At 41.0% G+C, this 72089-nt stretch overlaps 3 protein-coding genes across 3 annotated transcripts; 1 reads left to right on the forward strand and 2 right to left on the reverse strand.

Moving 5' to 3' along the window:
* Positions 1–413: 413 nt before the first annotated feature.
* Positions 414–814, reverse strand: LOC121174725 (NAC domain-containing protein 83-like). The gene is made up of 2 exons (XM_041014644.1): positions 706–814; positions 414–613 (listed from the first exon to the last, which is right to left on the reverse strand). Exons 1-2 carry the CDS (start codon positions 812–814, stop codon positions 414–416), a joined length of 309 nt encoding a protein of 102 aa, XP_040870578.1.
* A 4869-nt stretch (positions 815–5683) lies between these two features.
* LOC100803277 (MYB-like transcription factor EOBI) lies at positions 5684–6464 on the forward strand. The gene is made up of 3 exons (XM_014774674.3): positions 5684–5851; positions 6145–6274; positions 6362–6464. The coding sequence occupies exons 1-3, from the start codon at positions 5710–5712 to the stop codon at positions 6462–6464; spliced, it is 375 nt and encodes a 124-aa protein (XP_014630160.2). The 5' UTR covers positions 5684–5709.
* Positions 6465–21758: 15294 nt separating this feature from the next.
* Positions 21759–22634, reverse strand: LOC102663645 (uncharacterized). Its single transcript, XM_006579165.1, has one exon. It carries the CDS (start codon positions 22632–22634, stop codon positions 21759–21761), a length of 876 nt encoding a protein of 291 aa, XP_006579228.1.
* Between the last annotated feature and the right edge of the window lie 49455 nt (positions 22635–72089).

The raw sequence follows: 72089 nt of genomic DNA on the forward strand, positions 1-72089 counted from the left end.
CCACCGAAAAAAATAATCTGCTGCATTTCGGCCGTATTCCAGATATATATCTTTTTAGTTATATCACACAAACTCAATTATGAAGAGATTTTGATTTTATTTATTCTTTTCATAAAATCAAAATATTGGACAATATTTTTTTTAAAAAAAAATAGTCCTGACCTTTATTAAGACATTTTGATTTTATTTATCCTCTCTCTCATCCTACCCAATCCAAGTACAAAAAAAATAACAAACACTGGTTACTTTTTGCTACAAAGCTTTGAAGAACTCTTTACTTTTCAAAACTATGTTTTCTTGTCCGACTAATCTTCTATTATTTTTTATTTTAATCTTGTAATTTTAAAACAAAATAAACTACTGGCACATTTATAACGACAATAATTACATAAATAGTAGAAGTTTGTTTGGCCTCACCTTAGACTGAGAGCCGTTAAGGATGAGCCGATACTCGTGCATGATCCAATCAGTTCTGAATCCATTAGGAGGCTTGCCTCTGAAGTAACAATTTGTTTGTCCAAGCCAGTTGCCTTCCAATAACCCGAATTTGTGGCTCTGTTGGAGCGATTTCCATTGGGATATTTGGCCACTTTTGTGCTAAAGAAGTATCTCTCTTGGTCCAAATCACCAAAAAATGGGGGCATGGAATTGAAATTAGAGAAAGAGAAAGGGGATGATGGGTGTGAATGGAAAATAGAAAGGAACCTGGCAAATCCCAAGGATCAGACTTGCAAACATGAAGCTCAGGAATGATAGAGGCTGGCAAAGGGCAGGAGAAGACCTTGCGCTTCAAGTATCGCAGAACCAGCTCCATACTAATAATATTTTTTGTGTAGAGGGGGGGGGGGAAGACAGAGGGAAAATGGAGTTATTAGTATTGGATAAAGAAACCTAAAGGGTATGGAGAAGGATGCAGTGTGGCTTCTTTTATAGTAATGGGTCTGACAAGAAGGACAGGAATAAGAAGACACATTTGGCGTAAACTAGACTCAACCTTTCTTTTACTTTGACAACTACAGTTTTTATTTTGGTTTTGGTTTTGGTTTTTGCTTGTGTCGAAACTGCTGCTAGCCTAGTTCCGCTAATCCATGATGGGACCTGCACTAACAGGGTCATGAAAATGTGAAATGAAAGAAATTAACTATAGAGAAGCCTGGCCAGCTGGTGCCACTGGAGCTTCCAGAGAAAGAGCATTGCTACCTCAAAATCTGATGTGTTCAGCTTTGTGATTGTTGTGTTGGAGGTGGTTTCTTGATGTCACATACTCTGATGAGAAAATCATGTTTCTTGATTGGATCAAAAGGCTAAATCATGAAGGAAGGCTTGTTGCTGTTGTGTACACAAGGGTAAAAGATGCAACCTACCAATATTTTTCTCCTCTCTCCACATATACATGAAAGAGAAGTAACTTAGAAAATGAATGAGTAAGTAGTAGTCTATCAATGCAAACTTGACCTGTAATCCAATCTTACCAACCTCAATCACAAGCTTAGCAGCAGTTACCAACCAATGACCAGGAGCATCGTGCGGGCCCCTCACAACCTCACTTGTATCCACATTTTTAAGCATTTTGCAGGAAGGAGTTATACAACATAAGATTGTGATTTTGAATTTTACACGGTACTTTAGATACTCTTTTGAAAGTTAGGTTCTCGACCTTTGAGCAAATACAAAAGTTAGCAACCATGAAAATGGACAGTGAATATCCTACTGTAAGTTTCCATGATGGCAATATTATTATAAAAAATATTTAAATATGCATTAAATAAAGAGACTTAATTATCAATTCTTGCATTAAGAGATTAGTAGATCCTTTGAAGTTGCATACAAGTACATAATTACATGTTCATAAGATAGACATAATGTTGTCTCACTTCTTATTATTCCCATCTATCTATTAATTACTTGTCTCTTCCACAGTTCCACATGTTGTCCTTTTGGCCTGGTGTTTTTCCTTCTTAACTTATGGTCTTTGTTTTTCCGCTTTCCTACATCTTCTTTTCAGAATAGTTGAAAATAATGCAAGTTGTATATAGACTAATAATACAATTATATTAGACTTTATAATTGTTATAATTAAGAAACAATTTTTATTTTTTAACTAATTTTTGAGATTGAATTAGACCCAAGTCACATTCAAAGAAATATATATATATATATATATATATATATATATATATATATATATATATATATATATATTTAAATGTGAAAAATCAGATTAACTAAAATGTATCTAATTGTTTATTTATTTTTAACCTAATTATGAAAATACTTGTCTGGTTTATTTAAAAGCATATAATAAAATTCCCTTTTTAGTTACTACAAAAGTAACTAATTAAAATGAGATTTTTTAAGTAAAGTTCACATATGTATAAAATCATTGTATAACTTATATTTATTGTTGAAAAATATATCTAATTAAAAATATTTATACTAATTATTTTAGTTAAGACATGTAAATATTTTATTATTAGTTATATAATGACATATGAATAAAATATTTGATATTTTAAATTATTTTTTATTATATATTTTATCTTTTATGTATGAAGGATGAACCAATGTTTCTATTGTTTTCATGCCTTGTTGCTTCAAGATATATTGAATTAAGGCCATCTTTTCCTTTTTTGTTTTGGACATTTTAATGCTTTTAACAAGATCTTAATCACATCTTAATAAGGAAAAAATATATTTCAACCAAGAGTGAATACTGTGAATGAATTTAGTAGGTCGGCAGAGATTGATACCAAAATGAGGAGGGGGAACAAAACCCAGAGGAGTTTATAATTTACAAACTATAAATCATGGTTTCAATACATCATGGATTTAGTATGCCAAGGCTTTGTATTGTTAACAAAGAGGGGGAAGAAAACTCAGCAAAGGTTATAATTTACAAACTATAAATCAGAGTTTTAATACATCTTGAATTTAGTAGGCCAAAGCTAGTATTCTTGTTCTACCATATTTTCTCAAGTTACTGAAAATGTCACATCCAATAGTTTCTCAACTCATGCAAAGAACACAAGCATACATGACGTGACACACATGTCACAACACAATCAGCATTTTTGCATGGTTAAAATTCCTGTTCAGATGGACCAAAATATGTTGTATTCAGATTAAAAATAAAAACAGTGGTGTGTTTGTCAGGTAAGTAGAGAGAGAATTCGTCAAGAACATCTTACAGTTTGAGTTTTGCCAGGCTCTACTACAGGTTTGCTATGAGGATCAGTGGCAGTCTTTCCTGGTGAATCTGGGTTGCCACCTGTCTTTTTCTCATCCCCGGCCTTATTAAAAATCACTGTGAAACCCTCAGCTGAGGTTGGATGATTGACATCCTATTCACCAAATTTTGGAAGTGGCCGACCCTTTTCCTGTGGGATAATTACATTAGCCAATGCAAAATAAAGACTCAAAATATTTTTAAAATAATTCCTTAACATTTTTATGAACTTGATAATTATATAACTGGAAAGAAAGTGTGTAAAGCTAATAACATAATAGATTTTCTATATACTACAAAAGTTTGATAAATGCATGTCTCAAATAATAAAGTTGGTTCCTATTAAGCATAAAAGAATGAAGACCAAACATCACACATAAAAGCAGACAAGTTTGATTAAAAGGAATAGCTGTTGTTGGTAAAGAACCCATACCTTAAGATCATAGACATGCTACTATTTGTATTATTGTAGTGTCAATTCACGTAAATTGTTCTTCCAAATTCTTATTGAATCTCTAGAAAGAGGCATGTTTCTAATTGCCAGACACCTTTGCTTATCCATTATACATCACTCACACAAAGGTCAAGTCATCATTTAGAGTTTGGACAACACTTGACATAACTAATCACATATGATTTGTAGCACATGTACAAACCAAGTCATGACTCACACAAAGGTTCTCTCTACTTTCTTGTTTTTTCTTTTCCCTACTCAGAGACTAGCAGTCATTCATTCCTACACTGTTCAGTGATTTAAAATCCATGGTATAGACTCTGTCCATCTTCTGAGAAAGTTGGATTTGTCCCGCTAGTTAGAAAAACTTTTATATTCTATACCATTCCAAATATTATGGGAAGATGAAACAGGATAAAGGTCTATGACATTGTACAATTTGACCTTTTATGGTTTGGTTTTTTAGCATTCTTGTTTCCTTTACACGGCTTAAGATCAACTTCCCTACTAGCCCTTTCTAATAAAATCCTGTTATTCTCTTTAAAAGAAAAAAAATCTCTGGCCAAATTATTTAAGCAACAAGAACTTCGTCTATTTAGATACAATCATATCATATATCATATATCATACAATTAAAAATTTGAATCACATCTACTCTCACCCATTAATAATCTAAAAGCAAGTTAACTATTATTGGCTCAATTAAGCTTCATGCTAAGTGGGTTTTTCTGTGAATTGACTTACCAGTCACGTTAGAACTGAGCTGATGATGAATTCACAATCTTCTAAAAGCCTGATTGATCTGAAAAATAATATCATAACTTTTAAATTTTATGAAAGTGCAAAGTTAATTGGGCGAGTGTCAAAGTTTGATCTCATTAAGAAATGGATTTCTAGAAGACACGCCACATCACATTTGTATCGTATTAAACAATTAGGTCCGAAAGAATAATGGTTCAATTTAAATACTCTCAAGTGTCCCCGAACAATAGCAAAACGTTGATCCTAATCTATGTTGAAAAGACACCCAAAAAAGAACAAATTACACATCTACAAAAGAAGAAAATGTTAAACACAAGAAATCACATATGATCCAATTTTTCGCCCTTTAGTTTTTTAAAATTTCGTTTAAGTGCGCACACATGCTTAGCTGTTAAACAAAGTGTTTTAGCAGTACAAGTATATATATTGTGGTCTTTACTTTATTAAGATGATTATCCATCCTTACCACACACGGATATTACTAGTACATATATACATTTTTATATGTTATTATTAAATTTAAAAGAATGGGAACATTATTATTAGGTTTGGTGGTGTTCAGATTTTTTTTTCCCTTAAGTAAACGTCACAAGTAAGGTTTATAACTAGTGATCGAACAGGTGAAATAAGTATGTCACGACAGCTTTCAATATCTGGGTTAAGTTATGAGTTTCTAGCACTTCTTCAGCAATGGACTTATGTTCATTTGGAGGCCCGTAATATCCTTTTGACTTTTGAGCTTAAAATACAAAAAAAAAAATAAAATTATGAATGTCAAATAAAGAAAAAGCCTTGTTTTCAATAGATAAAGAACAGTTTAAAGAGAAATATAAACAACTTTAAATATGATCAAATATCAAACTAAATATCAGTCTTAATTATATAGCCAGTTCAAAGGACTAAACTGTATAGGAATATTTTAAAATTCTACAAAGAAACTAAATACTCTAATAAGGTTAAAAAAACACTTTTATTCTAAACATTCATTGAATTATATGATTTTGTCCTGATATTTATATTAATTTTAATTAAAACACTCATTTTTGTCGGGATTAACATTTGCAAATTATAATCTGATCACCCTAGCATGCTATGAAAAAAAATGGTATCAATATGCAGCAAACATTGACTGATAGGATCAAGTTGAGTCATAGCTGCAGGTATAAATATGCAGCAAACATTGAACACAAATCAGTACCATAGAATTTGGAAGACAAAGTTTACCCAAGAGCCAACTTAGGCACCTTTTTGTATGTATTAGGAAGTTATGGCAGGAAACATGGGGTGGGGTGTGATAGAAGAGGAGGGATGGAGGAAGGGACCTTGGACTTCTGAGGAGGACAGATTGCTCATTCTGTATGTCAAGTTCCATGGTGAGGGCAGATGGAACTCTGCTGCTAGGCTTGCAGGTCCCTACCAAACTTTATACACTATATATGTCTTGCTCCTTAATTCCTAACATAGTTTACACCTAAGTCTAATATCAATTGACTTTGACAATACAAGTGACACAACAATTAAATTGCTTCCAACTTCAACTCAGTAAATTGACTACCCTTTACCATAAGTTTTTCTTTTGGCCTTTTGGGATCATGTTATTTATTATTCTTAACTCTTGACTCTTGAGTATCATTCTTCATAATTGTTTTTATCATCTTTTTTTTTTGTCCAAATGATTGATCATTTATTATTCTCTTAACAGGACTAAAAAGAAATGGGAAGAGCTGCAGATTGAGATGGGTGAATTACCTGAGGCCAGACCTCGAGAAGGGTCAAATAACACCACAAGAAGAAAGCATAATTCTAGAGCTGCATGCTAGGTGGGGAAATAGGTAAAAAAAAAATGAATTCCAAATCTCTTTGAACTTGCATGTTTTTATAATAAATTTGCGAAGCTAAATCAAAATTAATCACTTCAGGTGGTCAACAATTGCAAGAAGCTTGCCAGGAAGAACTGACAATGAGATAAAGAATTATTGGAGGACTCACTTCAAGAAAAAGATAAGGGCTCACTTCAGCTAAAGATATGAAGAAGACTCCAGAATACAAGTGGACTATGATGTAGTTATTTCTGGTAATAAGTAGACAACTATCATTGCCTTGTGTACCCCTATAAACTGTCTACATTATATAGAATCATGATATAGAGTTTGGGACATCTAATCTCCCCTGCCAATTAATCCAATCCTATGATTAGGAAACATGACAAAATTAATTAAAATCTATTCATCTAACCTACTCTAAATTGAGATGCAAAATTGTACTATAAAGGGCTAAATTTCAGGTATCTTCACAATTCATCCATAAAAATTGAGTATTTCAGTCCACTTGAACAAAATTTCAGAACATTCATCGATCCATAAAAGATCTGATTAAAGGTCTATGCCAGCACAGAACAAACAGAAGAGGTTGTGGAACTCTGAAATTCTGGAAATGAATTGCTTAGAAAGAATCAGTTATGAAAGGAAATAAGGAATGTAAATATTGTAGAGGGTGCTATAGTGGAATGCGTTAAATTTATTCTTATTTTTTTTCCTGTTTTTTCCCATTTCATAATAGCAAGTTAATTTATTAACAGCAACAGTGAAGCCTAATCCAAAAAATCTACATGAAGGCAAACCATACAGAATTTACAGACACAACAAAGAACATATATTAAAGGCATATGATTCAAATGAAAAGGAAAATATGACCCTATATCATGAATCGCTGAAGAGAAACATCTCAAAATAAGGGGAAAATACAAGACAAGACTGGCCACATTTGTACTCATTCCCTTGATAAGAAGTATATATGAATCAGTTTCATAACTTATAATGCTTTCCCATAGATAATATATGTATGTATTGTCAGCATCCCGGCCCAAAAATATGATATGGATTAGTTCTATCAGTGTACGAAAACACAAATTCGCAGACAACAATGAGATAATATGCCAAGGAGAGAAATTTGTTTTACTTAAAACAATCGAGAATGTATCATTAAATTAATTAATAAATTTTAACATTAGCTCTCCAAAGATATTAAGACAAATATATCATCATCTACCTAAAATATAATAACCATTCAATAGCTTTCTGAAATATCATCCAACAACAGCATCAAGTCATTCACAAAATATGCCAATATTGATGCTGACATGGTATTCACTTGGATTTTATATGGAGTACACATATGAACTAAAGAAACTAAAAACAATGCCTACTGTTAACTCTGTAGAAACACTAAGTGATTGAAACTAGGGAGAGCCATAACAAGGAAGGAGCATGAAATCTTTCCAATTACTGTAGCATACAAAATAACAACTACAAAAAGCCTTTTCCCAGTGGCATAGGTGTTCGGATCAGCTTCATGGACTAGACAATGTTATTGAGTTCTGTCAAACGCATCTCTAACAAGGGACTATATATGATTTGAAAATAAGTGTGCAGTGAGGTAATAGCTCCTAGATATAGCTCACAAATCTAGGTAGAAAGAAAAGGGCTTAAAATTAACCCTTGGTGTTGGTATACTCCTATGGATATAAGGAAATCCTCTATGACCTTAGCATGTGCAATCAGGATTCATTAAATTCCTCTATGGTAGAAGTTGTACATTAGCTGAGGTTGCTAATGAGCAAAAATCATTTTGTAAAACCATATTCTCTACACTAATCACCATTAACTAGGCTGCTTGAAATCTATATGAAATGCTCCATCTGACCTTGCCTAGAGTCATGCAATGCATTAAAATATCTGAAATCCATGCCTTTATTCTCATATTTTCTATTTATTTGTTTGTAGTTCTATTAATTGTACCATCCTGCTTTATTTTTCCTATACTTGATCTTCTCACTTGCAAACAACTAAACTAACTTAACTTGAACTAAAGGCAAGCTATCCATACAAAAAGAAAATATCAACTCTTAGTGTAACTTTTCTAATGTTCTGAAACATTAGCGCCAAGATGATTTCAGGTAAGCAGATTCTGCTGTCCATCGAAAAAAGGAGGCTGGAATCAATGGGTTGTTTGCAAGATTCCTCCTAAAATAAACCAAGGCAGAGTTTATCCTTCTTCAATGTTCTGTTATGGGTCATGAAACATTGTCTTTAATTTATCCATGGTATATTAATTTTTTATGATAGCATTAAGCATGGTAGGAGACAAAACAGTTGAACCATAAAGGAAATGGTACAATAATGTTATCATTTCAGGTTATTCTTAATGAAAGCATGCCAAATCTTCGAGTGACTGGTACAATGCACAATGCATCTGAATGATATGGTGGTTTAAACACAAAATAACAAAATTTATCCAGATTACAAAAGCATTAAATTGTTCATGTAAAACAGAACTGGTTGCAGAACATACACATATATTCCAATCTTACAACATTTATTTAATATACAAACTTCATTTGCTCTGCTAAAATTAGCAAATATGTTTTGGGAATTACCTTAGTATGAGCTGGTCCCATTCCTTAAACCCAGCATTGATCAAATTATCAACAGTGACACTCCTGCGCCTTTCACTCCGTCCTGTCAGTAGAATAACCTTGAATCCCAGATTCAAAACATCTTCATAGAGCTTTAAACTGGGTTCAATGGCTGGAGTTACACCCTTCTCCACCCAATTGTTAAACTTCTCGCGGTCAAAGACCTCAAGCCTACAAGCAAATGCAAACAAAGGTTCATGTTAGGAAGAAAGAAAAATAAGTCAAGTTAGCATGATAGATACAGAAGAATACTATCTAGAGTCATTCATTCCTAGAGGAATATTCACAGGAAGGAATAAGAAAACATCAAAACCTGATTAACCCCTCCAAATGTTCACACTACAGAACTTTTGTCCTAAAAGCTATTTTGGTGTAAAAGTAAACTCCAATTCAAGCTCCAACATTATCCAAACAAAACTAGGGGCAATTAAGCATGAATTTGGGGTTATTTAACTCTTTTTTTTTTTTTTTAAACCAAAGAGTACAAAACAGAGTTCTTAAATCCCACAAAAGCATAAAATTCCCAACTCCAAATAGGATTACAGTATCTTCAATCTCTCTTGATTGTTAAACAATAATTTATAACACTTCTTATGTCCTTTCCGAATTACCCTATTTTTCAACTTTCAGATGAAAGCAAACTAAATTTCAGCCAAAAAACTATCTTTACAACACCATTACAACACCATTAAAAGAAATTACATGGAACCCGTGACCTTTCTTCAACAGTACACGAACCAATTAACCTAAAACAAGGTTAAAATAAGCTTAACCTAACAAAGTTAGTAACTGACTAACCAATCTCTGTCTTCACGAAGCTTCGAGCGGAGAAGTTGGAGCGATGAAGTCGAAGAGCTGAAGGAGCTTCAATGGAAGAAGGGGTAGAAGCTTCAATGGAAGAACAGGTGAAGGAGCTTCAATGGAAGAAGGAGCAAGCAGAAACCGAAAATCAGTAGGGTTCATGCAAGCAGAAAGCGAAAATCAATAGGGTTCAAACACAAAGGTCTAGGATTCAAAGCAGAAAACGAAGGAGCAAGCACAAAGGTCTAGGGTTCAAAGCAGCGCAATCTCGAAAGCTAGCAGAAACGTGCACACCCGTGAGGTCTAGGAGCAATTTCCCTTATTTGTTTTTACAACTACGACGGTTTTTTTCTAAAAACTGGCTTAAATTTTATAAAACATACATTCTAAAAACCGGTTTTCAATAACCGCCTTAGAAAGTGCGTCGTAAAATGAAATTTGTTACACAATAATTACAAAAATGCCACCGCACCACTTTCTAAAGCGGTTCCTCAAATAACCGTCGTAAATCGCGTGTCTTAAAAAGCCATTTTTCTAGTAGTGACGCTTGATCACAGACACCTCATTACCACGCCATAACCTTCAATGATGTGTTAGTGATTGGGCATGATGATGTGGAATTATGTCTGTACTACTAGAAAATAGGATTTTAACATCGGTTACTAAGGACTTTCAACACCGGTTATCAACCGATGTTGAAAGTAATATTGTTAACATCGATTTTCTAAAACCAATGTTAACATAAAATTACAACATCGGTTATTTAAATAACCAATGTTATATATAATAAGAATTATAAAATAAAAAAGTCATATATCTTCATATCAACATCGGTTTTACCCAAACCGATGTTGTGACAAAATCGGCTTTTACCAAAACCAATGTTAATATATGAAGACAACATCGGTTTTTAGTAAAAATTGATGTTGATATGTATATATGAACATCGGTTTTCACTAAAAACCGATGTTGTTTTCTGATAACAGACATTGATTTTTGGTAAGAACCGATGTTCTTTTATTACTAGCAACATCAATTTTATAGAAATCGATGTTGTTAATGAAGCTTAACATATATTTTTAAAAAAACTGATGTTAATATATACATACAACATTGGTTTTTATTAAAAAACGATGTTATTTTTTAAGATTTTTTTAATATGTTGTCTATTTTTTAATAACCCCAGATTAACCTGCAAATTTAAAAGCAGAACCACAACATATAATTTTCATTTTGTTTCCAAACAACTTTTTACCAGAAATTCCATCCAAATTTTATTATTTACTATCAATTAAAAGAATATTTAATGTTAAGAAGACATGAATTGTAAAAAATGTAAAGTAACTAAACTACAATTCCAAAATTGCTTAAACACTAATTGTTTCATTTTTAACTTTCAAATAATAGGTTGCCTACTGGATGTGAAGCACCTTCAATCTCTCTGGTTCCAATGGTCTAACATCATTGAAATACTGCATGATATAATAAAACATAACTCAATAATATATAATACTAATCATAACAAAATGAAATACATTTGAATTAAACAATTACCGTTTTCCAATTATTCTTGAAACTTCCTAAGATTATAGTTGACATCCAGTGCATGATGTAATACTCACACTCAGTGCTTCCTTTTTGTCTATTACACTAAATACATTATGAAGTTTAAATATTCAATGTTAAGTACAAATTAGTCTATACAGTATTAAAATATGACTAGAAGCATTGTTTAAATGACTTACTTTAACAACAATCCACCTAACAGTAGCCTTGGATTTACTTTGTGGAGTATCGTCAAGTCCTTTCAAAGCAATGTTCAATACAAACATGGATGCGTATTGTACAATTAAAATATTGATGTTCCTGACTAATGCTAATGCAAATGTATTGAAAAATAGAACTAACCTGTTAATAATTCCCTTGAGGTAGTTGTCTAGCCTATTATGCAACGAACAAAACCAGATGACAACATTTTCCTTAGGCAAAATGATGACCATTTGCTAATGTGCATTGCAGTGGAGAACAATATAAGTTATTATACTATTAAACATTATTTAAATTCATTTGTTTAGTTTAAGTTACCCATATTCAAGTAGGCTCCTAGGTACACATCCTTCTTTGAATTTTGTGTCTAGTTCTTAATGTAACTTTCTGACTCAAATTGTGATTGCCCAAATCTCTGTATGGACTGTGGCTCGAGGAATCCATAAACATCAAAATTCCCCGCTCACATACTTGTCTCAGTCATATGCCTATTGTTGTTAAAATAAATTACATTATGTATGAATTTAAAACAATAAGTTAGGTAATACAAAATAATGTATAGTGACTTACAAAATCCACAACTGTATAACAGAGATGCTGAGACCATTGACCGTTGTGTGCTATTTCAGACAGATCTTCATGTTTTATGTACAAGGGGAAGTCGTCATTAAACAACCCAAACACGGTAGCATCCCACATAACCAGCAATAGCTTTAGAAAAGGTTATAGGATGGTCAATGTCATCAGATATAGGGGATCATTGACATCATGATCCGACCTATCTGTAGGTTTGTTCGATCCCACAGCTCCCTGTTTATCCAACACAATTAATTAAGATAATTTAATGACAATGAACACTTTAATTGAAGTAAAAATATTTAATCACAGTGAAATACCTATTCTGATAAACGCTTCACAAGATGTGTCGGCCATGCAACGAAGGTGTTAAGTGTCTGCCCTACTAACTGAACCTCTTCAGTGGGTATAGGAATGGGAGCATCTACATCTCTAACTTCCTCAACACCAACCTTGATTTGATCATGGCACAAAGGGATGTTGTGAATGGTTGTGGACCCCTCATAAAGTCTTCATAGGGCAACCAGGTGGGGAGGATTTTCTTTGACGTACAACCCGCATTTCTTTGAGTCACCCGTGTCTTGGTCATTCCCTGAGGGATCAACACAACTCTCCTTTGTGTTGACATGAGAAGCTGAAGGACCAATCTTGGGCTAAGGCGGTAGTGTGAGTCCCTGTGATTGCATCTGCGATTGAAACTGGGACTGCATCTGGATGAAGGACAACATTAGTTGTCAAGTCACTTTTTTTGTGATCGACTCCTCCAGTTGGTCCCTGATTTTTTGCATTAGCTGCTCCTGGTCTTCGGGAGCCATGGACGAAGAAGTGTGGGAGGTCCTTGGAGCCGGTCCAAAGTATTGTTTGACCATGACACCGGCTCTAGTAGCATGCACACGACAAGGGTGTTCTGGTCGCCCAATGGTAGCAGCCAGTACATCCTAACGTCCATAGGCGACAAAGGAACCCTGTGAGGCCTGCTCCTCCAACGGATCCTGTAACAAACACATTTATTGGTTTACTCAATCACACAATAAACATAAATAATTACAATTAATAATTAAAAGTGACTTCCAATTGTCAACAATTTCCTTTGCTGCCTCAGACGTCATTTAACCAGTTTTCTTTGTGTGTGCCATCTTCCACTTCACGTGTCGTTTGATGGGAGATGGAGGATCAATCAGTGTCAGTGCTTTTGGATTGAGAAGCTTCCTCCAATTGTTTCTTTTTCTTCTCATCCATCAACTTCTTTTCAAGAAATTCATAACCCCCATGAGATAACACGTGAGTGAGGGGCAGCGTTTTGTTTTTGAATGACCTGTGCCTTTTTTTTTGCACATCCTTTAAAAATTGAACATTATCCAAAGTTATTATTACTGACAATAATAAGTAAGTTTAATGTTTAAAACAATGAAAATGACAAAGTTACCTTCCACAAAGGGTCTCTGCAACTGTGACAAAATTGGGTCCATTTTTCCTTGCTAATGTCGTACTTTTCGCAAACAGTGTCATCGACATCGTCCTTGTCGACTGCAAATGCCCATTTCGAAGTCAAATCAGACTTAAACTGTCTTCACCGCTCCCTTACAGTCTGAAGTATTTTCTTTTTTGTCCACAGATCAAATGCTTCAGGGATATCAAATTCAGCCTGACAAACGAAAATTACATTTTATTGTTACTAAAATACAATTTTATTTTTATCAACAACATACAACATTTAAGTTAAACACCTGAATATTCTTCCATATCAAATCCTTTTGGGTGGCAGAGACTTGTTTCCAATTCTCGTATGTCACATCTACCTTATCGCGAGTGACAATCCCCAAATATGTTCTTAACTTCTTTCTGTAGGGACTGTCGGCTTTCCCCGTTGCAGGATCCACATGGGCCAGGGGTCTTTCTGTCCCAACTAGTCTAGTCGCCAATGATCTTAGGCGTGTGGCTTTTCTTGTTCGCTTCAAGGTAGAAGGGAAATGTGATGTTGCATCAGGAGGAGGAGGAGGAGGAGGATGAGAGTTGGGTGGTGTAGTCATTTGCTTGTAAAGAAAAAAAAATTATTTTTCAACATAATCACAAAACTCAATAACTTATGTAATTGAATGGATTGAAAGAAGTACATAATAAAAAAATTACATTAAACGATGTTAATTAATTCTCCTTCATCATGATCATTACGATTAACATGAACGTCGTCAGCTTCTTCTCCGACGACGTTAAGAGACATTTGTGTGGACAAAGTACTAACATAAGTATCAATGTATGAATCATCATCTTCAACATTAACACCAATTGTTTTCCCGTGTAGAACCACTGACCACCTTTCATCACAAGGGTCTTGAACATAAAATACCTATTTAACTTGTTCTGCCATGATGAATGGGTCATTCTAGTAAGCGAGTTTCTTAAGATCTACCAATGTAAATCCCACATCATCACTCGGGGGCCCTTCTTTGAGTTTTCATCACTACTACACTTGTCATCATCCTTCACTTTGTATTGTGATACCTAACACCTAGGGCATTTGTGTATTTCTTGAAACTCGTGTCTGTACAGTATGCACTCATTAGGGCAAGCATGAATCTTCTAATACTCCATACCCATCAGACAGTATATTCTTGGCCTGATAGTAACTTTTTGGCAACGTGTTTTCCTCTGGAAGCATATCTTGCACTACTTGAAGCAGTGAACTAAAGCTATTGTCACTCCGCCCATATCTAGCCTTTACATTAACCAGACTTAACACCGCTGACAACAATGTCAAGGAATTCTTGCACCTCGGATACATAGGCTTCTTTGAATCAGTTTCTAATGTATCATATATAGGGGCATGTGCTTGTAGAAAATACTCTTGTCCAAGATCATGAATCATATCCTCTAAGTGATCTCCCATTTGTACACCAAATGGTTTAGATTAGGACCCATTCTGCATGTCTGTCAATTCACCATGTCATATCATGTTGTATAACTCTTCTTAATATCCCATCACACAATAGATGCTCCCATATGTCGTCGAGTATTTGTTGTCTCCCGTTCAAACAATTTATGCACGGACAAAAAATTTCCCGTTTTCATCCAATCGACTTCTTTCCGAAGCAAATTGCAGGAACTGTTCCATGCCTTCCTCATACACATAGCTCATGCGACTTTCATTCATCCAACTTCCATCCATCTAAATAATAACTCTGTGATACTCCAAAAAGTTATTCAATGCATGAAAATCTCACTTTTTCATTTAAGGTCTGGCCCTATCCCATTCAAGAAGACATTTTTTTATGGTAGATTCATATGTCAAGGTTAAGCTTATTTTGTTAAATTTGATGAAATTTCAGCAACATTTTGCATTGATATCTAAGTACACGACATGAAAGCGGTGACATTAATTCCCCAACAATCAAGTATGCACTCAGAGAACAACTAGAAATGCATTGTTTCAATATTTCATCAAATTTAACAAAATAATCTTAACCTTAACGCATGAATCTACCATGAAAATATGACTCTTCCCAAACTGTCCAAACGGACAATTTAAGATTCAATACAATGATTAATGCAAACTGTCTGTAAGAATCATTGTATTCAATCTCAAACGAGAATCTAAGGTTGACTCATAATGAACAAAAGTTGTATACAAAGCTGTCGCAACCTACCCTTCGACAGGAGGGCGAGACGAAAAGAAAAAGGGGCGTCTTCCAAAAAGGAGAACACACGGGAGTCGCCACCAACGTTTATTCAAGGAAAACATTAGAAAAACCAAAAGGAGGTCTGCCAATTTTGAAAATAAGGGTTCGGGAGTTGTTTTCATGTAGGGAAGATATTAGCATCCCACGTGTCCGTCACAAGGGATGACAACTTTTAATCAAGTGTGCAACGTGACTTCAAAAAATTATTTAGTTTTCCCTTTTTTATATCTTTTTATTTTTGGGGTCGACAAGGGAATGCCCTTGCTCCTACGTATCCTCAAGTGCGATAAGGAATTCAGACCTACATAGTTCTTTAAAAGTGAGAATGTTTGTGGGTCAAATTGTATTTTATGTTTTTGAAAGATTCATTTTTAATTAATAAGAACAAAATGGATCGTTAAGGCGTTGGACCTTGAACAATCTCAAGTGACTTTGATGGAGAGAAATTCAGTTATGCGTTGGTTTTATTTCTGGTTTTATTAACTTTCAATGTCTTTAAAAGATAACTTTACGGGGCTTATATCGGTTAAGATTAAACTTTATAAAAAAAATGAGATTTACCGATGATAGATGGAGGAAATGAATATGCACAAAACAACAAGGGGGACCCCTAAGGGTGCATAGATCACATTCAAATCTTAAAAACAAAACTAACCGACAGTCACACGAAGAACATCGATCAAGGAACGATGTAGGGATTGATCACAGGAAATTTTGGATTTGGTGGCTTTGGTTGCTTTGGTTTTCTTTTTGTTTGTTGTGCATAGGAGAGCAGGCATAAAGATTTGGCTAGTAGCTTTAAATGGGCGATTACTTCCTATCCTTTCATGCTTTTGACCAAGTTGTCGTTATTTTTCTTCCATTTCGCTCTTTACAACAACTCCACACATGGTTCAGATGTTTGTCTATTCCAAAGAACTTGTTCTTCCTTTCTATTTTGCTTTTTGCTCTTTTCCATCTTTGATTGATCTTCTTTTCCTTTCTTGTTTTCTTCCCTTTTTTTTTTGTTTGATGAATATTTAACTCCCTTTAAAAATCCTTGACTAGCCAAAAGATGATAGAAATCTCCCTTGAAAAACACCCATGCTCTCCTATCCTAGGGTAAGGCAGGAAACTTTCATCCTAGGTCAGGGTTATGGTAAAAATCAAATGTATGGCTCAAAAGGCTTGCAAATGGCAGAAAATAATGTACATTGAGATAGCTGTTTGGAAAATGGCTTAGTAAGAAAGAATGCCCATATCACTTCCATGAATTATATGTTATGACAATTAGAAATTCATGCAAAACCAATCGTAGAACATATCCATGCGGACACTTAATATAGAATTTTGTGGTTATGCAGTCACTAAAGCTTAGGGTCCATTTTCACATTCAGATCTTTCAACAATTGTTCTTTTATCAAGTCCATGCAAAACATCTGAGCCCACTTTGGTATTCGGGAAAGTCCTTCATTATTTTTATCCTCAAGATACACACATTTTTTTTTCAAAAACCTTTTTTGTTGTGTTTTGATCCGAATTTTTTTTGAAGAATACTGGTTAGTTTTAAAAAAAACATGTTAGTTTTAGAAAAAAGGTTGAAACCTAGACAAAGTTGTAATCTGAGACTACACTATCAAAAATCAAAGAGCGCGCGAAAATAGAAACGAAACCATGCGTAAGTTTTTTTTTTTAATAGTTTTTTTTTCAAACAATCATCACAATGCAATAACATAACAAAGTACTAAAAGCGATAAATAAGATAAAGACAAGTTCAAAAATTTAGAAGGTCCTGGTTGGGAGGCTCAGTCTCCTCAAAGGAAAAAATCCATCACATTTTCCATATCTCCATCCTTCTTAACTCTGTCTTCATCTCCTTAGGTCTGTGGGATCTGCCCCCTGAAAATTAGGTCTGTCCCTAGGCAATGTGACAATGGCTCTAAACTGCTTGGGAGTAGACCATGGGTAAGGGTTGGGGTCCTGGTGCTGCTGGTGCAGTGTATATTGATAGAAGCTATCGTTCAACTGCACCTGGCTCCTATGGTTTGTTGTCTGTTGGTCAACCAAATGCTGCATGTATGCGTGCATCTGGAGCTCCATCCTCTGCATGTGAGCTGAGATGGACTCTAGGGACGGTGGCTGATGTGGAGGCAATGGTGGTGCGTCTGCTGTCGGTTGTTGTTACTGGTCTTGCCCCGGCTGTTGTGCCTGCCTCGGCATGCGGTACTTCTTAATGAAGGACCTGTTAATGGGGAGCAGGATGAGCTTTGTGGGCGTGACTGGTACCCCGTAGAACTGGCAGAGGCCTGTGATCAATGCTGGAAATCCCAGTGCCCTATTGGACTTCTTTGGGTCCACTAGGTGTCTCGAAGGTGCAATACCTACAAACTGGTAGATGGCATCCGAGATAAGCTATGCTACATGAACACTGATCTGGGTCAGGATAGCGTAGACCAACTGGCATTTAGGAAGCGGGAGATTAGAATTATGGTCACTGGGAAGGATGTTGCTGAGCAGAAGCGTCATACAGATCTGAGTGAAAGTGGTCATGCTAGTGCGCATGATCCGTACCCGCCTCCCTGCTATGCTCTGTGCACAATCATGTCCCGGGGAGCACAGTAGCTGGCTTATGGCCTCTTCATCAAAACCTGAGGCTTGGCTTATTCTTTCAACGTATTCACAATGTTGTCCTTCTTCTAAGATCAATGGATGCCCTAGGAATTAGTTGATAGCATGTTCATCATATGGGATCCATTGGCCCCGCACCCAGGAACGCTTATCCATAACTCTTTCTTCAGTGGGTCAGGCGTTTGCATAGAACTCCATGACTATCTCAGGGTCATACTTAGCCATGGGCTCCGTCAGCTGGGTCCAATGCCTTTTGGCAACCTTTGCCTGGAATTTTGCATACTCTCCCTCTATTAGTTGGACCCGTCTTTCTTTGAGGAAAGACTAATCCTTAATCATCACAAAACGGCGCTGATGCTCCTCGCTTCAGAAACAGTGCCTGTCAAACTCAATTTTCGCTTGCGAGGCTGCACTAGATCCCTCCCCTGTGGTGGCCTTCCTAGCCCTTTTAGCAGAAAACTTCTTTGGAGCCATTGCCTACAAAGACATATCCAACTAAAATTTAGCATAAAAATTATTTTGCATGAAGTACATAACCATGTTATTTTAGTTATCCCAAGTATAGCAACCAAGAAGTCAATCAATTTTGTGTGGTTTTTATTAATTGTATGTGTTATGATACAACTAATAAAAATCACAACTCAGTGTGTATTATTTTGAAAGAAAGAATTTGACATTCTACAGCAATTCATGTGCAATGTACCCACCCTAATGCAGCAAGTTTAGCCAAACAATTAGACCAATTCAATCCAAACAACTTTAAGCATTCATTAATGACTCATGTATTTGCATCTAAAGAAATGTCTGAAATTTCAAGCTTAGTTTATACCCTTGGCATTTAATTCAACAACCTAAGTTGATCATACACCTAAAATAATGGTTGGAATATGTAAAGATCATTACCCATTCAAGCTTCAAAATAACACATAGAATAGCCATTGTGACATTTCATCAAACAGTTGGTGTGCACATGTTAAAACATGTATAAATGAGGGATAGAGAGCAACATGACATGCAAATTTGTAAAAGAACCAAAGATAGGCCTAGAGCCATCCAGCACAGCCACCAATCAAAGCATTTGATTATGGTTTTACATACAACTCACCTCACAAACATTGCAAAGAAAGCAACAAATAAAGCACTAAACATCACAATGCAAAGGTAAATATAGATGGAGAGGGCACTTACTTGAATGGGGTGAAAGGAATGCGAAAAAAATGAGACAAATGTGCACAAAGGAAGCTTGATGTTGCTGCCAATGGAATTCTCGTGAGCTTAGGTAATGGCTTTTGTGATTTTGAAGAGAATGGGGTGAAATCATATTTCACCCCGCCTTTTATTTTTTATTTTTTTTCTGCAGCGCACACTCACCCAGGTGAGCTGGCCACTCGCCCAGGCGAGTTAACATATATTTTTTTTATTTTTTTAAAAATATTTATTATTATTATTATTATTATTATTATTATTATTATTATTATTATTATTATTATTATTATTATTATTATTATTATTATTATTTTGTTACTATATATATTTTCCTCTAAACTTTATAATCAAGTATAAAATTCTAGGCAAATTCATCAGATAATTCAAGAAAAATAAACAACCCTAACTTGCAACAAAAAACGTAAAACATAAAATTAAAGAGCAAGGTTAGAGATACTAGGTTGCCTCCTAGGAGTGCTTCTTTAACGTCTTTAGCTGGACGCGTGGTCTGTGGTCGACATCTCATCCTCCCTAAATCTTTTCCTTGATTGTGAGCAAATCCGATTATGGACTTAGCACCTATTGGCACCTGCTCTAATGCCTTGACAAAGAAAATGTTAACATGCAAATGTAAAAAAAATGCTACGAGATGCTTGTATCGGCTTTCCATTTGCCCTTAGGCTTACCCAAGTTGGTGTGGTGTTGACCATCACCCAAAATGACTCTTCATTCATTTTTCCGTTTGCAAGATACTTTGATGATAAGATGCAGATGAATGCATGTTTATGATTGAAAGTTAAACGTAGTAATTAAATAGGTGTTGTGAATTCCTCTTTTCGTTGTCGTGTTCAATTTTACTTAACGCTTACGGCACCCCTGCTAAACGTGTCGAATGGCTTCGGAATACCAGTCATGTGAGTGAGCAAAAAAATGAGAGTGTACATTCATGCCCGACGACAATAAAAGAGTGCAAAGGACACACCACAAAAGGGAGACATACAAATCATTAATCCATATTTATTAATGTTGTGATTTTTGTTTTACAAAACACTTAAGACGTGGAGATCCTAATGATTCCATGAGGAGGTCCAAATATTGAGCCTTTTAATTGCCACAAGTATTACGCGTAATATCACTTGACGATGTCGAAATTCACAGGCGAAGACAGCTCTTCATCATCCATGTTCATGAACAACAACACTCCTCCTAAGAAAGCCTTCTTCACCACAAACGATCCTTCATAATTTGGGGCCTATTTACCTCGGTGATCCTTTTGAACCTGCGATACTTTCTTCAGAACAAGGTTCCCCTCGCTGAACTTACATGGGCGCACTTTTTTGTCAAAAGCATTTTTCACTCTGCTCTGACATAGTCGCCCATGGCAGCCAATCTCTTACCCTCAATAAGATTTAATTGGTCAAAGCGTGCTTGGGCCCACTCTGCTTCTTCCAATCTCGATTCTGCTAGGATTCTTAAAGAAGGAATCTCCACCTCAAACGGGAGCACAACTTCCATCTCGTACACCAAAGAGAATGGGGTTGCCCCAATAGATGTGCGTATAAAAGTATGATACCCATGCAGTGCGAAGGGGAGCATCTTGTGCCAATCCTTGTATGATACAGTCATCTTCTGAACGATCTTCTTGATGTTCTTATTGGCAGCCTCAACTGCTCCATTCATCTTGGGCCTATAAGGCATGGAATTATGGTGTTGGATTTTGAAGTCCTCACACATTTCCTTCATCATCTTGTTGTCTAAATTGGTGGCATTATCGGTGATGATCTTTCTAGGTAACCCACATCTGCAAATTATCTCTTTCTTAATGAATTTAATCACCACATTCCTAGTTACACTAGCATATGAAGCTGCTTCCACCCATTTGGTGAAGTAATCAATGGCGACTAAAATTAAGCGATGCCCATTTGAAGCCTTGGGTTCGATGGCCCCGATCACGTCTATGCCCCACAATGAGAATGGCCATGGTGCTGTCAACACGTTCAATGGTATAGGTGGAGCATTAACATTATCAGTGAAGGTCAAGCATTTATGGCATTTCCTCACATGAACGCAACAATCATTCTCTATAGTGAGCCAGTAATACCTTGCCCTCAAAATCTTTCGGGCCATGGCATGTCCATTGGCATGTGTACCAAAGGATCCCTCATGCACCTCTACTAGCATTTTTTCGGCCTCTTTTGCATCCACACATCAAAGCAACACCATGTCATGGTTTCTTTTGTACAAGATATTCCCACTCAGGAGGAAATTGGCTGCCAACCTCCGTAATGTCCTCTTGTCATTATCAGAGGCCTCAGGTAGGTATTCCTTATTCTTTATGTATCGTTTGATATCGAAGTACCAAGGTTTACCATCCTCCTTATCTTCTATCAAACAAAAATGTGTAGGATCAACACGACATCTGAATTCAATGTATGGAAAATCTCCGTGAGGGCTCACTTTGAACATGGATGATAAAGTGGCAAGGGCGTCGACCATCTGGTTTTCCTCTCTAGGAATGTGATGAAATGATATGTCAACAAAGAGTTCCATCAATTTCCTGATGTAAGCCTGGTAAGGTACTAACTTGTGGTCTTTGGTCTCCCATTCACCTTTCAAATGATGAGTCAGCAATGCTGAGTCCCCGTATACTTTGAGCAACTTAACCCTAAAGTCGATCGCCGCTCGGATCCCTAGGGCACATGCCTCGTAGTCTGCTATATTGTTTGTGCAGTCGAAACACAACCTAGCCGTGAAAGGTATATATTGCTTGTCCGGCAAAACCAACACTGCCCCAATCCCATGACCTAGCGCATTAGACGCACCATCAAACCACAAAACCCACTTATCCCTATCCTCATCTTTAACCTCCTCTTCAAACAAGGCCATAATATCCTCATTAGGGAATTCTGAATGCATAGGCTGATAATCATTTAAAGGTTGTTGAGCTAGATAATCTACCAAGGTGCTCCCTTTTATTGTCTTCTGAGTGACGTAGACGATATCAAATTCTGACAACAGAACAAGCCACCGAGCTATCCTCCCAGTGAGAGCGGGCTTTTCGAAGATGTACTTGACAGGATCCATTTTGGATACCAACCAAGTAGTGTTACTCAACATATACTGCCTCAAATGGTGAGCTACCCACGCCAAGGCACAACATGTCCTCTCTAGCAATAAGTAGTTCATCTCGCATGCTGTGAACTTCTTGCTCAAGTAGTAGATATCTCGTTCCTTTTTTCTGGATTCATCATGTTATATCTAATACTGTCATGTATAGGATAAGAGGTCTTCTGGGCACCGGTGGCACGAGCATAGGGGGATTCATCAAACACCGTTTAATCCTTTTAAATGCCACTTGACAATCATCATCCCATTGGACATACTGCTTTTTACGCAATAATATGAAAAGAGGCTCGCAAGTGGCGGTTAACTATGATATGAATCTCGCTATGTAGTTCAAACTTCCCAAGAAACCCCAGACCTGCTTCTCAGTATGTGGCTCGAGCATCTCAAGGATTTCTTTTACCTTGTCTAGATGCACCTCTATTCCTTTCTGGCTAACGACAAAGCCAAGCAATTTTCCGGATTTTACCCCGAGCGTACACTTTGCGGGATTCAACCTTAACCTGTATTTACGCAGTCGCCCAAACAACTTCCGCAAATTGACTAGGTGTTCCTCCTCTGTCCTTGATTTGGCAATCATGTCATCCACGTAGACCTTGATCTCTTTATGCATCATGTCATGGAATAATGCCACCATAGCCTACTGATATGTTGCCCCAGTGTTCTTCAGCCCAAATGACATCACCTTGTAGCAAAAGGTTCCCCATAGAGTGATGAAGGTTGTCTTTTCCATATCCTCCAATGCCATATTTATCTGATTGCAACCCAAAAACCCATCTATGAAAGAGAATAGGGAAAAACTGGTTGTGTTATCTACGAGAACATCAATGTGCGGCAAAGGAAAGTTATCCTTTGGACTGGCTCAATTTAGATCTCAATAGTCCACACACATTCGCGCCTTCCCATCCTTTCTCGGGACTGGCACGATATTGGCGACCCATTTTGGGTGCCGAGCAATGGCTAAGAAACCAGCGTTGAACTGCTTCTTCACCTCCTCCTTTATCTTTAGGGACATCTCGGGTTTCATTCTCCTTAATTTTTGCTTTACCGGGGAGCACTCGGGATTCAGAGGTAGCTTGTGTTGCACAATTTTCCAAGCTCAAACCAGGCATATCCTGGTAAGACCAAGCGAAGATGTCTTGGTAGTCTCGCAACAAAGTTACTAACTCATCTCGGACATTCGCGAAGATACAAGTGTTGACCTTGACCTCTTTTTTCTCTCTGCCAATGCCTAAATTCACAACCACTGTCTCCTCTCGGTGTGGCTTCACCTCCCTTTCTTCTTGCTCCACCATTCTCCTCAAATCCGGGGGAAGTCCCCAATCCTCATTTTCTTCCTCCTCGGCTTGGTTTACTAGTCGCTCAAAGTCAACATCCGGGTCCTCGGTATCACTACTTTCATAGGACTTATTGTTGGATCTGCATCAAATCATTTAATCACAACAAAAATAAATATGTAGAAAAAATGAAATGGATGAAAGTGCGAGAGGAAACATATCAATAAAAGGGTTGTATATTTATAGTTGTTGGAACATCAAAGAAAGAGGTATGCCTAACAAAAGAAGCAGACCCTAAAGCCTAGGCCTAGCAATAGGGTTCAAACTACTGGATTACATTGGATTTGACATAGAAATCTGGGGTCGCTCCATGATCCTCCAATTCTTCAATTCAAAGCCCGGGGAGCATGGCTGCACCCATTTTGACTGGTCTTGATGGGTTTCTTCATCTAGCACAGCAACTTGATCCTCATGCATCCACCCCACGCTGACAAAGTTCTTGCTAATGTGACAGATAGAGACCCTCTCCATTTGTGGTCCCCACCCTTGTAAATGGGCTAGGCTTCTTTCTTTCCTTTCTAAGTCGACCCTTCTCTTGTCGGCATATGTAGGCTCGTAAGCCAGACCAAACCTTCCACGATTTTCAATGAACTTTACCAAGTTTGTCGTGCCATCACCATTCCGGCCTAAACCCATTTCGGGCTCATACCCATCCCTTAACATAACTCGAGCCACCATCAAGGAGGCACCAGATAAACATGGTTGCACCGGAGAAGCCTCCACATAAGCATTGTTCACATTTCTAGTGCTTGAAAAGATTTTTCCAATGACTTTTCTGCAGCTTCCACATAGGGTGTAGAAGATGGACAACTCACTAGTGAATCTTCTTCTCCCGATACGATAACCAGCTGACCCTCCACCACAAACTTTAATTTCTGGTGCAACGTCAACGGGACCACCCCAACAGAATGGACCCAAGGCTGACCTAACAAGCAACTGTAGGCGGGGTTTATGTCCATCACTTGGAAAGCTATCTGGCACGTGTGTGGCCCAATTTGAATCGGGAGATCAATCTCTCCTTTCATGTCATGCCGGCTACCATCAAAAGCCCTTACCACCATAGAGCTTGGCCTCATATGCTACGTGTCAAATGGCAGCTTATCCAATGTAGTTTTGGGCATCACATTGAGGGAATAGCCATTGTCAATGAGTACTTTGGCCACTATGTGGTCCATGCATTTGACGGACACATGCAAAGCGTTGTTGTGTCCCCTACCCTCAACTGGCATATCCTCGTCGGCAAAAGTCAGGTAATTGTTTGCAGTGATGTTGTTGACTATTCCCCCAAAGCCCTCCACTGATATTTCTTGCGCTACATGGGTCTCATTCAAAATTTTGACCAACAGCACCCGATGAGGCTCAGAGTTCATCAACGACACTAATAGAGAGATCCTGGCAGGAGTTTTGTTCAATTGCTCAATTACTTTGAATTCACTCTGTTGAATGATTCTCGAAAATCCAGTCGCCTCCTCAGTTGATATCTCTCTTTTGCTAAAGTCGTCCCCTTCCTTTGCAATTTTTCCAATAAGGGCCTCATCATTGACGGTCGGGCCCGTCTTCTCCCTCTCACCTATATCCGCCTCTTCCTTTCCCTTGTCTTTCGACCTTGCCAGTAGTTCGGGAGGAGAAAAAATGCATCCACTACGAGTCATGCCACTCATACCGGAAATATTTTTGATCTTAGCAACAGGCATGCCATTCCCAACACGTATGTCGGACGCGTCCTGCCTTCCGTTGGGCCCCTGTACGCCATATTTCCATGGTACTGCCTTATCACTCTTACAAGGGAAGGGTCCTAGTGTCTTTGCTATATGAGCCTGGATACCTCGAGGTATATGAGTGGTAATGCCCCTGGTGAAATGGATCACCAAAGGTTTAGGCTTACTCATGTTTCTCTCACCCAATTGCAAGCATACCTTTCCTTCCTCCTTCTTTGCACTGCAGATTTCAATTTGACCCCTACTTATCAGTCCCTGCAGCAAATCCTCAGCTATTGGGCAAGTTTCCACATTGTGCAACACCTCTGGATGCATCAAGCACGAATCTCTTTTTTTACCGTCAAGGTCAATTACACCAGCCTCGCGCAATGCCTCCATTATGAACCGCTTGGAAGTTAACACATTCTATATATGCTTCAGCTCTCGAGACTTCCATTCTTCCACCGTGTTCACCACTGAGCTTCCATGATTGGCAAGTGGGTTAGTCCTTACATTTGGAGTATCCTCTTTAAATGTAAGCCATCCAATGTCAATCAAACTTTTTACCTTGTGCTTAAAGGCCACACATTGCTCGACTGAGTGCCCCGGGACGCCACCATGATAGGCGCATGTGGCATTAGGATTGTACCATCAAGGAAATGGAGGTTGATAGACCATTCCTGGGCTCACCACAACCATTTGGTTGCTGAGCAAGGATGGTAACAGGTCGGCATACGACATTGGTATTGGGGTGAACTCCGTGTGTTTTCTTTCTGGGATGTTCCTCCTTGGGGTTGGGATTTACACTTGGTCTGGGCTGTGTAGGGAATGAATTTTGTGGGTGATGTTGGGGAGGTCTTTGTGGTTGATTGGGCATTCTCGATCGGATGGGCATCGGGCAGGGAGGAGATCCGATATTGGTCGAGTAATTGTATTGGTGCGGGGGATATTGGTACATGGGGTTGTGAGGGGTTTGTTGGGAACCTGGCCATGTGGATACTGTGGCTAGGGCATGGGCGTCTCCCTCCTTTTTCTTTGCTCCACCTGTTCCAATCCTCCTATTTCCAACACTTGTTGAAGCAACATAATCAAATTTGCCCCTTCTTAGGCCTACTTCGATCCTTTTGCCCACAAATACCAAATCCACAAAACTCGAGGGCATGTATCCCACCATCTTTTCAAAGTAGAACACAAGTAAAGTGTCTACTATCATTGTGATCATCTCTCTTTCCATCATTGGGGGCGCTACTTGAGTTGCTAAATCCCTCTACCACTGGACATATTCTTTGAAGGATTCATGCTCCCTTTTGCACATTTTCTACAACTGCATTCCATCCAGGGACATGTCAGAATTGTATTGGTATTTCCTGATGAAGGCAGCCATTAGGTCTTTCTAGGAACGAATCCGGGAAGATTCCAGATTAGTGTACCAAGTGATAGCTGCCCCAGCCAAACTCTCTTGAAAAAAGTGCATCAAGAGTTTCTCATCCTTCGTGTTCGCCCCCATCTTCCGGCAATACATCTTCAGGTGGTTCTTGGGGCAAGTAGTCCCGTTGTATTTGTCAAAGTCTGGCACCTTGAACTTCGGAGGAATGATGATGTCGGGTACTAGGCACAGTTCCGCCATGTCGGCAAAAGGGTAGTCTCCATCTCCTTCAATGGCCCTCAGCCTTTTCTTCTGTGTGATTGAATTTTTCCTTTTCCACCATGGCAGGAGGCAGTCTTCCCATCGAAAAATGTAAGGGTTGTAGTTGCAGTTGTGGGCGATACTGAGGGCCTCCCAAGGTGTTTGGATAGGGTATGCCACCAAATAGTTGCCCCTCAGTGGCATATCCGAGGTAAGGCTCGAAGTCGGCCAGAGTGTGGTCTCGGGGTACTTCATGTGTCACCCCCATGGGTTGAGCGGTATGTGCATGCCTAGACTAGGGTTGTTGGTTCTCAAGGGGTATAGGAGCGGAGTGGTTGACGTTCTCATTGGGCACATGTACAACATTGGGTGGTGCGTAGTTGGGAGGCAGGCCATACGATCGGAAAGGATGCTTGCTCTAGACCTACACAAAATGAGGGCCGCCCGTACTTCCCAATGCTTTGCCTCCCTGACCTACCATATCCAGGACTGGAAAAATTAATTTGATCCATGCCAGATGGGTGAGTCAGGTCTACCTCAGTGGTGGCACTTATAGTGGCGGCTGCAGCCGCATTGACCTCCATCATTTTCCTCATGCTCATCATGGCCTCCATCATGGTGGTCATTTGGTATTTCATGGCCTCCATGTCGGCCTTCATCTGTTCTTGAACTTCCTCTATCTCGCTCATGATTCTAGCCTTGGCACATGTTCAATAAGGGTGTTGTAAAGCGCGTTCATTCTTTTTTATTACTATGATTATTTTTTTATGATGACAATGACTATTAAAAACAGAATGCAATGAGTTATGCAACAACTAAATAAACGTTAATGCATGACAATGATAAGTTGCTAAAATATTGAATTCACATAGGACATTCAGTAGAACATAGGGTCGAATCAAATCCCATTTTCATTAAAAAGAACATTGTTTATCTTGCCAAAGCCAAAGCATAAAACACAACGCAAATGCATCAACAATTCCTAATTATGTGGGTCATTAGCTTGACCATGTGTTGGCAATAATCGAGAAGACTATGAACTTCATCGGGAGCAGAGTATGTGTCAGCCACTGCCTTGGCTCTGGCTAACAACTTTGGACGCTCTTGACTCTCATTAAGAGTGAGAGCAAATCTATTCATCCATTTCATGGCTTCCTTGTGCAATAACTCTATCACCCCTTCTCTCGCTTCCCTTTCAATCTGTAGAGCCAATACCTTTGCCTGTTCATCTTGCAGCATCTGCCCGTGACTAGCAGCCAAGTTCACCTTCTCCTTCTATTGATAAATAATTATCAACATATTCTCTTCTGTTTTGCTCAACTGCTCTATCAAACTTCTCTTTGACCTCTGAAAAATCTTTAACTTATCCTCTAACACCATACTTTCCATCCTTGATTTGTCCCTCTCGGCCTTTCTAAGTTTGAGCTTGTTACTGCTGCCCCACAAAGCCCCCCGGAATGTGTTCCTGCTCCATTCTTCCTTTCGGGCTTTTTTCGTTTCCTGCTCTAATGCTTCAACCGTGGTCATGTTGATATCTTTTAGCTTATCACATTCTTTCCTGACCCTAGTGACTACCACCTTCAGCTTCTCCTTCACCAGTCTTGTCTTTTCGAGCTCCGCTTTCAAAGCTTGCACTTCTTCACTCTCTTCAGGAATTTCAGCCTCTTTCCCACTTAGACCTGTTAGCTTTGGGAGCCAAGTTATCCCTTGCATTCTAGACTTCAACCATTTGTGATAGTCGCCTATGACGCCATTGCTACTTCCCCTAAGCTCCTTATCTTTTCTTTCCATTGTATTCCATGCTTTACGGATTCTCTGAAGTATCTTCGCATTAGCTTCAATGAAACCTCACGCGATGATTTCCTCCAAGATGCACCTCTCATAGGGTAGCCTAACTGTCTTATGGCCAACACGGGATTATAATTAATACAGCCCCTCGTCCCTATCCAGGGGACATTTGGGAATCCTTCACATGAGTATAACACTCCTGCCCCTCCTTCTTTCCACCGTGGGAACCAACTTATGGACGCTCCCGTCATGCCTGCCAAAAGTTCTTCCCAATTTGCTTTACCTTTTTTGAAGCACATGCGATAACCTTGTAAGGGACAAACAGATCTACCTTCATGATAAGCAACGTGGGATGCCAACCATACATAAAGAACAGGCGTACAACAGACAATTCTTGCACTGCTCTTCTTGCATCTCAAGTCGAATGTATCATGTGCATCCGCCAAAACAGCGATGACTGGGCTTGCCTTGTTGGGGTGATAAGCAAGAAAGGCGTCGATTGCCGCTAAATCCACCAACCCGTCTACATTTGGGAATAGTACCGTCCCAAACACTAGTAGAGCTAATACATCGATGAATGTTGCCCACTCTCCTTGGCTGGCCAGAGCTTCCACCTTCTCCTCCAAGTGCTTCCTTGGTATCCCTGCCACCTCATTCCTATTTTGCTTCACTCGGTCTAGCTCTTGCTCTGAGATCTTGACCACTTTTTCTATTCTTTCCATAGACGGATAGAATTTGGAAAAAAAGGTATGGCTTCCTTCCCCCTAGCAGGCATCCTAAGATCCCTTCGAACTCGTCTATGGTTGGTGCTAACTGAAAGTCCCCAAAAGTGAAACATCTGAGTGATTGGTCGTAATATTGAGTGAGAGATGTGATGGCTTCAACAGACACTTCTATCATTACCAGATCCCAAATCTTCCCATATACCTTACTGAAGGTTTGACGTTGAACTTGATCCATCTGATGCCCCAGTTTTCGCAAGCTAGCTAGCTCTAGATTCTTGACATTGACATGATAGAACCTTTTTTTAAAAGATGGCGCTTGGTCCGATCCCATGTTTGTGAGAATGAAAATTCTGATGAGTAGAACTTCAACACCCTATCATAGAGGAGATATGATGAATGCATCAGGACATGGTTATGCTATGCATGACAAACGTATTTATCAACTGACACAAGACGCCCCGAAAGACCATCTTTTCTTATCCCCAATGCATTAGGCATCATGGTTTGTTTGCAGTTATTACCATGGTACCCAATGCGTGCAACTAAGAAAGTGGTGCAGACTTTCACGCTTCATTGTGACTTTGATGGTGAAAAAGAATGCAAGGCATGAGTAAATACATGGCAAGGGTATGCCTGAGTGAACATAGTGACTAACGACAGTAGAAGGTGCGGGGTTGGTAGCACAAAGAAACATGCAAAACGAATGAGCATGATAATGTACACGTGTGAACATAATAAAATCGTAAACACATGAATGATGTATACTATTATGACGTTATAAAGATATGCATGACTAGATCAACGAAACAAGACATAGTGAGTTTGTTCCGTGTCCCTAATTCAGGAACCTAATGGAAGGGATCAAAAGTTCGCTATCCGGTGATAACTCCCAAGGGTGGTTGTATGTAACTTTCAAAGGCTTCTAGAGATATCATCCTCTTTGGTAACAACATTGTGGCGGTAGGGACTACCAGTGACAATGCATCATCAAAAGAGAAAAACTCTAGATGAGGCTTCACTGTTATCAAGCGAGTCGGAGACCCAGCATGAGCACAAATCGACCTCCACTCCCTATATCTCACACAAACCCGAGTATAGGGCCTAATACCTCAATGTGTGTGCAAAGGTGTAGGTGCCATGTGTGCATAGAACAAAAAAATATTTCTAACTACGAATGTAATAGATAGACAGACACACACCAAACATAATATCATAGCAAAAGGTTTTATACAAATATGTACAAAACAAAATATAAAAGAGAAAAGGGAACCTAAAACAAAGAAAAAGTCACGATAAAATTGCACACTAATCGAATGGCCTAACTCTCTAACAAAAATCCCTAATGGAGTCGTCATCTGTCGCAACCTACCCTTCGATAGGAGAGCCAGGCGAAAAGAAAAAAGTGCATCTTCCAAAAAGGAGAACATACGAGAGTCGCCACCAACGTTTATTTGAGGAAAACATTAGAAAAACCAAAAGGAGGTTTGCGAATTTTGAAAATAAGGGTTCGGGAGTTGTTTACGCGTAGGGAAGGTATTAGCACCCCACGTGCCTGTCACAAGGGACAACAACCTTTAATCAAGTGCGCAACGTGACTTCAAAAAATTGTTTACTTTTCCTTTTTTTATTTCTTTTTATTTTTTGGGTCGACAAGGGGATGCCCTTTGTAAAGATCCACCTCGTCGCTACGATATCACCATCCTTGTTAGTGCTTAGCTCTACTGAGTTTTAAAAGATTGGCTAAGATTTTGTTAAAACATAAGCACTTAGACAATGAAGGAAAGCTGGAATTGCTGCACATGATGTCCAACGTTATGTCAAGGAATCAGATCGGGCTGCACAATGCACAAGGCAAGATAAAATGTCAAATGAAGAATTGAAGTTGCAGGATCCACGATGTCGGATACAATGTCCAGGACATCCTGCCCGAAAATACTGGAGTTGCTGCACAAGGCAAGATAAAATGTGAAATGAAGAATTGAAGCTGCAGGATCCACGATGTCGGATACGATGTCCAGGACATCTTGCCCGAAAATACTGGACACATGAATCTGTTATATCTTTAACAGATTATTGTGCAGTTAGCAGCAGATAAGATGATCTATCTTTAGGAACGAATTAAAAGATAATTAAAGTTCGAATTACAAACTAGAAGAGTTCGTTCAGGGAATAAAGATTAAAGATAAAAACTAAAAGATCAAACTGTATCTTTTAGATCTTTAAGTGCAGATTTTCAGGAAAAAGATAGATCTCATCCAGCGCAAGTAGTTGCAGCCCAGATACGTACACTGCTATTTAAACATGAAGGCTGCACGGGTTTGAGTACCAAGTCCGGGATTGAAGAGTTATTTTGTGAGTTTTGGGACTTGAGTGATTTGTGAGCCACCTTGATGTCATCCTAACATCAAGTGTTGGACCTGAGTGTGTAGAGTTGATCTCTATAGTGTGTGGAGTTGATCTCTATTGTTCAGAGAGTAATCTCTGGTGTGTATTTGATTTAATTGTAAACACGGGAGTGTGATTGAGAGGGAGTGAGAGGGGTTCTCATATCTAAGAGTGGCTCTTAGGTAGAGGTTGCACGGGTAGTGGTTAGGTGAGAAGGTTGTAAACAGTGGCTGTTAGATCTTCGAACTAACACTATTTTAGTGGATTTCCTCCCTGGCTTGGTAGCCCCCAGATGTAGGTGAGGTTGCACCGAACTGGGTTAACAATTCTCTTGTGTTATTTACTTGTTTAATCTGTTCATACAGTCAAATACAATCTGCATGTTCTGAAGCGTGATGTCGTGACATCCGGTACGACATCTGTCCCCAGTATCAGAATTTCAATTGGTATCAGAGCGGGCACTCGAAATCACTGAGTGAGATCTAGGGAGATAAATTCTGATGAACATGGAGAAAGAAGGAGGACCAGTGAACAGACCACCAATTCTGGATGGAACCAACTATGAATACTGGAAAGCAAGGATGGTGGCCTTCCTCAAATCACTGGATAGCAGAACTTGGAAAGCTGTCATCAAAGGCTGGGAACATCCCAAGATGCTGGACACAGAAGGAAAGCCCACTGATGGATTGAAGCCAGAAGAAGACTGGACTAAAGAAGAAGACGAATTGGCACTTGGAAACTCCAAAGCTTTGAATGCTCTATTCAATGGAGTTGACAAGAATATCTTCAGACTGATCAACACATGCACAGTGGCCAAGGATGCTTGGGAGATCCTGAAAACCACTCATGAAGGAACCTCCAAAGTGAAGATGTCCAGATTGCAACTATTGGCCACAAAATTCGAAAATCTGAAGATGAAGGAGGAAGAGTGTATTCATGACTTCCACATGAACATTCTTGAAATTGCCAATGCTTGCACTGCCTTGGGAGAAAGAATGACAGATGAAAAGCTGGTGAGAAAGATCCTCAGATCTTTGCCTAAGAGATTTGACATGAAAGTCACTGCAATAGAGGAGGCCCAAGACATTTGCAACATGAGAGTAGATGAACTCATTGGTTCCCTTCAAACCTTTGAGCTAGGACTCTCGGATAGGACTGAAAAGAAGAGCAAGAATCTGGCGTTCGTGTCCAATGATGAAGGAGAAGAAGATGAGTATGACCTGGACACTGATGAAGGTCTGACTAATGCAGTTGTGTTCCTTGGAAAACAGTTCAACAAAGTGCTGAACAGAATGGACAGGAGGCAGAAACCACATGTCCGGAACATCTCTCTCGACATCAGGAATGGGAGTGAATACCAGAGAAAGTCAGATGAAAAGCCCAGTCACAGCAAAGGAATTCAATGCCGTGGGTGTGAAGGCTATGGACACATAAAAGCTGAATGTCCCACTCATCTCAAAAAGCAGAGGAAAGGACTTTCTGTATGTCGGTCTGATGATACAGAGAGTGAACAAGAAAGTGATTCTGACAGAGATGTGAATGCACTCACTGGAAGATTTGAATCTGCTGAAGATTCAAGTGATACAGATAGTGAAATCACTTTTGATGAGCTTGCTATATCCTATAGAGAACTATGCATCAAAAGTGAGAAGATCCTTCAGCAAGAAGCACAACTAAAGAAGGTCATTGCAAATCTGGAGGCTGAGAAGGAGGCACATGAAGAGGAGATCTCTGAGCTTAAAGGAGAAGTTGGTTTTCTGAACTCTAAACTGGAAAACATGACCAAATCAATAAAGATGCTGAATAAAGGCTCAGATGTGCTTGATGAGGTGCTACAGCTCAGGAAGAATGTTGGAAACCAGAGAGGACTTGGGTTTAATCATAAATCTGCTGACAGAATAACCATGACAGGATTTGTTCCTGCCAAAAACAGCACTGGAGCCACGATGTCACAACATCGGTCTCGACATCATGGAATGCAGCAGAAAAAGAGCAAAAGAAAGAAGTGGAGGTGTCACTACTGTGGCAAGTATGGTCACATAAAGCCCTTTTGCTATCACCTACATGGCCATCCACATCATGGAACTCAAAGCAGCAACAGCGGAAGGAAGATGATGTGGGTTCCAAAACACAAGACTGTTAGTCTTGTTGTTCATACTTCACTTAGAGCATCAGCTAAGGAAGATTGGTACCTAGATAGCGGCTGTTCCAGACACATGACAGGAGTTAAAGAATTCCTGGTGAACATTGAACCTTGCTCCTCTAGCTATGTGACATTTGGAGATGGCTCTAAAGGAAAGATCACTGGAATGGGAAAGCTAGTCCATGATGGACTTCCTAGTCTGAACAAAGTACTGCTGGTGAAGGGACTGACTGCAAACTTGATCAGCATCAGTCAGTTGTGTGATGAAGGATTCAATGTAAACTTCACAAAGTCAGAATGCTTGGTGACAAATGAGAAGAGTGAAGTTCTAATGAAGGGCAGCAGATCAAAGGACAACTGTTACCTATGGACACCTCAAGAAACCAGTCACTCCTCCACATGTCTATTCTCCAAAGAAGATGAAGTCAAAATATGGCATCAAAGATTTGGACATCTGCACTTAAGAGGCATGAAGAAAATCATTGACAAAGGTGCTGTTAGAGGCATTCCCAATCTGAAAATAGAAGAAGGCAGAATCTGTGGTGAATGTCAGATTGGAAAGCAAGTCAAGATGTCCCACCAGAAGCTTCAACATCAGACCACTTCCAGGGTGCTGGAACTACTTCACATGGACTTGATGGGGCCTATGCAAGTTGAAAGCCTTGGAGGAAAGAGGTATGCCTATGTTGTTGTGGATGATTTCTCCAGATTTACCTGGGTCAACTTTATCAGAGAGAAATCAGACACCTTTGAAGTATTCAAGGAGTTGAGTCTAAGACTTCAAAGAGAAAAAGACTGTGTCATCAAGAGAATCAGGAGTGACCATGGCAGAGAGTTTGAAAACAGCAAGTTTACTGAATACTGCACATCTGAAGGCATCACTCATGAGTTCTCTGCAGCCATTACACCACAACAAAATGGCATAGTTGAAAGGAAAAACAGGACTTTGCAAGAAGCTGCTAGGGTCATGCTTCATGCCAAAGAACTTCCCTATAATCTCTGGGCTGAAGCCATGAATACAGCATGCTACATCCACAACAGAGTCACACTCAGAAGAGGGACTCCAACCACACTGTATGAAATCTGGAAAGGGAGGAAGCCAACTGTCAAGCACTTCCACATCTTTGGAAGTCCATGTTACATTTTGGCAGATAGAGAGCAAAGGAGAAAGATGGATCCCAAGAGTGATGCAGGGATATTCCTGGGATACTCTACAAACAGCAGAGCATATAGAGTATTCAATTCCAGAACCAGAACTGTGATGGAATCCATCAATGTGGTTGTTGATGATCTAACTCCAGCAAGAAAGAAGGATGTCGAAGAAGATGTCAGAACATCGGGAGACAATGTAGCAGATACAGCTAAAAGTGCAGAAAATGCAGAAAACTCTGATTCTGCTACAGATGAACCAAACATCAACCAACCTGACAAGAGACCCTCCATTAGAATCCAGAAGATGCACCCCAAGGAGCTGATTATAGGAGATCCAAACAGAGGGGTCACTACAAGATCAAGGGAGATTGAGATTGTCTCCAATTCATGCTTTGTCTCCAAAATTGAGCCCAAGAATGTGAAAGAGGCACTGACTGATGAGTTCTGGATCAATGCTATGCAAGAAGAATTGGAGCAATTCAAAAGGAATGAAGTCTGGGAGCTAGTTCCAAGACCCGAGGGAACTAATGTGATTGGCACCAAGTGGATCTTCAAGAACAAAACCAATGAAGAAGGTGTTATAACCAGAAACAAGGCCAGACTTGTTGCTCAAGGCTACACTCAGATTGAAGGTGTAGACTTTGATGAAACTTTCGCCCCAGTTGCTAGACTTGAGTCCATCAGATTGTTACTGGGTGTAGCTTGCATCCTCAAATTCAAGCTGTACCAAATGGATGTGAAGAGCGCGTTTCTGAATGGATACCTGAATGAAGAAGCCTATGTGGAGCAGCCAAAGGGATTTGTAGATCCAACTCATCCAGATCATGTATACAGGCTCAAGAAGGCTCTCTATGGATTGAAGCAAGCTCCAAGAGCTTGGTATGAAAGGCTAACAGAGTTCCTTACTCAGCAAGGGTATAGGAAGGGAGGAATTGACAAGACTCTCTTTGTTAAACAAGATGCTGAAAACTTGATGATAGCACAGATATATGTTGATGACATTGTGTTTGGAGGGATGTCGAATGAGATGCTTCGACATTTTGTCCAACAGATGCAATCTGAATTTGAGATGAGTCTTGTTGGAGAGCTGACTTATTTTCTGGGACTCCAAGTGAAGCAGATGGAAGACTCCATATTCCTCTCACAAAGCAAGTATGCAAAGAACATTGTCAAGAAGTTTGGGATGGAAAATGCCAGCCATAAAAGAACACCTGCACCTACTCACTTGAAGCTGTCAAAAGATGAAGCTGGCATCAGTGCTGATCAAAGTCTGTACAGAAGCATGATTGGGAGCTTACTATATTTAACAGCTAGCAGACCCGACATCACCTATGCAGTAGGTGTTTGTGCAAGATATCAAGCCAATCCCAAGATAAGTTACTTGAATCAAGTAAAGAGAATACTGAAATATGTAAATGGCACCAGTGACTATGGGATTATGTACTGTCATTGTTCAGATTCAATGCTGGTTGGGTATTGTGATGCTGATTGGGCTGGAAGTGCAGATGACAGAAAAAGCACTTCTGGTGGATGCTTCTATCTGGGCAACAATCTTATTTCATGGTTCAGCAAGAAGCAGAACTGTGTGTCCCTATCTACTGCAGAAGCAGAGTATATTGCAGCAAGAAGCAGCTGTTCACAACTAGTTTGGATGAAGCAGATGCTCAAGGAGTACAATGTCGAACAAGATGTCATGACATTGTACTGTGACAACATGAGTGCTATTAATATTTCAAAAAATCCTGTTCAACACAGCAGAACCAAGCACATTGACATTAGACATCACTATATTAGAGATCTTGTTGATGATAAAGTGATCACACTGAAGCATGTTGACACTGAGGAACAAATAGCAGATATTTTTACAAAGGCATTGGATGCAAATCAGTTTGAAAAACTGAGGGGCAAGCTGGGCATTTGTGTGCTAGAGGATTTATAGCAATTACTGTTATTTGAACGTGCTCAAACGTTAATAGCACGTTCTCTACTGGGCCAAGACAAATTCGACCGTTGCTTCACACGCCCCTCTACATTCTTCATTCAAATTTATATTTTCGTGGCATTCTTGTTTTCATCAGCATTCCCCAACACCTCTCGGAATTTCACGAAACCATTTCAAAAGCTCTGCTTCTCCATGGCTACCTCACCAAAAGATACTTCATCACCTGGTTCACCCTCTGTGCCATCATCTCCGCACCAGGAACAACCTGAATTCAACATCCAACCCATACAAATAATTCCTGGTCAAGCCCCTGTTCCTGAGAAACTGGTCCCCAAACGACAACAGGGAGTGAAGATTTCTGAAAACCCTAGCCTTGCAACAAGTCCTAGGGAAGTAGACACGGAGATGGACAAGAAAATCCGCAGTATTGTGAGTAGCATTCTGAAAAATGCTTCTGTTCCTGATGCTGATGAAGATGTTCCAACATCTTCCACCCCAAATGTTTCTGTGCCTGATGCTGATAAAGATGTTCCAACATCTTCCACCCCAAATGCTGAAGTCCCCTCTTCTTCCAGCAAAGAGAGATCAACAGAGGAAGAGGATCAAGCCACAGAGAAGACCCCTGCACCACGGGCACCAGAACCTACTCCAGGTGACCTCATTGACCTTGAAGAAGTAGAATCTGATGAGGAACCCATTGCCAACAGGTTGGCACCTGGCATTGCAGAAAGGTTACAAAGCAGAAAAGGGAAAACCCCCATTACTAGGTCTGGACGAATCAAAACTATGGCACAGAAGAAGAGCACACCAATCACTCCTACCACATCCAGATGGAGCAAAGTTGCAATCCCTTCCAAGAAGAGGAAAGAAATTTCCTCATCTGATTCTGATGATGATGTCGAACTAGATGTTCTCGACATCAAGCGGGCCAAGAAATCAGGGAAAAAGGTGCCTGGAAATGTCCCTGATGCTCCATTGGACAACATTTCATTCCACTCCATTGGCAATGTTGAAAGGTGGAAATTTGTATATCAACGCAGACTTGCTGTTGAAAGAGAACTGGGAAGAGATGCCTTGGCTTGCAAGGAGGTCATGGACCTCATCAAGGCTGCTGGACTACTGAAAACTGTCACCAAGTTGGGAGATTGCTATGAAAGTTTAGTCAGGGAATTCATTGTCAACATTCCCTCTGACATAACAAACAGAAAGAGTGATGAGTATCAGAAAGTGTTTGTCAGAGGAAAGTGTGTTAGATTCTCCCCTGCTGTAATCAACAAATACCTGGGCAGACCAACTGATGGAGTGGTGGATATTGCTGTTTCTGAGCATCAAATTGCCAAGGAAATCACTGCCAAACAAGTCCAGCATTGGTCAAAGAAAGGGAAGCTTTCTGCAGGGAAGCTAAGTGTGAAGTATGCAATTCTGCACAGGATTGGCGCTGCAAACTGGGTACCCACCAATCACACTTTCACTGTTGCCACAGGTTTGGGTAAATTTCTGTATGCTGTTGGAACCAAGTCCAAATTTAATTTTGGAAACTATATTTTTGATCAAACTGTTAAGCATTCAGAATCTTTTGCTGTCAAATTACCCATTGCCTTCCCAACTGTATTGTGTGGCATTATGTTGAGTCAACATCCCAATATTTTAAACTACACTGACTCTGTGATGAAGAGAGAATCTCCTCTATCCCTGCATTACAAACTGTTTGAGGGGACACATGTCCCAGACATTGTCTCGACATCAGGGAAAGCTGCTGCTTCAGGTGCTGTGTCCAAGGATGCCTTGATTGCTGAACTCAAGGACACATGCAAGGTGCTGGAAGCAACCATCAAAGCCACCACAGAGAAGAAAATGGAGCTGGAACGCCTGATCAAAAGGCTCTCAGACAGTGGCATTGATGATGGAGAAGCAGCTGAGGAAGAAGAAGCAGCTGAGGAAGAGGAAGATGCAGCAGAGGATACAGAATCAGATGATGATTCTGAAGCCACCCCATGACCATCAGACCTTTATTTTTGCTTTTTACTCTTACTAGCTATAGGGGCATGTCCCTTTGAACAATGGATTACTATTGGTCTGTAATATTTGCACCTTAAGCTCATGCGTTCTACTTTTGTCAAATTCTGTCTAAAAAGGGGGAGTAATAGTATTATGCTTGCTATTATGCATGATTTTGAGTAGTAGGATACTATGTATGCAATAGTAGTATTATGCATGATTGATACGATGTATGCATGATTCATGATTTTGAGGGGGAGTTGTATGTATATGATCTTGAGGGGGAGACTGCTGCTGCTGATGATGAATGATGTAAGCTACTAGTAGCTGATAGAAGATGCTGCAGTAAGAGCATGGAGACAGGGGGAGCAGAACGCTGATGTCACGTGAGATGTCTTGACATCCTGGAAACGACTTGCAATACCGCTGTGCTTGATTACTCTGATAATGAAAGTTGCTGATCCCACTTGCATAACTGCTCGTACCTGCTCAGGAAGTGTCTAAGTATGTTTTAGACAAAATTTGCCAAAGGGGGAGATTGTTAGTGCTTAGCTCTACTGAGTTTTAAAAGATTGGCTAAGATTTTGTTAAAACATAAGCACTTAGACAATGAAGGAAAGCTGGAATTGCTGCACATGATGTCCAACGTTATGTCAAGGAATCAGATCGGGCTGCACAATGCACAAGGCAAGATAAAATGTCAAATGAAGAATTGAAGTTGCAGGATCCACGATGTCGGATACAATGTCCAGGACATCCTGTCCGAAAATACTGGAGTTGCTGCACAAGGCAAGATAAAATGTGAAATGAAGAATTGAAGCTGCAGGATCCACGATGTCGGATACGATGTCCAGGACATCTTGCCCGAAAATACTGGACACATGAATCTGTTATATCTTTAACAGATTATTGTGCAGTTAGCAGCAGATAAGATGATCTATCTTTAGGAACGAATTAAAAGATAATTAAAGTTCGAATTACAAACTAGAAGAGTTCGTTCAGGGAATAAAGATTAAAGATAAAAACTAAAAGATCAAACTGTATCTTTTAGATCTTTAAGTGCAGATTTTCAGGAAAAAGATAGATCTCATCCAGCGCAAGTAGTTGCAGCCCAGATACGTACACTGCTATTTAAACATGAAGGCTGCACGGGTTTGAGTACCAAGTCCGGGATTGAAGAGTTATTTTGTGAGTTTTGGGACTTGAGTGATTTGTGAGCCACCTTGATGTCATCCTAACATCAAGTGTTGGACCTGAGTGTGTAGAGTTGATCTCTATAGTGTGTGGAGTTGATCTCTATTGTTCAGAGAGTAATCTCTGGTGTGTATTTGATTTAATTGTAAACACGGGAGTGTGATTGAGAGGGAGTGAGAGGGGTTCTCATATCTAAGAGTGGCTCTTAGGTAGAGGTTGCACGGGTAGTGGTTAGGTGAGAAGGTTGTAAACAGTGGCTGTTAGATCTTCGAACTAACACTATTTTAGTGGATTTCCTCCCTGGCTTGGTAGCCCCCAGATGTAGGTGAGGTTGCACCGAACTGGGTTAACAATTCTCTTGTGTTATTTACTTGTTTAATCTGTTCATACAGTCAAATACAATCTGCATGTTCTGAAGCGTGATGTCGTGACATCCGGTACGACATCTGTCCCCAGTATCAGAGTTTCAATCCTAAATCGCGATAAATTCAATTTTTAAATAAAAACTCCCTTAATTTTTTTTGCTTACGAAAATAAAGACAATTTTTTTCTTGACATACATTCACCAAACCATACATATTTACTTAAGAGAATATATATATAGGAATAGTAACTCAGTACACTTCATACACATAACGGAAATTAAGTCTGTTCATACATATAATTAAAATCTGAGATTTACAACTTTAGTTCAACAAAAGGAATCATGAACCAACTATGGAGGAGTTGATTAACAAAACACAACTCTCTCCCAAATCTAATCCCAACGTCATCACTTCAGCTCGACGGCTCCATAATAGAATCTCACTTCCTGCACCCTACTGCTGTCATTCTGCTCCCACAAACAAGGTTCGCGATCATCACAGGTATCAACCACACAATACAAAATTGCAAGGGTGAGTTCATTATAAAAACAACCAATACTAAATCCAAATAGCCACAATTAGTAAGAGAACATAGACAAACATCATGAGCTTACACAACATTTGTTAATCAACACACACATCCAACAATTATTCATCATCCATCCATGGATCCAATCAATTATGCTTAGGATGATGCATGCACCTGACCTCAACTCTAAGATGTAATGTGGTATGTACCATCAACCAAGGAAATAGCCAAAGCGTGTCCACACGACACCTCATTTAGGGAAACTATGCAGTAATTATCGAGGCCACCCAGTCGTGTACCATAACTCCCCCCCCCCCCTCGGTCATCAACCTGGGCCACAAGGGAGTTCCCTACCAGGTGATGCACCCCCTAGTACAAAGTACATATTGCCATAGTTTATACTATTTCCCGTGTCATATGAGGCATGAACCATGGGCGTCATCAAGTACCTGACCATGAATGAATTAAAGACCCTAAGCATCCCCTCAGAAATGCTTAAACTCTTTAACCACTCTATTTTTCCCCACAAGGGACATCCAACAAGGTCAGTGCACCCCATGAACATACACAACATACAACGTATGAACATGGGCGTCGTCAAGTACATGACCATGGATGAATTAAAGCTCCTAAGCATCCCCTCATAAATGCTTAAATTCTTTAACCACTCTAGTTTCCCACACAAGGGACATCCGACAAGGTCACTGCACCCCCCCCCCACAAACATACACAATATCCAACATAAGAAACATGGGCGTCATCAAGTACATGACCATGGATGAATTAAAGCTCTTAAACATCCCCTCAGAGATGCTTAAATTCTTTAATCACTCTAGTTTCCCATACAAGGGACATCCGACAAGGTCACTGCACCCCCCCATGAACATACATAACATGCACATCTCAATGCATTTCCAACATCATCAACATTCCATTTCAATATCATTCTCAACATAAACATCATCTCATCTCAATGGCGTAATCAATAACAACAACAACCTCATTTCATATTCACATAATCATCAATAATAACATCAATTCATGTTGACATGATCTTCATTAGCAATGTCATCTCAAATCAATATCATCATAAATATCAACATCACTACATATCAATTAAAGTCATCAATAGCAACATCAACAGTAAGTTGCATTCTGCATATACATATTTCATTCATGCCTAAGATTCACACTCCCCAGGTCTTCAAACAACATAAGTCAAATAAAGACAATAATTTCATTCATCAACAATAAATATATAGCATCCCATTTGTCAAAAACATAGTTTTTCTTGAAAACCAGCATGCACATCAATAACAATTATATCACATCCCATTAGTTAAAAACATTGTTTTCTATAAAGGAAAATCAACATGCAACAGGGACAGACATATATTCTCATAGTTAGGTTCCCTGACCCTAACTATGGTGTCAAAACGGTAAATTTTATAATAAACTCCCTTCACCTATCGTGAGCTCCCCGTCGGTTCCTCTTTACGTCACTTAGAGGCCTCTCTTTCGTTCATGCTTGTCGGTCCAACGCAAGTCTCTATTACACCAAAATGAAGGAAATTACTATGGATTTCAGAAATAAGGTTAACAACAATATTCTAAGTCAAATACTCATGTCACTACATGAAAAGGCTAAGGGCGTTGCGGATTCTACAAAAGGAACATCATTTTAAAATTTTGATCACGCCAATGTGATGGGGGTTCAGTGAAGGTCACGAAAATAACACCCATTTCATAAAAAAGATAACTTTTACAAAGTCTCTTTCTCTAGGGTTTTTCAAAGGAAGCGTAAAAACATACAATGGTGGTTCCAAAGTAAGAAAAGATGCAAAGACAAGCTAAATCTAACAAGGAACAAGCATAGAATCACGGTTACCTCGAAGAAAACCGCGAAGGTCAGATTGGGCTTTGTTCATTACTGAAACTGCGAGACAAGTTTAGAAGATTCTGCTCTGATTGAAGGGTTCCTCTCGGTGTGGGGTTTCAATAGAGAACTACGGTTGTTTGTGGTGGATACTGGTGGTTGTGGGTGGTGAAGAAGAAGCTTGGGACGTTGGGGAACGGTTTTGGAAGAAAGAAGGAGAAAGGAATGGCTGTTTTCCAAGGCTACACGAAAAATAAGACTTGAAACACTCAAGTGTTTCTGCTCTCGGGAAAAGAAGTGTTTCTCACACACCAGAAGACATATTGTAGATTGCAATGGTCAGATCATGGACATCTGTCCTTTTAACCTCCAGACCAAATTTCGATAAGATCCAACAGTTAATGAATGCAGGAGGGCACTTTTACCAAGACGGCTTCAGGCAGCTTCCTTGAGAAGCTTTCTCGTGAGGCTTCTTTGTGAAGCTTCCTTGAGTGGCTTCTTTGAGAAGCTAAAGTCTTAACTACCCACACCCCTCTAATAAATAAACTAACCTCCTTGAAAATAAAACATGAATAAAATAGCACAACAAATAAAATCAAACATCAATTATAATTACTAATAATATTTCAGGGTGTTACACCCTTGCTCCTACGTATCCTCAAGTGCGATGAGGAATTCAGACCTACGTAGTTCTTTAAAAGTGAGAATGTTTGTGGGTCAAATTGTTTTTTATGCTTTTGAAAGGTTCATTTTTAATTAATAAGAACAAAAGGGGTCGTTAAGGCGTTAGACCTTGAACGATCTCAAGTGACTCTGATGGAAAGAAATTCAGTTATGTGTTGGTTTTATTTATGGTTTTATTAACTTTCAATGTCTTTAAAAGACAACTTTACAATGTTAATGATTGGTTAAGATTAAAATTTACAAAAAAACGAGATTTACTAATGATAGATGGAGGAAATGAATGTGCACAAAATAACAAGGGGGACCCCTAAGGGTGCATAGATCACATTCAAATCTTAAAAACAAAAGTAACTGACGATCACACGAAGAACATCGAACAAGGAACGATGTAGGGATTGATCACAGTCGCGATTTGGCAGTGCCTTGGCTTCGTTTCCTCTTCTTTCTTCTTCTTCTCTCTTATTTCTCTCAATTTCCTTCACTACTCAATGTTGGAACTCCTTCTCAGCCCCCCTAGCACTCCTATTTATAGGAAAAGGGTCACTTTGGGGACTTGCAACTCTCCTAGGCAAGCTGGAGATTACCTAGGCGAGCTAAAGCTTACTCCTGAAGTCATGAGCTCGCCTAGGTGAGCTGGTTCCTTAACCCTTAAGTTGTTTGATGGCCCAGGCGAGCCAGATGTTGGCCTGGACGAGCTGGGGCCTAGAAAATGCAAGGAAAAGATCCTTTTGCCCTCCTTCCTTGGTATCTTTTGTTTTCCAGATCGAAACACCGAGTGGTTCATCGCTTTGCACTATAACTGGCATCCAATATCGTAAATCGACTAGCAAGAATTCTAAGATCAACGAGCAATGGTCCCCGAACGAAATTAGGATCTGACAAAAGCAAAGTACATTAATGACAAACAACAACGTACAAAAACATTCGTAACAAAAATGAGCATCAAAAGTTTATGAAAAACTTTCGTACCTGTGATGATGATCAGTATAGTGTCCAGTAACAAATTTCATGATCACGATGCAAACAGCAAGACAAATGGTGCCTACAAATTAAATATTTCAATTCTAAGTGAGATATAACACAAACTTGGATATATGAAGTAAAATTCGATCATATATATAAAACTATGAATTCAAGGCACAAAATCAACCTAAATTGAAGTTGAAATTCTATCCAAGAGAATCTTGATTTTCTTTGCATGGATTTTCTTAATAATGAAAATGTTCTTTGTTAGACTCAAGAGTACTACACACAAACTAAGTAGTTTTTTTTTTTATATTTTCTGGATTAAAACAGAAAAAAAGTTACAACAGATACCACAAAACACATCAATCCATTAACTTTTTATTATTAAAGTACATTTTAGGAGATACATTTTACAACAAATATCACATTTTTGCACTTTCACTAGTGGTAAAATGACTTGTGACTTTACATTTAGGAGATACATGATGTCACAAAGAGAGAGAACAAGAATTTTTTTTGAAGTATATTTGTATAAACGAGAATTGGTTATTTGAAAACATTTATTAGTTTAGATGTCCTACAATAAACCTACATTTCAAAAGGAAAAATTCATTTGTGTAAAAGAATTACATGTGAGGATCTCCTAGAAATTCACATCATTATAATTTCTCAGATATCTAATTAAGAGCGTATTTTTCTTCTTTTGATTGTTTTGTGATTGTAATACCCCAATTTCGTCCGGGGACTATCGTTCATTGATCTTTTGATCCTTGCTAGTCGACTTACGGTGTTAAATGCTAGTTACCACACAAGACGAAAAATTGTTCAATGTTTTGATCAAGAATGCAAAAAATACCAAAAAAGAGGGGCAAAAGGGTCTTTTTATTGAATTTCCTGAACCCTAGCTCACCCAAACTAGCCTTTGGCTTGCCTGGGCCCCCAAATTACTTCAGCATGAAAGAACCAACTCGCCTAGGCGGGCGAGCTGCCATGGTCCCAAGTGCCCTTTGAACTATAAATAGGCGTGAAGAGGAGCTGAGGAAAGGATTCTAGCATTGAGAGAAATGAGAGAGAAGAAGAAGAAAGAAGAGGAAACGAAGCCGAGGCACTGCCGAATCGCGATTGTCATCAATCTCTACATCGTCCTTCATTCAGTGTTCTTAGTGCGATCGTCGGTTAGTTTTGTTTTTAAGATTTGAATGTGATCCATGCACCCTTAGGGGTCCCCCTTGTTGTTTTATGCATATTCATCTCCTCCTTCTATCATCGGTAATTTCTTCTTTTGAAAAGTTTAACCTTAACCGTTCATTAGCGTTGTAAAGCTGTCTTTTAAAGAGATTGAAAGTTAGTAAACAAAACCAAGATAAAATCAACTCATAACTAACTTCATTTCATCAAATATCACTTGAGATCGTTCAAAGTCCAACGCCTTAAGGATTCTCTTCGCTTTTCAAAATTTAAAACATTGTTTCAAGGTCCAACGCCTTAAACGACTCTTTGTTCACAACAAAAATAAACCTTTCAAAAGCATAATACCAACTCAACACACAAGCTTTCAGACTTAAAGAACTACGTAGGTCTGAATTCCTCATCGCACCTGAGGATACGTAGGAGCAAGGGCAATACCCTTGTTGAACCCAAAAAATAAAGAAACATAAAAAGGGAAAATACATAATTTTGAAGTCACGTTATGCACACTCGATTAAAGGTTGTCGTCCCTTGTGACGGGCGCGTGGGGTGCTAATACCTTTCCCATGCGTAATCAACTCCCAAACCCTTCTTTTCAATATTCGCATATCTCTTTTTGGTTTTTCTTGTGAATCATGCAGGTTTCAGGTTTTGATGATGCCGAAAAGAATTTGCTTGATAATAATTTTCATTATCAAAAGGAGGAGAACGTGAATAATGCAGGTTTTGATGATGCTAAAAAGAATTCACTTGATAGTGGAAAATCTCAAGTGTGAGGGATCCCAAGGAGTGTTCAAAGTCAGTAAAGGATTTACAGAGATAGTGGAAAATCTCGAGTGGGTTGCTTGAGGACTGGACATAGGCATGGGAAGTGGTCGAACTAGTATAAATCGAGTTTGCATTTCTCTCTTCCCTTATCTTATTTATTTTATTGCAATCAATTTTGTCTTGCACGTTTAAAGAACATTATTAAATTGATTGTTGCTTCTTCTGAATTCTGAGCCTATCATTTAAAAGGGAGTTAATGTTTGTTAGTGGAAAAATTTTGAAACTTAATTCACCCCCCCTCTTAAGTTATTGGAAGACACACTTTTTTCTTTTCGCCTCGCACACCCATTGTAGGGTAGGTTACGACAGATAGCGACTCCACTGGGGAATGTTAAAGAGTTAAGCCATTCGATCAGTGTGCAATGTTTTATCATGACTTCTTTATTTTTCCCTCTTTTCTTTTATCTTTTGTTTTCTCCATATTTGTATATAAACTTTGCTATGTTATTGTGTTTGGTGTGTGTCTGTCTATCTATTACATTCGTAGTTAGAAATATTTTTATTCTATGCACATATGGCACCTACACCTCGCACACATGTTGAGATATTAGGCCCTATACTCGGGTCTATGTGAGCCATAAGGAGTGGAGGTCGATCTGTGGTCATGCTGGGTCTCCGACTTGCTTGACAACAATGAAGCCTCATTTGTTGTACACACTCCGAATGAGAATGTCGATAACTCTGCTCACATACCCATTGAGAGCCAACAACCCCAATTTGATCATGCACATGTCTCTCAACCCATGCGGGAGACACATGAAGTACCTTACCTCAGATATGCCACTGAGGGGCATACATTTGGTGGCATACCCTTGCCAAACACTTTGGGGGGCCCTCAGTATCGCCCACAACCACAACCCTTGCATTTTGCATTGGAAAGACTGCCTCTTGCCATGGTGGAAAGGGATAAATTTGATCATATAGAGGAAATACTGAGGGCTATTGAAGGAGGCAGAGATTATGCCTTTGCTGACATGGCAAAATTGTGCCTAGTGCCCGACGTCGTTATCCCTTCAAAGTTCAAGGTGTCGGATTTCAATAAGTATAAGGGGACTACTTGCCCTAAGAATCACCTAAAGATGTACATCAGGAAAATGAGGGCATACTCGAAAAATGAAAAATTGTTGATGCATTTCTTCCAAGAAAGTCTTACTAGGGCAGCCGTCACATGGTATACTAATTTGGAACCTTCCCGGGTCCATTCCTGGAAGGACCTAATGGTTTCCTTCATTAGGCAGTATCAGTACAATTCTAATATGGCTCCGAATAGAATGCAGCTACAGAACATGTGTAAGAAGGAGCATGAATCTTTCAAAGAATACGCCCAAAGGTGGAGGAACCTGGCAGCTCAAGTAGCATCCCCAATGATGGAGAGGAAGATGATAACAATGATAGTAGACACGTTACCAGTGTTCTACTATGAGAAGATGGTGGCTTACATGCCTTCAAGCTTTTTTGATTTAGTTTTCACCGGCGAAAGGATCGAAGTAGGCCTAAAAAGAGGCAAATTTGATTACGCTGCTTCGATGAATTCTGGTGATAGGAGGCCTGGGGCAAATGGAGTGAATAAAAAGGAGGGAGAAACCCATGATGTGGTTGTCGTTCCTACATGGCCAAATTTCCCATTAGCCGAACAATATCAATACTCGACCAATATCAGTCCTTCTCATTACCCACCACCCTACCAGCCAAGAATGCCCAATCATCCACAAAGGCCACCCCCAAATTGGCCACAAAATCCACCCGATGCACATCCATGACCAAACACCACCCCTGATACCAATCAAAACACCAACCAAGGAAGGAACTTTCTAAAAAAGAAGCCTGTAGAATTCACCCCAATTCCAATGCCATATGCTGACTTACTCCCCTATCTGCTGGATAATGTAATGGCAGTCATAAGTGTCATACCCTAATTTCGTCCGGGGACCTTTGCTTGATGACGTGCGACCATTCTTTGGTCCTCGTGAGGTGCTTGGCACCCATCATTAGGCAATTTGTGAAATTCCAGGACATGCCGAAAAACCAAAAAATATTGATGCACAATCCGTAAGTTTCCGTGACACACCGGAAATCAAATGGAAGCATCGTTGCATAATTAAGTGAGGTTCCGTAACATTCCGTAAGTCAAAAAGGGGATGATTATGTAATCCGCAAGGTTCCGTAACATTACGGAAAGAAAACAAGTATCGTTATGAAATTCGTAAGTTTCCGTAACTTTACGAAAAAAGAATCACCAAAAAACAGCAGAGGGGGGTGTACTTAGTAAAAATGGGGGTGCAAATAGCACCCAGGCCCATTTGGGCCCTCCAGAAGATTCCTCCAGAAGGCGGTTGCTTCTGGAGGAAGCAACCCTGCTCGCCTGGGCGAGCTGAGCTCGCCTGGGCGAGCTGGGCGGCAACCACCTCCCCTATTTTGCTATAAATAGGGGAGGAAAGCAAGAAGAAAGGGGTCCAGCCCCTTAGGCACTTCTCTCTCTTTCGAATTTGCTTGGGAAAATTATTTCCGTGAAGAAAATCTAAGCCGAGGCGCTTCCGAAACGTTTCCGTAACGTTTTCCGTGAGGAATCTCGCAAAGGTTTCAACCGTTCTTCGACGTTCTTCATTCGTTCTTCATCGTTCTTCGATCTTCAACGGGTAAGTACCTCGAACCAAGCTTTTCGATTCATTCTATGTACCCGTAGTGGTCCACATTGTGTTTCGTGCATTTGTATTCTCGTTTTGTTTACTTTTTATACCCCCTCTTGACATGCTTAGGCCGTTTTACTTAAGTCATTTCTCGCTTAACTTAAAAATAAAATAAATTTCCACCGAACGTTTGAATTGTATTATCCATTAACTTCGGTTAAAATCAATTCCGACCGTTCGGTCGTGCCGTAACCACGTTGGAAATCAAAAAGAGGTAAAAAATAATATAATAATCAAAAAAATATCTTTTTAGTAAAATAAAGCGGAAAATCAATCGGACGTTTTCTCTTTGGGATTCCTCATTCTTAATCGAATTGATTAATAACTAAAGTGAAACTAAGGCTAAAAATCAACTCGCCTAGTCAAGCTCGTCCACAAAAATAGGCTTTTGAAGTTTGTCATTTCAATTTCTCACTAAGTAAAATGGATCATTTTTAAGGTCCAACGCCTTAAAACGATCACCTCTTAAGTAAAAAAGAATCACTTGATAAGAAAGAACTACGTAGGTCTGAGTTCCTCATTGAGGATACGTAGGAGCAAAAGCCCCGCTTTTGTCGACCACCCCAAGAGATCGTTAATGGTCCAATGCCTTAACGTTTCTCTCCTTTCAAAAAAACAAGAGATCGTTAATGGTCCAACGCCTTAAACGTTTCTCCCCTTTCAAAATCAAAAGACCGTTTAATGGTTCAACACCTTAAAATGACCTTTTGTTCAATAAAAAACACATTTTGCAAAAAAGACAAAAACAACTTAACCAAACACTTTGTTCCAAAAGAACTACGCATGTCTGATTTCCTCATCGCAAATTGAGGAATACGTAGGAGCAAAGGGAAACACCCTTGTCGACCACTAAAAGAGAAAAAATATAAAAAGGGTATAAAGGATATAAGGACATAAAAGGGAACGTAAAAATCAAAGTCATGTTTGCACATTCGATTAAAGGCTGCCGTCCCTTGGGACGGACGTGTGGGGTGCTAATACCTTCCCCGTGCGTAAATACAACTCCCGAACCTTTCAACTTAAAAGTTCGTAGATCGCGTCTTTTCCGGTTTTTCCGACGTTTTCCTCGAATAAACGTTGGTGGCGACTCCGCGCGTATTCCTTTCGTGGAACACGCATCCCGCGAGTCACGCGTCGCCCTCCCGCCGAAGGGTAGGTTGCGACAGTTGGCGACTCCACTGGGGACTGTTTTTTTAGAGAGTTAGGCCATTTAATCTTGTGCAATGTTTTATCATGACTTTCTCCTTTGTTGGTTTCCCTTTATTTGTCTTATGTTCTTATGTATATAAACTTTTTGTTGCTTTTAATGTGTTTTAGAATGTATGCATGAGGTAAATATTTATTCATTTGATGCACACAAACACTAACACTATTTGCACACACTGTGAGTAAAAAAAAAGGGCCCTATACCCGGGTTCATGGGAACATAAGGAGTGGAGGTGAATCTGTGATCATGCTAGGTCTCCGACTTGCTTGATTACAGTGAACCCTCATCTAGAGCTTTTCTCTTTGAAAACTTATTGTTGCTAGTAGTCCCTACTGCTACAATATGTTCTTCAAAGGGGATGATACCTCTAGAAACCATCAAGAGAGATATAACTACCTTGGGGATTATTGCTAAAAGCCTTGTTAGTTCTCTCCCTTATAGGTCCCTTAAATAGGGGCACGAAGCAAACACGCTGCGTGCCATTTTTCACACTGCCATGCATGAGTATCATATACCCGTTCGCTTATGTTCGGTAAATATTGTCATACTGTGCACATTCCCGCATTGTGTCTTTTGCATAGGCATTGCATATGGGTTCTGTCTTGATCCCTGATGTAAACCAACCAACGGAGGGTCCGTGTCGCCTTCTTAAAAACGTGCGTTGGGGCATTTCGCTACCCCTAGACATCGTATCTAAGAAGGGGACAAATTCCCCGGACCCCCGTATTCGTAAATTGCATCTGTGTCATATGCATTTCTTCATGCATTCATCCATCCCACCCATGAGATATCGGAGTTTTGATTTGCACCAGCTTTTGTCTCACTTTAGTAAGCATGGGAACAAATCAAACCGGCAAGAGGTTCTACCAAGTCAAGGTCAAAAGCCCAGATACCACCAGCATCAAGGAATTAGGGCGGTTGATGGAACCCCTCCAAATGCAAGCCTTCCGCAAGACTTACGGAAAGATCTTAGAGTTGACCATAGCAGAAGTGTCCATAGAAGCCATTGCATCACTCACCCAATACTACGACCAGCCTTTGAGATGCTTCACATTTGGAGACTTCCAATTAGTACCAACCATTGAAGAATTTGAAGAAATTCTAGGATGTCCTCTCGGGGGAAGAAAACCATATCTTTCCTCCGGATGTCTCCCCTCCTTGAGCAGAATTGCAACTGTGGTCAAGGATTCCGCAAGAGGTTTGGACCGCATAAAACAGACTCGGAACGGCATAGCGGGCCTACCACAGAAGTACCTAGAAGACAAAGCGAGGGGTATGGCCAGTCAAGGAGAATGGGTCCCGTTTATGGATGTGTTAGCTTTGCTAATTTTTGGGGTCGTCCTCCTTCCAAACGTGGATGGTTTGGTAGGCCTAGCAGCGATCGACGCTTTCCTTGCCTACCACCATAGCAAGGAAAGTCCGGTGGTAGCTATCTTGGCAGATCTATTTGACACATTTGACCGAAGGTGCGAGAAGAGTAGCGCACGGATCATTTGTTGCTTACCCGCCCTCTGTGTTTGGTTGGTTTCACACTTGTTCCAACAAGACACAAGACATCCATGTCCGCTCCTGAGCCATCGCTCGTGTACTGAAAAGAGGAGAATGGATTGGGACCAGCTCTTGGCCGGGATAGGAAGTAGAACAATCAGTTGGTTCCCCCGATGGAAGGAAGGAAGAAAAGGAGTCCTTTTCTCATGTGGAAGATACCCAAACATTCCGCTGGTAGGAACGAGGGGTTGTATTAATTACAATCCCACGCTCGCTATAAGACAACTAGGGTACCCCATGAGGGGAGCACCGACGGAAGAAAGCATGTCTCCTTTCCTTGTGAGGGATCTCGGCGCACAAAATTCCAAGACTATACAAAGAATCCATAAGGCATGGGAAACCCCGTTAAGGAAAGATCAAGAGCTTAGAGGCATTCGTAATGGCATCATTGGTGGGTACCACGAATGGCTGAAAGTTCGCATACGAGGTTTAGATTGGCTCGCCAAGTTAAAAGTCGTCAGCGAAGAGAATTTTGAAGCACCGGAAGAGGACGAGGAAGTCCGAGCTCTCAAAAGCGAGTTAGGAAAGGCAAAACTCGCCAAGGAGAAGTTCAAGTTGGCTGCTACACACGTTCGGAAGGAGTGTGCCGGGTTACGGGAAGAGAATGCAATTACCGCAAGAGCCCTTGAACGAGAGACCAAGAGGGCTCGCAAGGAAGAGTATGGCCGGAACAAATTTCGCGGAGCTCTATGGGGTAGCAATAGTGAACTCAAGTTGCGAAGGGAAGAAAGGGACCAGTCGCGAGCACATAGCATGGTTCTAAAAGAGGAGTTGATTGCTTGTTCAAGGTCCAAAAGAAGCTTGTCTCAGCGTTTATGCGAGACAGAGACCAACATGTTAGCTATCATCGCCAAGTACGAAGAAGAGTTAGGTCTAGCCACGGCTCACGAGCATAGAATCGCGGATGAGTACGCTCAAGTATATGCGGAAAAAGAAGCTAGAGGAAGGGTGATCGACTCTTTACACCAAGAGGCAACCATGTGGATGGATCGGTTTGCTCTTACCTTGAACGGGAGTCAAGAACTTCCCCGATTGTTAGCCAAGGCCAAGGCGATGGCAGACACCTACTCCGCCCCCGAAGAGATTCATGGGCTTCTCGGCTATTGTCAGCATATGATAGACTTAATGGCCCACATAATTAGAAATCGTTAGGAAACTTGTATGGTCTCTTAGACCTTGACTAGATATGACTTCCTTTTTGAAATAAAATGAGTTGGTCCCATGTTTCTACTCCAAAAACTTGTGCAAATCAAATCACTCCCACATCTCATCTCTAGCATGCATTTTCTTTCTTTACCCACTCCTCACGTTTGGTTTTTTTAGGGAAAAACACCATAACTAAACGCGCCGCAAGGGGTCCCTATCGCACCAGATCCAAATCTAGAACGATGGGTGATCAAGAGGAGACGCAGGAACAGATGAAAGCCGACATGTCGGCTCTGAAAGAACAAATGGCCTCCATGATGGAGGCCATGTTAGGTATGAAACAGCTCATGGAGAAGAACGCGGCCACTGCCGCCGCTGTCAGTTCGGCTGCCGAAGCAGACCCGACTCTCTTGGCAACTACGCGCCATCCTCCCTCAAACATAGTAGGACGGGGAAGGGACACACTGGGGCACGATGGCAGCCCTCACCTCGGATACAACCGAGCGGCTTACCCTTATGGATTGCCGCCCAACTATTCACCACCCATCTTGCAAGAAGATGCGGGCCACATTGCTTCTCCCGTCCATGAAAAAGAGCCTCCTCAGCAGCCCGACGAAGTCCATAAAGACCCTCAAGATTATGCTCGGAGGGATGTCGAGTTTTATCCCCCGATCCCCGAAGGGCCGGCACCAGGCACGTTGCCCCAACCCAACATCGCAGCATCGCCAATAGTTTTGTCTATGGAAGGGCCGCCCCCGGCAACTGAAGAAAGGAGGAAGCTCGATCTCCTTGAGGAAAGATTGAGGGCTGTGGAAGGATTTGGGGACTATCCGTTTGCAGACATGACGGATCTTTGCTTAGTACCCGATGTTGTTATTCCCCCGAAGTTCAAAGTGCCGGACTTCGACAAGTATAAAGGGACGACTTGTCCCAAAAACCATCTCAAGATGTACTGCCGTAAGATGGGCGCTCATTCTAAAGATGAAAAGCTGTTGATACACTTCTTTCAGGATAGCTTGGCCGGAGCTGCGGTAGTGTGGTACACTAATTTGGAAGCTTCCCGTATCCGTACTTGGAAGGATCTGATTACCGCCTTCCTAAGGCAGTATCAGTACAATTCTGATATGGCTCCTGACCGTACTCAACTGCAGAATATGTTTAAGAAAGAGGGTGAAACCTTTAAAGAATATGCACAGCGATGGAGGGATTTGGCGGCACAAGTAGCTCCTCCCATGGTTGAGAGAGAGATGATCACCATGATGGTAGACACTCTGCCAGTGTTCTACTATGAGAAGCTAGTGGGTTACATGCCGTCCAGCTTTGCGAATCTGGTGTTTGCCGGGGAAAGAATCGAGGTTGGATTGAAGAGAGGAAAGTTTGATTACGTTTCCTCCACAAACGTGAACGCCAAAAGAATCGGGGCAACAGGGGCAAAAAGGAAGGAAGGAGATGCCCATGCCGTCTCTTCAACACCCGCATGGGTCAAACCCCAGCAAACACCTCATGGTACCCATCAGTACGCGCAACATCACCCGAGCTTCTCGGCTCATGCGGGGAACGCCTCTAGTTCAACACCCGTGCAGCCTAAGGCACCCACCCAGAGGGAAGCTCCCCAAGTTCCAACTCCGAACGCGACTCGACCGGCCGGTAATTCCAACACGACAAGGAACTTCCCTCCGAGGCCGTTGCCGGAATTCACCCCGCTCCCAATGACGTACGAAGATCTTCTACCATCCCTCATCGCCAATCATTTGGCCGTGGTAACTCCCGGAAGGGTCCTCGAACCCCCTTTCCCGAAGTGGTATGACCCCAATGCAACTTGCAAGTACCATGGGGGTGCCCCGGGGCATTCCATCGAAAAATGCTTGGCCCTTAAATACAAGGTCCAACATCTAATGGATGCCGGATGGCTGACTTTCCAAGAGGATCGGCCCAATGTGAGGACCAACCCGCTCGCCAATCATGGAGGGGGAGCAGTTAATGCAGTTGGATCCGATAGGCCCCACAGGTCCAAACCTTTAAGAGATGTGGCAACCCCTAGGAGGTTTATCTTTGAGGCCCTACAAAAGGGAGGTGTAATTCCCCATAGTGGGTGTAAGGGGGATTCCTGTCTGCTACATTCCGGCGAGATGCATGACATGGAGACGTGTTTGGAAGTAGAGGAATTGTTACAGCGGATGATAGACCAAGGTCGACTAGAAGTCGGCATTAAAGGAAAAGAAGAGCAGCATATATGCATGCAATCTACGGAGGGGAGCGGTGTTGCGAAGCCCAAACCCTTGGTGATATACTTCACTAAAAATGCAGCCTTGCAAAAGCCCGGGCACCCCTTAATGGCCAAACCTGTTCCTTTCCCGTACCAAAATAGTCACGCGGTCCCGTGGAGATATACACCTCCGGGGAAGAAGGAAGAAGAAGTCACTGACGTCAGCTCGCTGTCAGCTAAAGTAACAAATATCACGGGGCTGAGCGGTGTGACCCGTAGTGGTCGTGTGTTCGCACCTCCGGACCTACCAGTCCAACCCGCCGACGTCAAAGGAAAAGGAAAAGTGGTGGAGGAACAAGATGGCGAAGCACCCCACGCTCCAAATAAAGATATTCCAGCAAAGGGGCCCCCAGAGAAAAAGGATGGTAGAAAGGAGGTGTCGCTAGAGGAAGCCAGCGAGTTCCTTCGCATAATTCAGCAGAGCGAATTCAAGGTTATCGAACAGCTCAACAAAACCCCGGCTAGGGTCTCGCTGTTAGAGTTACTTATGAGCTCCGAGCCTCATCGGGCTCTGCTAGTAAAAGTGCTGAACGAGGCTCACGTGGCCCAAGATATTTCGGTAGAAGGTTTCGGAGGGCTGGTCAACAATATCACTGCCAACAACTATCTTGCCTTCGCCGAAGAAGAAATCCCCGCCGAGGGGAGAGGGCATAATAAGGCTTTACACGTATCAGTCAAGTGTATGGACCATATCGTGGCCAAGGTACTCATCGATAATGGTTCCAGTTTAAACGTGATGCCTAAGAGCACTTTGGACAAGTTACCATTCAATGCTTCCCATTTAAAACCAAGTTCAATGGTGGTTCGGGCCTTCGACGGCACTCGCCGAGAGGTTAGGGGAGAGATCGATCTCCCAGTACAAATAGGCCCTCACACCTGTCAAGTCACCTTCCAAATAATGGATATTAACCCCCCCTACAGCTGCCTGTTGGGGCGCCCTTGGATCCACTCAGTGGGAGTTGTGCCTTCTACACTCCACCAAAAGCTGAAATTCGTAGTGGAGGGGCACTTGGTCATCGTGTCAGGCGAGGAAGATATCTTGGTAAGCTGCCCATCCTCCATGCCTTATGTGGAAGCCGCAGAATAATCGTTAGAAACCGCTTTCCAGTCTTTTGAGGTGGTCAGCATTTCCTCCGTGGACTCACTCTTTGGGCAACCTTGTCTGTCCGATGCAGCGGTAATGATGGCCCGAGTTATGTTGGGGAACGGTTATGAACCCGGGATGGGTTTGGGCAAAGACAATGGCGGCATAACTAGCCTGATAAAAACCCAAGGAAATCGTGGGAAGTATGGTTTAGGCTATAAACCCACTCAGGCGGACATGAAAAGAGGCATCGCGGGAAGGAAGAACAGTGGTCAGAGCTCGCGTTGGAGACAAGAAAGTGAAGGAAGCCCGCCCTGCCATATAAGTAGAAGCTTTATAAGTGCGGGTCTGGGAGACGAAGGTCAAGTGTTCGCGATATGTGAAGATGATGTTCCAAGTACTTCGGATTTGGTCCGACCATGCCCTCCTGATTTCCAGTTGGGAAATTGGCGGGTGGAGGAACGCCCCGGCATTTACGCAACAAGCATAATGTAAACCTTTACGGTTTTAAAAGCTCTATAGTTGGGCCTAGGCTTTAGAGTTTTCTTTTTGTTAAGGCTTTGTGTCTTTTGTTTTTGAACTTATAATACAAGGATCTTTCTTCATCTGTTCCTGGTCTCTACCCATTCTCATTCATTTGCATGTTTACTTCTTTTTCTGAAACGGCAGATTCGATGACGAGTCCCCCGAAGGTACTAATACCTGGGACCCGTCTATCAACTTCGAGCAAGAAATGAACCAAACGGAAGATGAAGGAGATGAGGATGTGGGACTTCCTTCGGAACTAGAAAGAATGGTCGCCCATGAGGACCAAGAAATGGGGCCTCATCAAGAAGAAATAGAGCTAGTAGACTTAGGAATTGGCAGTGGAAAGAGGGAAGTAAAGATAGGTACAGGCATTACCGCACCTATCCGTGAAGAATTAATAACCCTGCTAAAAGACTACCAAGACATCTTTGCTTGGTCATACCAAGATATGCCCGGTTTGAGTTCTGACATTGTGCAGCACCGATTGCCTCTAAATCCCGGGTGTTCCCCAGTAAAACAGAAATTGAGGAGGATGAAGCCCGAAACGTCCTTGAAGATAAAAGAAGAAGTGAAGAAGCAGTTTGACGCTGGATTTCTGGCCGTCGCTCGGTATCCAGAATGGGTTGCCAACATCGTACCAGTTCCTAAAAAGGGTGGGAAAGTACGAATGTGTGTAGATTACCGGGACCTGAATCGGGCCAGTCCCAAGGACAATTTTCCGTTACCACACATCGATATCCTCGTAGATAACACGGCCAATTTCGCTTTATTTTCCTTCATGGATGGTTTCTCTGGTTACAATCAGATAAAGATGGCGCCCGAGGATATGGAAAAGACTACTTTCGTCACCCTGTGGGGAACGTTCTGTTACAAGGTGATGTCCTTTGGACTCAAGAATGCCGGGGCAACTTATCAACGGGCCATGGTAGCTTTGTTCCATGATATGATGCATCAAGAGATCGAGGTCTACGTGGACGACATAATTGCTAAATCTAAATCTGAGGAAGAACACCTTGTCAACCTGCGGAAATTGTTCGAAAGGCTTAAGAAATATCAATTAAGGTTGAACCCCGCTAAGTGTACCTTTGGGGTCAAATCAGGGAAGTTGCTTGGTTTCGTTGTAAGCCAGAAAGGGATAGAGGTAGACCCCGAAAAAGTGAAGGCTATCCTTGAGATGCCAGAACCCCGTACAGAGAGGCAAGTCCGAGGTTTCCTGGGGCGCTTGAATTATATTGCCAGATTCATATCGCAGCTCACAGCCATTTGTGAGCCGTTGTTTAAACTCTTGCGCAAAAACCAAACTGATCGGTGGAATGAGGATTGCCAAGAGGCTTTTGGAAGGATCAAAAAGTGCCTAATGAATCCTCCCGTGCTTATGCCACCAGTACCTGGAAGGCCTCTCATTTTGTACATGACAATCTTGGACGAATCAATGGGGTGTATGCTGGGGCAACATGACGAATCCGGGAAGAAAGAGCGCGCTGTTTACTACCTAAGTAAGAAGTTCACGACCTGTGAGATGAATTACTCCTTGCTCGAAAGAACGTGTTGTGCTTTAGTATGGGCATCCCATCGCCTAAGGCAGTACATGCTGAGTCACACTACCTGGTTGATATCCAAAATGGACCCGGTTAAGTACATCTTTGAAAAGCCAGCTCTCACAGGACGAATCGCCCGGTGGCAGGTCTTGCTATCTGAGTTTGATATAGTCTACGTCACCCAAAAGGCGATAAAAGGGAGCGCTTTGGCAGATTATTTGGCTCAACAGCCTCTTAACGACTACCAGCCCATGCATCCGGAATTCCCGGATGAGGACATCATGGCCTTGTTCGAGGAAAAGCTGGACGAAGATCGGGACAAATGGACTGTATGGTTTGACGGAGCGTCAAACATTCTAGGTCATGGCGTTGGGGCAGTGTTGGTCTCTCCGGACAACCAATGTGTACCTTTCACAGCCAGGCTAGGATTCGACTGCACCAACAACATGGCCGAATATGAAGCATGTGCCCTAGCCGTCCAGGCAGCAATTGACTCCGATGTCAAACTACTCAAGGTGTACGGCGACTCAGCGTTGGTAATCCATCAGCTGAGAGGAGAATGGGAAACTAGAGATCCCAAGCTGATACCCTACAAAGCCTACATCAAGGAGTTGGCTGAGACTTTCGATGAGATCTCCTTCCATCATGTTCCCCGCGAGGAAAATCAAATGGCGGATGCACTTGCTACATTGGCATCTATGTTCCAGCTAACACCGCACGGGGACCTACCCTACATTGAATTTCAGTGTCGTGGCAAACCCGCACATTGTTGCCAAGTGGAAGAGGAACGGGACGGAAAGCCCTGGTATCACGACATCAAGCGATATGTCGAAAGCAAAGAATACCCGCCAGAGATTGCCGACAACGATAAAAGGACATTGAGGAGGTTGGCAGCCAGTTTCTTCATGAGCGGAGGCACACTGTATAAGAGAAATCGCGACATGACACTCCTGCGATGTGTGGATGCCAAGGAGGCAAATCACATGATCGAGGAAGTCCATGAGGGCTCGTTTGGAACACACGCCAACGGGCATGCTATGGCCAGGAAGATCTTAAGAGCAGGTTATTACTGGCTTACCATGGAAAGTGATTGTTGTGTCCATGTGAGGAAGTGCCACAAATGTCAAGCATTCGCGGATAACGTCAATGCCCCACCGCATCCCCTGAATGTCATGTCCGCCCCTTGGCCTTTCTCTATGTGGGGAATAGATGTCATCGGGGCCATTGAGCCCAAGGCCTCGAATGGTCATCGCTTCATCCTCGTAGCAATAGATTATTTCACCAAGTGGGTCGAGGCGGCTTCATATACCAATGTCACGAGGAAGGTGGTGGTCAGGTTCATTAAGAAGGAGATCATCTGCCGGTATGGTTTGCCAAAAAAGGTTATCACGGACAACGGCACCAACCTGAATAACAAAATGATGGGGGAAATGTGCGAGGAGTTTAAAATCCAGCATCACAATTCCACACCCTACCGGCCAAAGATGAATGGAGCCGTGGAAGCAGCCAATAAGAATATCAAAAAGATTATCCAAAAGATGACTGTGTCATACAAGGATTGGCACGAGATGCTCCCATTCGCGTTACACGGTTACCGGACTTCAGTGCGAACGTCAACTGGGGCAACGCCGTTCTCATTGGTATATGGGATGGAGGCGGTGTTACCATTTGAGGTAGAAGTCCCGTCATTAAGGATCTTGGCAGAATCCGGATTAAAGGAATCAGAGTGGGCTCAAACACGCTACGATCAGCTCAACCTCATTGAGGGTAAGCGCTTAACGGCCATGAGTCATGGGCGCTTGTACCAGCAAAGAATGAAGAGCGCGTTCGACAAGAAAGTACGCTTACGCAAGTTCCATGAGGGAGACCTTGTGCTAAAAAAGATGTCCCATGCTGTCAAGGACCACCGAGGGAAATGGGCCCCGAACTACGAAGGGCCTTTTGTTGTGAAGAGGGCTTTCTCCGGAGGGGCCCTGGTGCTTACCAACATGGATGGCGAAGAGCTACCTTCACCCGTGAACTCTGATGTCGTCAAACAATATTATGCTTAGAAGCTGGGGCAATTAAGGATGTCGCTGCATGTTCTTTATCTTCGTGCGTTTTCTAGATCTCCCCCCAGGGATTTCCGGTCCGCTGTATCCCTTGTTACGGTCTTTCAAAGAAATGAACATGGATTTGAGGCTTTTAGTCCTCACGTTAGTTTCACACCTTGCGTTAATTTGTGATCGCCTGAGCCCTTCCGCTCAGTTCATGGGATCCCCCAAGCGCTTAATTAGAATTGAACCTGAACCAACTTTCCCTAAATTTTCTGCGTTTGAAAACATTCATGCATACGCATACGCATACGCATGTATATTGTTGTGGTAAAACAGGGGCAGGATCACCTTGGGCTACCTTCTGGAGTGAAGACAAAACATGAATGGCAGAAACCAGTCAAGGTAGGGTAATGATGCGGCCAAGATTGGCCATACCTGGTTGTTTATTACTTGCAGGTACTTAAGGATGAACGCAAGCGGGGAGGGGGTCACGACCGACCGATCGTTGCTCTTCTCTGTGCGAAACAAACAGGGAATGTCGCTGCAAGGCAGCTCCGTATCCTTTGTATTTTGCAGCTTTCTTTTACTATTTGTTTGTTTTAAAAAAGGAAAAGGGTAATAATAAAATAAGTAATCAACGCCTAATTCTAACCTAAGTAAGTTCAAGTTAGGCAAAATGCTAATCCATGAGAAGGGAGGGGACATGGTTAATGTTCCCCTCAAAAAAAAAAAAAAAAAAAAAAAAAAAAAAAAAGTGCAGGTTAGCTCGCCTGGGCGAGCTGGGCTCGCCTGGGCGAGCCACCCCTGCACCAAATTATAAAAATGACGAAAGGGGGGGCGTTTTTACATTCAAAAACTTCTTTTCCCCCCTTTCAAAAGCCATACCCACGGGATTGACGAATTTGCAGCCCTAAGGTCATCCTTTTCGCATTTTTTTGATTCCGTTTTGCGCTTTTGGTCATCACCAACAAGTAAGTATTCCATCCCTAAGCTTTCTAGCTTTTCATTGGTGTATTTTGATCTCCTTTTTGTGCTCTAAATTGTGGGAGTGTGCTCAAATATATGGGGCAATTTTGATTTGTTTTCTTGCTTGATTAGGTTGAATTAGGGGTTTGTATGAGATGGCCCTAGGCCTATAATGCATTTTGAAGTAATGGGGCATGCCACACTGTCCCCGTTCTCTTGCTATTGACGCCTAAACGCGCGCCCACCAAGTGTTCGGTGAAATGCCTCAATGGCATTAGCGCGTGATTTTTGTAGGGAAACAACCCATGGGGCAATTTGGTTTGCACATATTTTTGGGACATGCATTCATTTTTGAAAGAGCTAGAGTAATTGCCCCGCATATGTCCTAGGCCTAGGAACCAAAGTTTTTATGCAAAAGTACACAAAAGGAGGTGCATATTGGGTAAAGTTACCCTCTTTTGGGCCAGCAATCAGCTATGGGCCACACTATAATATTTTCCCTACGCCTAGATGTCTAGGAATTGTGCTCGTCATGAATGCGTAGGTTTAGAATAGGTAGCAAGATACCTTTGGCAATTTGCACTTTGGGTATGAATAGCGAAATACTTGAATGTATGTATATATAATTTTTGGTAGTCAAAATGTCTCACAAAAAAATATATATAAATATGTTGCATGCTATGTGAAGAAAACATATTACAAAAAAGTATACCTTTTAATTTGAATACAATTTTAGTCAGCAAAGGAAAATATGCTTGAATTTGCATGCGGCTTTAGGTAGCAAAAACCTGAAAAAGGGCATGAAATGTAGCACCTTATTGTGTAGATAGTCAAGATTCATCATGAAGTTTGTGTATGTATAGGTATTAGAAATACCAAGATGTGCACATGTGCAATTTTTGGTACCCCAAATGCTTGGAGTATGCATGTATGTGAATTTAGCCAAGGAGATGTGTGTGATGTAAGTAACAAATACACCTTGGAAGTACGTGTAAATAATCTAGGTAACAAAGCTGCCTTGATTGTATATGGGTGCATTTTTTCGGTTAATAGGATATCTTCCGCAAGTGAACGTTCGTAAGGAAACATGCGCATAAGCTTGCTCTAAATTTACATTGATGTTTGTATTGATGGGAGGAGGTTACATGCCATTTTTGCTTTAAGAGTAATGGCCCACTAAAACTAACTTTCCAAATGTTTGCCTTCGCAGGAATGGCACCGAGGAAGCTTGCCTCAAAGAGGTCCAGGAAGGACAAGGCGGCCGAAGGAACTAGTTCCGCCCCGGAGTACGACAGTCACCGCTTTAGGAGCGTTGTACACCAGCAGCGCTTCGAAGCCATCAAGGGATGGTCGTTTCTCCGGGAGCGACGCGTCCAGCTCAGGGACGACGAGTATACTGATTTCCAGGAGGAAATAGGGCGCCGGCGGTGGGCACCATTGGTTACTCCCATGGCCAAGTTTGATCCAGAAATAGTCCTTGAGTTTTACGCCAATGCTTGGCCAACAGAGGAAGGCGTGTGTGACATGAGATCCTGGGTTAGGGGTCAGTGGATCCCGTTCGATGCCGACGCTATCAGCCAGCTCCTGGGATATCCGATGGTATTGGAAGAGGGCCAGGAATGCGAGTATGGCCAGAGGAGGAACCGGTCTGATGGGTTCGATGAGGAGGCCATCGCCCAGCTGTTATGTATACCGGGGCAGGATTTTGCCCGGACTGCTGCAGGGAGACGAGTGCGAATCATGCGCACCAATATGACCACCCTGACCCAGATATGGATGACGTTGCTCCTCAGCAACATCCTGCCCACCGATCATAATTCCGACCTCCCCATGCCTAAGTGCCAGCTGGTGTACGCCATCCTGACACGGATGAGCATCCATGTGGCTCAGTTGATCGCTGATGCCATATATATTTTTGCAGGTATGGCGCCCACTAGGCACCCTTTGGACCCAGATAAGTCCAACAGGGCCCTGGGATTCCCCGCACTGATCACAGGACTCTGCCAGTCGTTCGGAGTCCCCGTTGCACCTACCAAGGTGATTCGGCCGCCCATCACCCGGGCTTTTATTGAGAAGTACTGTACCCAGAGACAGGCTCAGGGTGATGCTCCACAGGCCGCAGGCGCGCCCCCACCACCTCATCAGGCTGGCCAGGCTGGGGCATTTGACATGGAGCAGTATTTACGGCATTTGGTTCGCCAGCAGGCGGCCAACCACCGAGCACATGTACGGACCCATGATTGTCTGTACCAGATGAGCCTTAGCATGCAGAGCCAGGGCTTCGCTCCTTTTTCATGCCCTACTCCAGACCAGTTCAGGGCAGAGGTTGCATGGCCCGGAGATTGGCCCGAGGCCCAAGCAGGAGAGGCACCCCCAGAAGCTCCCGGCGATGGAGAAGAAGCCCACGAGGATGAGGAGATGGCCGATTTGCTTGACTTCTTGGGAGGGAGTGGAGACACGTGACTGGGAGATCCCCAGATTCATGTTTTCTTTCATATTTCTTTCGTCATTTTTATTCTATGTTATTGTTTTGACTTGAGAGACTAATGTTTGTTTTTGTTGTTTCGATCGTCATTTGTACAGCGCATACATTTTGTTTAGATTGGTGCGTTAGTATTTATATATCATTACTACCGATGATGTTGGAAATTCTGGAACCGTGTAGAGTTCTTCGTTTAGGAACATCGTCCAAAAGTATATATGTACAAAAAAAAAAAAAATCATGATAAAAATAAAAATAGAAAAGAAAAGAAAATGAAATGGAAAAGAGAACAAAAGGGAAAGAAGAGGGCAAGTAAAGAAAAAGAGAGCGAATAAGAAAAAAGGGCAAGTAAGGAAAAAGGTAGAAAAAAGAAAAAAATAAGTTGTTAAGCTGAAAAACCAACATGCTTTTGAAAAGAGACGATTTCCAACTTTCCTTTGAAAAAATTCATTGATCATAACCAATTTTTGGAAAATGTGTATACACCTGAAGGGTGAATGCTGTGAAGATTTTCCCAGACGCCCGAAATGGACTCGGATGAATGCACAAATTGATAAAAGAACATATTTTGGAAACGTTGGGTTGACTAAAATAGAGGAAATGAATCCTGAACCCTAGCATCACATGACCATAAAGATTTGACATTTGAGTGTCCGCGTAGATGCATGCATGACCGGTTTTGCATAAAGTTTCCAAATCATCATTTTTGCATTTGTGTCATGGAAATAATGTGGGGCATCCCTTTTATCCTTGAGCCAAACCAAACCCCGACATGTATCATGTCTAGCCATTCTACAAACCTTGAGCCAAAATCCTGACTCACCATAATCCTTACCCTCGGAAGCAAAAAGGAAAAGAAGGAAAATTTCCAATCAAAGAGAAAGCAAAAAGAAAAGAAAGAAAATTCCCAATCAAAGAATGGGAGAAAGAAAAAAAGAGAAAAGAAGGAAAGAAAGCTCCTGATCAAGGATCGAAAGAAAAACAGAAGAAATGTGCAGAGAGGTCTTTGGACCGGACAATATCTGAACAATACAGAATTGTCACCAAATGAACAAAAAAGGGAAGGAAAGGAAACCACGACCTAAAATGGTCTTCTCCCTTTAATTACCAACCAAAATCCCGTGCGCTAGCGACCCTTTTTTCTCGCCCCGCACTAAACAAAAAGAAACAGAAAAAGAAAAAGCCAGGAAAATCAAAAGCCAAAAACACATAAAAGCCGAAAGAAGAAACCACCAAAAGAACCCATTCCCAAGGGAAGTCCTATTTGATCCAGGATCACGCATGTAATTTTTGATTTGATAGGAAGTAATTTGCAAAGTCAAGTCATGACATATCTATGGTTCGGAATTAGGATGAAACACTTACCTGTGCGAGATTGATACACTTTGAGTGATTTTCTTCTATTTTTGTCGGACCCAGTGTTTCCTCTAAATGTTCATTTAGAAACGAAATGCTAACATCCAAAATCTCATTTATGGTTATGGGGGGATTTCATCAGCAGACTCTCCTTCCCCGGTAAACGCATTGTTTTCCACTCAAAAAAGCGTATGCTACTCTAATCAGTTGGAATATTTATCTCTTTACTAAAGCATGTTTGCATTTTAGCAAAGAAAACACCGAGACTTTTTCAAGTCTCACAAGTTATCCAGAACTACGTAGGTCTGAGTTCCTCATTGGAGAATACGTAGGAGCAAGAGCCTCGCTTTTGTCGACCACACCGCCTTTTGTCGCCATGACTCAAGAGCTGGTAGCCCGCGGAGACACCTTATGGTTATTCGCACCCTTTTGTCATCCAGAGGCGGCGGGCCCGATGACAAGCAGAGACCAAGTTTGGTCATTCTGCACCCATGATACGCGGAGATACCTTATGGTTATTCGCACCCTTTTGTCATCCAGAGGCGGCGGGCCCGATGACAAGCAGAGACCAAGTTTGGTCATTCTGCACCCATGATACGCGGAGATACCTTATGGTTATTCGCACCCTTTTGTCATCCAGAGGCGGCGGGCCCGATGACAAGCAGAGACCAAGTTTGGTCATTCTGCACCCATGATACGCGGAGATACCTTATGGTTATTCGCACCCATTCTTTTGCTATCTGTAAGACAGAACGCTTGATAGCATGCAGGGGCTGACACAGTCTTCTGCACCTTTTGTTCCTCCGGGAACAACAAAGTCATTTACATGCGGAAATTTCATGGTCACCCGCGACTCTCGTCAGCCGAGAGGAGCGAAATTAGTGTCATACACTGATTTTCGTCCGGGGACCTTTGCTTGATGACATGAGACCATTCTTTGGTCCTTGTGAGATGCTTGGCATCCATCATTAGGCAATCTGTGAAATCCTAGGAACGACAAGTCACGGTCACCCGCGACTCTCGTCAGCCGAGAGGAGCGAAATTAGTGTCATACACTGATTTTCGGGGACCTTTGCTTGATGACATGCGACCATTCTTTGGTCCTTGTGAGGTGCTTGGCACCCATCATTAGGCAATTTGTGAAATTTTGGGAACAACAAGTCATTTGCATGTGGAGATTTTATGGTCACCCGCGACTCTCGTCAAATCGAGAGGGACGAAATTAGTGTCTTATCTTTACTTTTCTTTTATCTCCAATAAAAGAGAAGTAAAGAGGGGCAACTGTCATACCCTAATTTCGTCCGGGGACCTTTGCTTGATGACGTGCGACCATTCTTTGGTCCTCGTGAGGTGCTTGGCACCCATCATTAGGCAATTTGTGAAATTCCAGGACATGCCGAAAAACCAAAAAATATTGATGCACAATCCGTAAGTTTCCGTGACACACCGGAAATCAAATGGAAGCATCGTTGCATAATTAAGTGAGGTTCCGTAACATTCCGTAAGTCAAAAAGGGGATGATTATGTAATCCGCAAGGTTCCGTAACATTACGGAAAGAAAACAAGTATCGTTATGAAATTCGTAAGTTTCCGTAACTTTACGAAAAAAGAATCACCAAAAAACAGCAGAGGGGGGTGTACTTAGTAAAAATGGGGGTGCAAATAGCACCCAGGCCCATTTGGGCCCTCCAGAAGATTCCTCCAGAAGGCGGTTGCTTCTGGAGGAAGCAACCCTGCTCGCCTGGGCGAGCTGAGCTCGCCTGGGCGAGCTGGGCGGCAACCACCTCCCCTATTTTGCTATAAATAGGGGAGGAAAGCAAGAAGAAAGGGGTCCAGCCCCTTAGGCACTTCTCTCTCTTTCGAATTTGCTTGGGAAAATTATTTCCGTGAAGAAAATCTAAGCCGAGGCGCTTCCGAAACGTTTCCGTAACGTTTTCCGTGAGGAATCTCGCAAAGGTTTCAACCGTTCTTCGACGTTCTTCATTCGTTCTTCATCGTTCTTCGATCTTCAACGGGTAAGTACCTCGAACCAAGCTTTTCGATTCATTCTATGTACCCGTAGTGGTCCACATTGTGTTTCGTGCATTTGTATTCTCGTTTTGTTTACTTTTTATACCCCCTCTTGACATGCTTAGGCCGTTTTACTTAAGTCATTTCTCGCTTAACTTAAAAATAAAATAAATTTCCACCGAACGTTTGAATTGTATTATCCATTAACTTCGGTTAAAATCAATTCCGACCGTTCGGTCGTGCCGTAACCACGTTGGAAATCAAAAAGAGGTAAAAAATAATATAATAATCAAAAAAATATCTTTTTAGTAAAATAAAGCGGAAAATCAATCGGACGTTTTCTCTTTGGGATTCCTCATTCTTAATCGAATTGATTAATAACTAAAGTGAAACTAAGGCTAAAAATCAACTCGCCTAGTCAAGCTCGTCCACAAAAATAGGCTTTTGAAGTTTGTCATTTCAATTTCTCACTAAGTAAAATGGATCATTTTTAAGGTCCAACGCCTTAAAACGATCACCTCTTAAGTAAAAAAGAATCACTTGATAAGAAAGAACTACGTAGGTCTGAGTTCCTCATTGAGGATACGTAGGAGCAAAAGCCCCGCTTTTGTCGACCACCCCAAGAGATCGTTAATGGTCCAATGCCTTAACGTTTCTCTCCTTTCAAAAAAACAAGAGATCGTTAATGGTCCAACGCCTTAAACGTTTCTCCCCTTTCAAAATCAAAAGACCGTTTAATGGTTCAACACCTTAAAATGACCTTTTGTTCAATAAAAAACACATTTTGCAAAAAAGACAAAAACAACTTAACCAAACACTTTGTTCCAAAAGAACTACGCATGTCTGATTTCCTCATCGCAAATTGAGGAATACGTAGGAGCAAAGGGAAACACCCTTGTCGACCACTAAAAGAGAAAAAATATAAAAAGGGTATAAAGGATATAAGGACATAAAAGGGAACGTAAAAATCAAAGTCATGTTTGCACATTCGATTAAAGGCTGCCGTCCCTTGGGACGGACGTGTGGGGTGCTAATACCTTCCCCGTGCGTAAATACAACTCCCGAACCTTTCAACTTAAAAGTTCGTAGATCGCGTCTTTTCCGGTTTTTCCGACGTTTTCCTCGAATAAACGTTGGTGGCGACTCCGCGCGTATTCCTTTCGTGGAACACGCATCCCGCGAGTCACGCGTCGCCCTCCCGCCGAAGGGTAGGTTGCGACAATAAGCCCAACAAAGATTTCTCAACCTCCATTTCTTAGAGGATACAACCCAAACGTGACATGTGCTTATCATGGGAGAGTTTTGGGGCATTCCATTGAGCATTGTATGACCCTGAAACATAAGGTGCAAAGTCTAATTGATGCAGGCTGGCTAAAATTCGAGGAGGAGAATCGCTCATTCTGATGTCGTCAAGCAATACTATGTATGATGCTTAGGGAAATTTGAAGGTTGTTGTTAGATGTCTCCAATGACTCATTAGGATTTTCTGGTTTATGCCATTACTGTAAACAACAGTCACAATGCTAATAATATGGATAAATTTGATGTCCTTGTCTCTCATTCTCTCACAATTATATCTTTTCTTATTTAACTTTCAATGTGAATGTAAGTCATTGGTTTGTTTGCTCAAGTGACCTATGCTCCTGAGTTAATCTCCAAGTCTGTTCAATCAGAAATTGCTCGTTCTCCATGATTGGTGAGGGTGCCGTAAACGACGAGTAAAGTTCAAAAAAGAAAAAAGAAAAAATGTTTGATTGATTGTATTTCAAATAAAAAATAAGAAGTACAAGCATTCATGTGACCTCGTTTTATTAAAAGTTGTCTTTTTGAGAGAAAAGTGAGTTTGTCAAGCACAAGAGTCATTCGACTTAATCTGTCAATTGGAAATCCTTTATTTCTCATCCTTGAAAATTCATTTTCGAGAACTTGCACAATTTCTTTCATTTTTCCTTGCTACAGGGTCATCACAAAAGACAGCAATAGATACCTCAAAGCCCTACACTGGGGCAATGAGAGGCACCATGGATGAGCCTCAAGCAAACCTAGGGGCAGATCAAAAAATTTCACCCGGTAGGTCGAAAACCCGAAAGGGTGGCCTAGGAAAAATTAGGGTTGGTAAAAAATAAAAAGAAGAAAGAATCAGGAGCATGTTTATTAGGGGTTTGGTCCCAAAATCCAAACTACAAAAGTATCTAGTCAAGATTTGAAATGAAACATGGCCCTCTTTCAATATCCCAAACCCTAATTTATCCCTTGCTACCCCCTTCAAGCCTAAGCATATTTGTTTTCTAAAAACAACACAAAAACAACAAAAACAAAATAGAAATCCTAAGTAGGAACCACCACTAAACCGACAGGAAGAGCAATGCAAAAAAACATATGCATGAAGTTGGGCAATAATGAAAGGAAAAAGAAAATAAAGTCCGCCAAAGGAAAGTGAAGAAAAAGAGAGACAAAAGATCTCCCGATTTTATAAGGAAGGCACAAAAGTGCAATAAGGATTAATGTATAAGACAAAAGGAGTAGAGCCTGACCCAACGCTCTCGAGGATCTTACTCAATGTAACCCCTAAACACTCTTTGAGCCTCTCTAATCCTTTCTTTCATAGCCCTCTTACCCCTGACCACCTAACAAGCCCAATAAAGCCCATGTGGATCATGGAATAACTAATTTTGCTTTTTAAGTTTGGATTCTAGAATGGAACTCACGCACACTTGTGATTATTGAAAAAAAATATATAAAAAGAAAAAGAGAATCCTCGAGGTTTTGCACTTGCACATTTGAGAAGAAAACTCATTCGACCAGGAGCTCGTGGGAAATGCCCAAAGACAATTGTGATAGTAGGGTAACATTTGATGTTAGTCGCTCATGCAGACTCCTTAGGATTCCTTTTGAATCCAATGGTGGCCTTTGTAGTATAAATTCTTTCGGGATCAACCCATGTCATCAAGTTTTAGCGGGATCGACAGACCCTCGACATCACTCTATGACTTTAAATCAAGAAAGTTTCACTTAGTCACATACCAAAGTGTGGCAATCCATTGCCATCTTTCAAATGGGGCACACGATCGATCCCAAAGCCTTATGTTTCCTTGTTGTGCATAATAATAGAAGGTTTTAAAACAAAAAAAGGGTGTCACAACCTACCCTTCGGCGGGAGGGTGACGCGAGGCTCACGAGTGCATCTTCCAAGGGAGGAGAACGCGCGGAGTCGCCACCAACATTTATTCGAGGAAAATGTTGGCAAAAACCAGAATGTGTGGTCTACGAACTTTAAGTGTGAAAGGTTCGGAAGTTGTTTTTACGCACGGAAAAGGTATTAGCACCCCACGCGTCCGTCACAAGGGATAACAGCCTTCAATCGAGTGTGCAAATATGACTTCAAAACTACGTATTTTCCATTTTTATGTTTTTATGTATTTTCCCTTTTTTATGTTTTTTAGCTTTTTATGGGTCTTTTGTATTTTTTATCTTTTTGTGGTCAACAAGGGTGTTTTCCTTGCACCTACATAGTTCTTTTAGAACTAAACGTTGGTTAAGTCGTTTTTATCTTTTTTCGCAAGATATATTTTAACCGAATAAAAGTCGTTTAAGGAATTGGACCTTTAAATGATATTTTGATTTTTGAAAAGGAGAGAAACGTTAAGGCATTGGACCATTAACAAACTGTTGGTTTTGAAAGGAGAGAAACGTTAAGGCGTTGGACCATTAACGATCTCTTGGTTTTTGAAAGGAGAGAAACGTTAAGGCGTTGGACCATTAACAATCTCTTGGGGGTGGTCGACAAAAGCGGGGCTTTTGCTCCTACGTATCCTCAATTGCAATGAGAAACTCATACCTACGTAGTTCTTGCAAAAACGATAAAGTTATGTGTTGATTTTATGCTTTGAATGGTCCATTTTAACCAATAAAAGCAAAGATGACCGTTTTAAGGCGTTGGACCTTAAAACGGTTTTTGAGTGACTTTTGCGGACAAAGCTTGGTTTGTGAGTTGATTTTAGTCTTAGTTTCACTTTGATTATTAGTCAATTCATTCAAGGAAACTTTCAAAGAAAAATGTCCAATTGATTTTTTTGATTATTTTATTATTATTTTTTTGAAGATATTTTGATTATTTTATTATTTTTTTAAGATGTTT

Source organism: Glycine max, chromosome 4 (assembly GCF_000004515.6).
Source record: "Glycine max cultivar Williams 82 chromosome 4, Glycine_max_v4.0, whole genome shotgun sequence".
NCBI lineage: Eukaryota > Viridiplantae > Streptophyta > Magnoliopsida > Fabales > Fabaceae > Glycine > Glycine max.

Excerpts from the sequence above, each read along its gene's own strand:
- LOC121174725 (XM_041014644.1), bottom strand. The coding sequence starts at position 814 with ATGGAGCTGGTTCTGCGATACTTGAAGCGCAAGGTCTTCTCCTGCCCT. Across the intron at positions 614-705 it reads TGATCCTTGGGATTTGCCAG|AGAGATACTTCTTTAGCACA; the intron begins GTTCCTTTCTAT and ends ATTTGGACCAAG.
- LOC100803277 (XM_014774674.3), top strand. The coding sequence starts at position 5,710 with ATGGCAGGAAACATGGGGTGGGGTGTGATAGAAGAGGAGGGATGGAGG. Across the intron at positions 5,852-6,144 it reads CTCTGCTGCTAGGCTTGCAG|GACTAAAAAGAAATGGGAAG; the intron begins GTCCCTACCAAA and ends TTCTCTTAACAG. Across the intron at positions 6,275-6,361 it reads CATGCTAGGTGGGGAAATAG|GTGGTCAACAATTGCAAGAA; the intron begins GTAAAAAAAAAA and ends TAATCACTTCAG.
- LOC102663645 (XM_006579165.1), bottom strand. The coding sequence starts at position 22,634 with ATGGATCCTGTCAAGTACATCTTCGAAAAGCCCGCTCTCACTGGGAGG.